Source organism: Podarcis tiliguerta (genome assembly GCF_965153285.1).
Source record: "Podarcis tiliguerta genome assembly, chromosome: 11".
In the NCBI taxonomy this organism is placed as follows: domain Eukaryota; kingdom Metazoa; phylum Chordata; class Lepidosauria; order Squamata; family Lacertidae; genus Podarcis; species Podarcis tiliguerta.
The window spans coordinates 38,453,495-38,525,583 of NC_139544.1; the positions used below are offsets into that span (position 1 = coordinate 38,453,495).

Genomic DNA, 72,089 nt, shown 5'->3' on the forward strand with positions numbered 1-72,089 from the left:
TGGGCACCAGTCCAGTGACAGCAGCTCTATGCTTTTGAAAACAGCCCAGTTAAATGTATCTTGCCTGATAGCGGAATAAAACAATGCTCGACTTGTATTCCGACGGTACAGCAACTCAATAAAATGACGCAGTAATATCACAAACCATTCCTTTACAGTTGTGCCTGTTGTATTTCCTTGCTATGTGTACTTCTGCCCCTGAGACTCACTGATCTCAATGAGACTTACTCTCTAGTAACACAGCAATCCTAGCATGCCTACTCAGAAATAAGTCCTATTGCATCATAGAATCATAGAGGTGGAAGGTACTACCTTCCTCCCAGGTAAGTGGGTATAGGGCTGGTGGGAAGGTGTTATGGAGTTGGGGTCAGAAATGATCTGGAGCCATCAGTTAATAGTAAGAGGTAAGTTTTTGAAACATCACATTCTTGAGATTACGGTGAAGAACTATTGAGGGGCAACACAATCACAGAGTTGAGATCAAGTGTGAGTAAGTGTAAACTGCTGCACTTTCTCCCCAAAAAAGAACAAGAACACTTAAGGGGAAAATAAATCCCAACTGCTATGGAAATCTGGAATAGCTGCAGTTGCCTACAAAAGAGGTCATGGGGCAGAGTAGAAAGCTCAGTAGAAATATTAGCACAGTCTGCTGCAGCAGCAAAATAATTGATTATCAAAAAGTACTAAGAAAGGGACTGCAAATAGAACACTGAGAATCATAGGGCTTGTTTGGACAGTTTAGGGTCCTAATCTCTCTCCAGTGTTGCTACTTCTTCTCTGGTGTGACCTTGAGGGCTTTGGAATCCTCTATTTTTTAAAATTAATCAGAGCATGCTATGTTGTTAGAACCTAAATATTTGTTAATGTAAACCTTGGTTTGAAAAATTGACTTGTTTCAGCAAACCATAGTTAAGATTAAACACTGTTTCGGATTCAGACACAACACAAAACTGCACTTAATCTAAAATGGAAGTGGAAGCTTTGAACTGCTTCCTCGTGGTTGCATTGGAGGAGGAGGAGGAGGAGGAGAGGAGAAGCTGCAGCTTGTCCTATGGTTCAGCATTACATGTGAAACCCTTTCCTCCCCTTATGTAGTCCTGAGCAGAAACTTCTATGAAGGTGCCAAAATTGGAGAGTGGAACAAAATGATTGAAAAGAAGGGGGGATTGGGGGAACTCACCTTTCCTCTAGTAGTGGCTTCTTTCTTTCTTTCTTTCTTTCTTTCTTTCTTTCTTTCTTTCTTTCTTTCTTTCTTTCTTTCTTTCTTTCTTTCTCATTCCCACCATCTGTGTGTTCCTCTTCTGGCAGCCACCATTCCTTTCCAGATCTCCCCACACCCCACACCCTTATATTGTCATTCAATGCCCATCCTAGGAGGACAGTGTGGTATACCAAGTCATTTTGCTAACAATAGGAGCCCCAGTGTCCATTCCTACCTTTGACTGGGGCTGACAGTCCGAGTTTTAGTCCAAAGCATCTGAAGGGCACCAGCTTAGGTTTGACTGGTCTACACTGGTCTACTCTGGCAGTGGTATTCCAAGGTCTTGCACATAATTCTCTCTGTTCCCTGCCTCCTCAGATCCTTTTTAACTGTGATGAAGTGGCAGAAAGAAAACCTAGGGCTGTAGCTGTATCAATAATGTGCTCTTACCATTGAGCTATGGCTCCTTTTATGTAAGCTCATGTAGATGTAGGATTATGAAATCCACAATGTAGTGTTCTGTTTAGGAAAGAAGATATGTATGAATGCATGAAGGGCCTCATCATAAAGTTAATAATAGTCTCCCCCACCAAGTATTATTGGGGACCCAGCAGTAGCTGATATTCAAATTCACAGTTGGAAATGCAAACACAATTTCTCTTTTGAGGTTTCACGTATGACTGCTTTACCCATAATGCCTCTAATTGTTTGAGAGAAGGTGGGACTAATGTTATTAGACACCTCAAGGTGCACCTCTGTGACTAAATGTTGCAATAGGAGTGCTCCTGTTCAGAGTTCCAGCCAATTAATACCCCATTTCAGGACATTCTATTCCTTTCTCCCTGATTTTCCATTCCACTCCCAAAAGCATATTCTCCCTTCTATGTCACTCTGTGTTCTGTGGCCACTGACCATGCTGAGTCCTCACTAGACTATTTTGGGTCTCTCCTTGCCCCCCAATTTTGTGGCATTTCTGCAAACATTGGGGTTCCCTCGAGCCAACTCATGTGCACGATAGTGCTATTTTGGCTACATAATTATTAGCACTCGGATAATGAGTTTGCTGTTAGTAGTATATATGATAGCTGAAAAAGGAGCTTGTGTGGTGTGTGTGTGTGTGTGTGTGTGTGTTGTGGACTTGATTGCTAGTTATTAAGAACCAAGGACAGAGGTAGTTATCTTCATTAGACCCTTTTTGAAGGGTATCTGGCTGTCATGGTTGGAAAATGAATTATAGATTAGATAAACCTTTGGTCTGATCCAACAAGGCAATTTATAAATTATGTTATTAAGAGCAACATTTTTAAAAGAAAAAACATTGTTCTAAGCAACATTCAACTCTAAAAATGTCTGAGGGCAACCTGGGGTGCAAAATCCCCTTTCTTTATTAAAAGAACCTTGTAAAGAGATGCAGAAAATCCCACCAACCTAGTGATATTATTTTCCTCAGGATTTTCAGTTCTTTTTGCCAGTGAAACTGACACTCTTGTCAACAAAATAAAATTGTCAGCTAATTGTCACCAGCCCCAAACCCTCTGAACTTTTTGGAGATGTTTACCAGCTAGAAATGCATTGATTTACGGTGTGCCAATCTGATGCTCATTTCAGATTGTTCCCAGAGATACTGTTTTCATTTCAAGCTCTCTTTTAGTTGTTGTTGTTGTTGGTTTTTTTTTTTGCCTCTTTCTATCAAGTGAAGCTATAGCATTCTTTATCTTTTGGAGATCAGCAATTTCAATACTTGGTTGCATTGTAATTTCCTGCAATGCAACTTTCCTTTGAGCAGAGAGAGCAGGACAGAATGGATCCTTGCTTTTGTGTGTGTGAGACATGACAGAATCCAGAAAACAGATTCAGAAACAACCAGACAAACCTCTCCACTTTCAGTGACCAGTATCTAGTGGATGGATAAGATATTCCTAAATGACTCTGTGCTACAGTGCTTCCAAATGATTTGAGTGGACAACATGTAAACAAATCCATCTTAAGATACTTCAAGGACATGACGCTATAGAAACCTGCCTTGGTCTATTCCCCTTACCCTGACTCTTTTATTGATCATTGTGTGACCCAACTAATTCAGTTCAAAGGTTCTAGGACAGAACGATTCATTTACTCCATTGGAAGTTGGAAGAGCTTAGAAAAACAGCTGCAGAGTCATCCACGTACAGCCAGATTGACAATGACTTTCTGGTGCGATTGCACACCCAGAAACGAAACAAACTCTTTAGCTGCTATACAAGTCACCATTCCTTACGGGAAATTTCAGCGGACATACAATTCTTTGGGTTGGGGTCCCTTTTCATTTAAGTTCACTGAAAATCATTGTTGGCTGCAATTAAAACGTACCTGGTGACCGTATGCCTTCCCATATGCTTATATTATAAAGTGTTGGTGCAAGCTAAGAGTCAGCTCCAGAACCTTTCCAGGGAGTTTAGTGGTAAATCATTTGCTGTGTCTGCAGAAATTTCCAGGTTCATTTCCCAGAATTTCCAGATAGAGCTGGGAGGGGAGGGGGGGGGACACCCGTGCCTGAAACCATAGATAGTCTCTGCCAGTCAGTGTAGACAATACTGAGATAGATGCGAAGACTCCGTATAAGGTAGCTTCCTGTGTTCTTGTTTTCAGTGCCAAAGCACCCCCCCCCAACCCTGAAGTGCTAGCTAAGAAAGGGGGACCTCTGCAGAGCACTTTTTCCTAGCTGTTTAATAACAGCCACCTTTAAAGATCACCTGCAATTAGGAGTGGGGTCTTTCAAAGCAGATAGCGCGGCTTATATCCAGCCTTTGTGCACCATCATTTTGGAACTGAAGTGCTGCCTTTTATGGATCCCCCCACTCCAAACAATCCAAACCCCGTTCGAGCCTTTGTGGTTAGGCGAAATAAAAGGGCTAATTGTAACCTCCAGGCAAATGCGCCCACACACCGACACTCCGCTGGTCTGAAACACCAGGGCGGTCCGATTTACCTGTCTGTGAAATGGTAGCAACAAAAGTTCAAGGAAAAAGGAGAGGAGGGAGAGAATAAAAGACGGAGCGTTCGAGTACATTTCGCTTCAAGGCGCCCAAGCAATGCCTCCCCCCGCCCCCGCTGACCCGAGGTGGGCAAAGGCGACGTGGAGTTTCAGGGGCATTTTCGGGCAGATACATTCAAGCGACCCGAAGCATTTTTCAGCGGGGAAGCAGCTGCCCACGGGTGCGCCGAAACGTGTCCGTCCTCTGCCTACAGAGCTATCTGGGGAGGCTTTCCGAGTCAGCGCAGGTACGCGAGCTGAACAGGCGAAGCCCGACGTGGCGCGCCTGCAGGTGGCGACAAATGCCCTTGAAGCTCAGCGCTGTCCAGGGTGCTGAAATCCCGGCGCTCGCCAGCCGGCGCCGAAACGGACTTCGTCGCCTCTGCTGCCGCGAGGAAGGCGGGGAGGGGAGCAGGGATGCCCATTCGCCACCGCCTTCCTTGCAAAGCGCCCGATTCCAGCTAGGGAACGAGGCGGTTGGCGGGGGGGAAGGGAAGGGGGATCCCTTCCCTACGGTTCTCGCAAGCCTCGCCAGTCACCCTCCGCTGGTTCAGCGGAGCTGCTTCCCCGGGCAAAGCGCTCCAGTTGAAACGAAGCGAAATGAGAGACGGGGAGCTCAGTTCAGCGGTTCTCGCTGCTTTTCCTCGTCAAGCCCCCGCCAGTTCCTCCGGGTCGCCTCCGGCCAAGACGAAGCTCAGACTCCACTGCATCCTGCCTCTTTGGCACTCCTGGCTGGGTAGACGTGAGGGCGCACCTACAGGGACTGGGTTTTCAAGGGGAGGGGACTGACGCGCGGCGAAGCAGTCCCAGCAACACCACTATAACTTTTGCTCTTTTTAACGATTCTCGCCTGCTGTTGGAGGGTTGCGATGGGGGGCGGGGAGCAGGAGGCGGTTTGCGTTGCGTGTAGGGGGTTCCCCTTCCTTTAGAGAATATATCTGGGCTAGTTTCTGACATGTGTATGGATCATGTGTGAATGTGTGTTGGGGTGGGGAGGAGAGAATGTGTCCTATCGGTCCTATCCTTACTCCCCTATGGCTGCTAAGGCACCCAATGAATGCTGCCCCAGATTCCATTGACGAAAAGGACAATCAGCCCAGAGTCCCATGTCATCCGGCGAGAAGCACCCACTAACGCACACGATGTGTCTATGTGGGGGCGTTGTGTATGTGTGTGGAGGGGGGGGGGAGCGAAGAAGTGAAAGGGAGGGGCCGAGGGGAGGAGGAGGGAGGAAATAAACCCGAGAGGAGGAGAATTGGGGGGAGGGGGGCAACAAAATGCTGAAGGCGAGAGATCTCAGCAGTCCTTGGCAATGGAGAAGTGAAAAGAAGGAGGGAAAGGAGGAGAGGAGAGGAGCCGGGGGCAGACCCAAAGGCTGAAAGAGGAGCAAAGAAGCCGACGGGGTGACAAGGAGAAGACGAAGGGGAGGGCTGGTAGCAGGCAGCGAGGACTACAAAAAGTGTGTGTGTGAGTGTGTGGACAGGGGAAGAGCGGCTGCAGAAAGAGAGCAGCAGCAGCAGCAGCAGCGAGGGCTAGAGAAGCGGAGCAGAAGCGAGGGAGAAGGCGGGAGAGGGCAGACAAGGGAGGAAGAAGAGAAGAAGTGGGGCAGAGGGAAAAGGGATATAAATTTATAAATAAATGGGAGCCAGGCAGAAGGAAATAAAGAAATAAAGGAGACAAAGAAGTCGAGGAGGGAGCCCAAGAGGCAGCGGCAGGAAGAGGAGCAGCAGAGAGAGAGAGAGAGAGAGGACGGCGGGAGCGACGGGAGGCTGCGAGAAGCCAAGCTCAGCGAGTGAGTGACGGGGGGATGTGGCAGGGAGGATAAGAAGAGGCGGGCAAGAGACGGAGAGAAGCAGAGAGACTTTGAGAAGGAAGGGCGAGGAAGAGGAAGCAGGAGAGCCAGCCCAGCAGCAAGTGGGGGCCGCCGGAGGCTTGAGCAGCGGCGGCGGCGGCGGCGGGAGGGGGCAGTGGCAGCAGCAGCAGCAGCAGCAAGGAAGCTCGAGAGGAGGTGCTGGGCACTGCTCCCGGGAATGCCTAGCCGAGGAGGAACAGGAGGAGGAGGAGGAGGAACAGGAGATGCAGCCGGTGTGCCGGGACTGGCGCTAGCCCGAGGCGCTGCCTGGCTTTAGCCCGCTGAGGGGCGCGTGAGTCCCGCCAGCCGCCGCCTCTCTCCGCCCGTCCCGTCGGGGGGCCATGGTGGTGCTGACCCTCTGGAAGCGCTGCTGCCCACCGCCGCTGCCGCCGCCGCCGCCGCCGGAGTGAAGGCGCTGCCTCCTCGGCCCCCCTCGCCCCCCGCTCCTCCCTTCGGCCCCCTTCCGCCATGGAGATGCCCAACAGCACGACGGCGGCCAACGGCAGCCAGCCGACCAGCCCGTCGCCCGCAGCCACCCTGGGTTACCAGCTGGGCACGTCGGTGGTGCTGGGCGCGCTGATCTTGTTCGCCGTGGTGGGCAACGCGTGTGTCATCGCCGCCATCGCCCTGGAGCGCACCTTGCAGACTGTGGCGAACTACCTGATCGGCTCCCTGGCCGTCACGGACCTGATGGTGTCGGTGCTCGTGCTGCCCATGGCCGCCCTGTACCAGGTGCTGGGCAAGTGGACGCTGGGCCAGGTGACCTGCGACATCTTCAACTCCCTCGACGTGCTGTGCTGCACCTCGTCCATTCTGCACCTGTGCGCCATCGCCCTGGACCGCTACTGGGCCATCACGGACCCCATCGACTACGTCAACAAGCGGACGCCCCGTCGGGCCGCCGTCCTCATCAGCCTGACGTGGCTGATCGGCTTCCTCATCTCCATCCCGCCCATGCTGGGCTGGCGGACCCCAGAGGACAGGGCCGACCCCAACGCCTGCACCATCAGCAAGGACCCCGGCTACACCATCTACTCCACCTTCGGCGCCTTCTACATCCCGCTGCTGCTCATGCTGGTCCTCTACGGGCGCATCTTCAAGGCGGCGCGCTTCAGGATCCGCAAGACCGTCAAGAAAGCAGACAAGAAGCAGCAGCAACATGAGGACTCCGAGAAGGTGGCCGACACCTGCCTGTCGGCCTCCCCGTCCAGCGAAGAGCCCAAGCGGAGCAACGGGGGTCCCCAGCAGCAGGCCAAAAGCTGGAAAAGCGCCGTCGAGCCCAAAGGGCCTGAGGGCCCGTGCGTCAATGGGGCCCTCCGACTGGGAGAGGACGGCCCGGTGGCTGCCTTGGAAATCCTCGAGGTCAACCCGTCCAACTCCACCAAGAGCCACCTGCCCCTGCCCAACCACCATCACCATCACCACCACCATCACCACCACCACCACCACCCTCCCCAAGGCAGCTCGGGGGCGGCCACGCCGTCGACGGAGCGCAAGAACGAGCCCAAGAACGCAGAGGCCAAGCGCAAGATGGCCCTGGCCCGGGAGAGGAAGACGGTCAAGACTCTGGGTATCATCATGGGCACCTTCATCCTGTGCTGGCTGCCCTTCTTCATCGTGGCGCTGGTCTTGCCCTTGTGCGGCTCGGGCTGCTACATGCCGGACTGGCTGGGCGCCGTCATCAACTGGCTAGGCTACTCCAACTCGCTCCTCAACCCGGTCATCTATGCCTACTTCAACAAAGATTTCCAAAGTGCTTTTAAGAAGATCATCAAGTGCAAGTTTTGCACGCAGTGACTGGAGCGCAGGGAGGGACAGCACACACAGAGAGAGACACGCTTTTGGGGGGTGAAGTGGGGGGCTGGGAGAGGGGTAGGGTAGGCACTGGGTGTGTGGGTCTTATCCTCCACCTCACCTCTTCATGAACTCCCCTCCCCCCAGGCATCTCCTTCTACCATGGATGCTTTGCAGACATCTGATGCCCTGTAATGCCGTCGGGGCTGGGCCATCTCACCTCTTCTGCGCCATTTTCATTGGGCACTGATGGCTCTTTTATTTTCGGGCGAGGAGGAGAGGAGGGCGGGGAGCGTCGCCTGGACCCCCCCCCCTTCCCCATTTGGGACGCTCGAATGGAGGCTGTCCTGTGCCTTGCGTCCCAATACAGACCGGGGCCCAAAGCCAACTGCTCTCGCCCAGCAGTGTTGCTCATCCGGCGCCCTCGGGGGTCCCTTTTCTGAACTCCTGCTTCAACACCGCGAGGCGGCTCAGGAAGGTAGGAGCGTCCCAGGGAAGCCTGACAGTCTCGTTTGTTGTTGCTCCCGGCCTCGACTCCTTCTCAGAGTTTCCTCCTTACTCCAAACTGTGCATAGAAACAATCCGATCTAGGGGAGCCGATCTAGGATTTTGAGGGTGTGTGTTTGCGTGTGGGGGTGGTAGGATGGGCTGCAGACCTGGAGACTAACCAACCGACCAACAAACAGGGTATCTGCCCGAATTGAAACCACACAATAAAACCATCCTATGCATAACAACGTAAATCTGTCTGGTTTCTCTCCTTCGCTCGCTCCCCACACGCCCCCCCCCCAAAAAAACCCCTTGGATTTATTTATTTTTATTATTTTAAAGAAGAAGCTAAAAAACTTCTTTGCTTCTTTTAAGGCCGAGTAAGTACGAACTCTGAAAGGGAGCGAAGCAACCAAGCCAACTGGAGCGGCTTCCAGGTGGTCGCTGGCTTGGGCAAAGTGCATTTCGGTGGGGTGGGAAAGGAGGGAGGGAGCCAAGCGGATCCGCAATCCTGTAAGTGACTTGCTAACTGATCGGTCTGTACCATGTATTGTAGAGAGCGCTCTCCTGCTTATGTGTTGTCAGCCATTTCTGTGTCCAGAACTCCCGCGAAAGGGCAAGCCGATCCCACGCTACGCATGTTTACTCGGAAGTAAGTCCTACCGAGCTCAATGCTCCCAAGGAAGCCCGCGGTCCTTGGCACACTTGGGTGGGAGGGGAGCGGAGAGAAGAACCATTGGTTGAGGCGAGATTTACTTCAAAGTAAAAACGTTCATCGGATCGGGCCGCCGTTAAGGCTTGAAGCCTGAAATGGTGGGAAACACACCTCTTATGAAAGATTTAGCAGACGAGGAGATAGCTTTAATCGGTGTTTAAAGCGCTAGAGGCAAGCTTCCGGGCCACACTGAACTTCCTGCAGCAGACAAACCGATGAGGTAGGGTTAACTTGATATTTACATAGCTTTCGGTTGAGTCCAGCTAGATTTTACTCAGAGCAGATCCGCTGAAATGAATGTTTGGGGTGCCCGTTATTTTCGGTGGGTTTACTCTGAGTAGAACTAGCATGGGATTCAACCCTTTATCAGGACAAATAAGTAGTGAAATGCTTAATGCAGGCAGCGTTCATTAGATCAAAAATCCTTAATAAGGATGCAAATTAGAAAAACTTGTTCCTGGGACAAAACAGCTTCTGGTGGATAGTGCCCAGAGGTGTCCTTTGGAAGCAGAACAAAGACAGTTCTGCATCACTGGAGTCTCCCACAATGCTTGGAAAAGTGAAAATAAAGAAGGCAGTCCTAACAATTATAAATTATTAGCAAATGCTTGCAACATTTGGTCCAGATAAATATATGGTCTCAGTTGAGTATTGCTCTTTCTTGTTTGGGATTAACACGTGAGACTTGGAACTCTTAATATTGCATCAATAGATGAACGTGATGCCCTTAACTTACCCTGCTGGCTTCAAGCCTCTAGACACTTACTCCCAAGTAGACACATTGTCTGCAGAGTAGGTGAATTAGTGATCTGTATGCCTAGAGAGTGAGCAAAGAAGTTAAAACATTGCTCAAGAGATAGCAAAAGTCCATAAATCAAATGAAATGTGTAATATAATGCCATTACATATTATTTAAATGTCCCATCAGAGAAACGTGGCCACAGACTGAGTTTATTTGCATGCATGTCTGCATATAAAAAAGCCCTCATGTCTGATAAACTTTGCTGAAAGTTACAATGCAGCTACTGACTGCAGGTCACAAACCCAAGGATGTAGCTTGTGGATTGCAGACTGCAGAAGACTGTCACTCTGCTTTTTTATTTTATTTGAAAAGAGTATTTTAAAGTGCCACTAAAGATTAGTAGGTGTAAAGGGCATATGTTAGCAGAGGCAGCAAGAGGTCTCCTAACTCCTCCCACAATGACTTTGACTCATATTGAATCCTTTATTTTAATCATCTCAGTTCTCTTGTTGAAGATTAATGAAGAGAGGCAAGTTTTACTCCCAAAGTTCTGTGCATTCCATCATTGATATGAATGGAACTTGTGCCAGAGCATGGGAAGTGCTCTCAAATCCTTCAGAGGAGTTTGCACAAAGGTATGTCTGGCGTCTTGTGCATCACACAGCTGTAAAAATAGCCATGCAGCTTTAAATAAATAAAATGACAGCTTAAACTCATGAGCAACCATGTTAGAGTGCCCAGTGCTTCAGTCCCTTGAGCACATGACTGGAAAAATGCATTGCGTTGCTTCCAGGGAGTGAGATTTTCTGACAAGTCATGGACTGTAGAACATAATGGACACCAGCTGCAACAAGCCTAAGCACATACACAAAGAAGTAATGGGCATTTCTATGTAAAACTTGCTTCCATGGGAAAGCTTTTGGAATACTTCTTATGAAGACATAATAGACGTAGGGAAAAAAGTCTTGTCAGAATTCATTAGCAGCACAGATTTTTAAAGGTTGAATTCATAAGGAGACTAGATTTGTGTTGGTTCAGTTACTGGGCTTCACCAAGAAAAACACACATGGATAACTACACAGCAGATATCTCCCTGAAGGGTAACTCCAGAAGACTAAGTTATAATAGAAACAAAATGTGAGTCATTCATTGTGAAGGACCCAGATATATTCCCTGAAAGCTATGCTTCTGTTACAGGGATCCAATATCCAATTTCCACTGCTCTCCAACTGAACTATTGTTATAGGTAGGATCCCAACGGTGCATCCATTGATATTTTTATTATTGTGTAGAATGTGGCAGTGTCAACGTTGCAGGCACATATTGGAGAGTGTCTGTGACATTATCAGTCACAAGTGGCACAACTCTTCCACATGGCTGCTTCAATTTCATGTACGTACAAGAAGTCCAATTTAGCAAATTATGATTATCATTAATCTTCCAGTTAGAGATGGGAAATATGCAGCCCTCCAGATATTGTTGGACTTTAACTCCCATCAGTTTCAGCCAGTGTGGACAATGGTCAGGGATAAGGAGAGTTGGAGTCTGAAAGTCTTTGGAGTGGAGCATGGCAATATTTGTGTAGCTCTTAAAAAAATAAATCACTCCCAGAATTTCTCAGGACTGAAGCCTACATCCGTATTTTTAAATATATAAAAAAGCAGCAATATTGTTGTTCCCCTAGAGCAAGATTATTATTTGCAGCAAAGCTACTTCAATCTTGACCCAATATCAAGCTATTACTTTTGAGTTAGTCCTTGCTGAACAAATTAACACAGGCTAAAACCCATATCTAGAATACAGTTTGGCTGCTAATTATTTAAGTCTAAAATCCTAAAAACACTTACTAGGGAGTAAGTCTCACTGAACACAGTGGGACTTCCTTCCAAGTCAACATGCAGAAGAATGCACTCTTCCTTATGGGACTAAAAGTAACACCAAAGGCATATGAATGGGACATAATTTCAAGTGAAGTCATTCAATGTTTTAAGCATATTTACACAGAACTGAGTTCACTGAAATCTTATGGGGGCATGCTACTATGAAAGTGGATTGTTACTGCCTAAGAATCATATTTGCATGTAAGGTTTTAATAGCTATGGGTTGATGTACACATTACATCTTTATTGTATAGAGACAATTCCCAGGTAGTTAACAAAAGTGTTCTCCATCATTTCAAGGGTGCTTTTGCAGCCAGTGCGCTGATTGGGCAGTTGATACACTTTACAGCAAAGGGATATTTAGGTTGTAGTGGATCTTGCACAATTTTGCAATTCTTCTTCTTTGGCGATCACTCGTAGCCGAGTAAGATTGTCTTCCATAAACACAGTTTTAACAATGAGTCCGTAAGTAACTGTGGAAGCCAATTCTGGATCCACACGTCCTTCCACAGTGGGGACATTGGTTTCCGGGCAGGAGTTGATCACGGTGTGAATGAGCTAATGTTATATTTATACTAAATGCCCATATAATTGGAGCTGGAAGCAAAGGTTGTGATTCAGGACCACTTATTCTTTTTATTCATTCATTTATTTTATAATAATAATAATAATAATAATAATAATAATAATAGATAAAAAATGCGCACCCCACCCCTGAAACTATTCCATTGTATCTATCCAACCTCCCGAAATTTCAGTATCTCTTGCGATGGTTTGACCCCTTTCCATTTTAACAGTACAAATTCTCCCCAAAATCATTTCTCCTGCATATGGGACCGCTTATTCTTGAACATGGTAGCTGAAGTCACTTTGAAGGCTCAGTGACAGTACCAGTTCAAGATATTTCTGCAAGGGCCAGTACTTGAAAAAGATGCCAATTCTCTCCTTCATCTATAACCTGCTTCTCCGTGGTGCCACCTGAAGCAGGTTACTTCACCCTGTTGCATAGCAGGGGCCGGACTTGCTATGCGAACACCTTGACATTGCTCCAGAGCAACTGGCATGTAGGGTTTAGTCTTTTACATAAGTTACTTTGAAAAGATTTATACCCTACCATCTCCCAGGACTCACAGTGCCTCACAGCAGCTTTACCTATATGCATGTCCTGCCTCCGTGGGACTCAAAGCTTTAGGCGCTTAAACAAACAAGTAACTAAAGGAAGCCAAAACAATGAAAAGCCCCCTTTTATGGCAGGGTTGGGGAAACCATTGCCAGCCCAAGGGCTGCACTGTCTTCTGGGCAACACTTTGGGCACCACATGCTGGTGATGGATGAGGCCAAAGGCAAAGGTTGGCAGGGCAACATATGTGAATTTTACCTATGTACAGTAGGCTGGTTTCTATGCACAGCAAGACAGACGCATTATCCAAATTCAAGGATACATTTATTCGAGACAGAAACCCTAAATGATGGGTGTGACCTGGGGAGAAGGATGGTGGTGAGAGCTTGAGAGCCAGATGGAGATGCCTGGAGGATCACATTCCCCCTCCCCACCATCCCGAGGTTCCCGATCCCTGTTTTAGAAAAATTCACACACAAAAAGGAATTAGTGTAAACCAGTTAGCAAGGAGCAAGTCCCATTCAATTTCCTGGAAGCTTATAAATAAACAGAAGTCGAGTCAAATTGCATAAGATTTCATTCCAACCCTTTCCTGCTATTTCTTGCCCCCCCCCATTTCCCCAGCCCCTCCTATTACACATAGTTTACCTGACTGGCTTGTCCCTTTCAATGTAATCCTGACCTAAACGAAATCCATTGACATCAGCATTGTCAATAGCATGGATAGAATTAACCCAAGTCCCATGAAAATCCATTTTGAAAATGAATTTTGTTTTCTTGGCTTCAAGCCCAAGCACTCTGGCTTGGAAAGATGTTCTATAGAAATCCACCGGACCTGTTTCCAAATATATGTGTTTACAATCCAGGTACAGATCTCTCAGGTGCTGTTAAAATGTCAACCTTGTTATCTCGAGCCTGAAAACAATTTGTATAAAAAGAGAGATGTATGTGTTTGGGGTCAGTTTTCCAGCACTTAAAAGTTACCACAAAGAAGACAGAGAACACTGAGGAATGTGTATGGTGAGATATTTTAACATGCTGTAGTATAAACAAATGTTAGGTGTTAGGACTCACTTCCTGACTGCAAGATCAGTTGGGCAATAATGCAAGTTATTGAGAGTCTTCTACTCTGGAATGATCCTTAACCTGGATGGGTTAAGGAAGGCATGTGTTGTCTTAAGGGAGATGGGTTTAGAGTAGATGATCCTTGAGGTCCTTTCCAGAATCAGAACTCGTAGGGAGGTGACAGAATGCCCATTTTGCACAGCACCCCCTATCTTCATACAGGGTATGGATTGTGATCTAGTCTAACGTTCCCAACTCCTGGTTTGACAGGGATGCTAATTTTGCACTATGAAATAGTCTGAAACCTTTGTGAAGTTCATCTATGATCTCATGCTTGAGCCAAAGACAGAGAAAGAGGTGATTGTCCTGCTTAGTTTGATACAGTTTGTGCTACCTAGCGATAAAGGGAATGTTTATTCTGTGATTCATGTGAATGTATATGTCCACTCATGAACTGATGCTACTACATACTGTGTTCAATGACGTTGATAATTTTAATATGTTCTATAAATAGTCTAATTTTCTGATTAAAATGGACTGCATTTTCTCAATTAAAGTGATCTTTGATCTCATTTTCCCCTCTTTCTTTGATCAACACGTTTTTGAATTTCTGGTCTTTGAAAATGAAGTTGAGGTCCCTACAACATTGCAAAAGGCGAACACACAAGAATTAACAAGTGTTGCTGATATAGCCATATTACAGCAACAGACACAACTTGTACACAGGGATGCAGGAAATTTGTTAGCTATACATATATAAACAACATTTCAGGGGACTTTACAAATTAATTCATTAGCTCTGTGTTACTTGTGGGTGATATTTGTTGAAACAAAAAGTTCCCTATGCATGAGTAGTGATGATGATGATTTGAAAAATATGCATCATTTATCTGTGTAGGTGTGGAATGCAAATTTGTTGGTTCCTACTTTCCCTTCCTTCCTGTAACTCAGTGACAGAGAGCATGGTTTGCATGCAGCAGGTCCAGGTTTAAACACTGGCATCTCCAGCTAAAACTGGGGAAAGACTTGAAATCATGAAGAGTCACTGCATGTCAGTGTAGTCAGTAGTGAGCTCAGCAGAAGGCAGTTTCCTATGTTCCTTTCTCTTTCCTGGTATAAAACACTAGATACTTTCTAAATGTAGTTATGTCAGCTTATAATGCCAGATTAGAGCTGGATTTATTTTAGTGGAAGATTAAATGGGATAACAAATGGGTTGTATTTCTTGTTTTCCCTAAATATCACATGGTCAGAAGCTGGAGGTGATCTAGTGAAGCATAGGGTGCTCAGAGCTGCTTGTTATTTTACACACTGAGAGGACCTAGACCTGGCTATGCATGAGTATCACCCTACTGGAATAGACAGGTTATTGCCATAAAGCTGTTCTTATACTATATTCTGATTTTACTGCCCAGTTTAATGAGAACTTGAGGATCACAGGGAAGGACTAGTGTCAAATCTAGTCCAAGGGCTGGATGCATCTAGATAATAGCACTAGTGGAAGCCAGTGTAACACATCCCACAAACACAATGGGGATTCCCCTCTCCTCACCCATGCCCCCTAATTCACTCTAGGGCGTCAGGAGAATCCCCAGAACAGGGCAAGAGTGGAAGAGAGGTGATATCATTTCATCAGGCAAGTAGAGATGGAGTGATATCCTCAGCACTACTTCAAATTCCACCTCAGGTCACATCTTGGATCACACACTGTCCTCTGGAGGGAGCTACAAATGATGTTGTTTCTGCAGAGATGCTGTGGGCTAGAACTAGAGTGTGGTAGTATCTGCCTGCCTGGAGGAGCTGGCTGGTTATTTAAAGGGCTCTTACCTTGTTTTGTAGGGATGCGGGTAGCGCTGTGGGTTAAACCACAGAGCCTAGGACTTCCAGATAAGAAGGTCGGCAGTTCGAATCCCCATGACGGGGTGAGCTCCCGTTGTTCGGTCCCAACTCCTGCCAATCTAGCAGTTCGAAAGCATGTCAAAATGCAAGTAGATAAATAGGTACCGCTCCGGCGGGAAGGTAAACGGCGTTTCCGTGCACTGCTCTGGTTTGCCAGAAGCGGCTTAGTCATGCTGGCCACATGACCTGGAAGCTGTACGCCGGCTCCCTCGGCTAATAAAGTGAGATGAGCGCCGCAACCCCAGAGTCGGTCACAACTGGACCTAATGATCAGGGGTCCCTTTACCTTTACCTTGTTTTGTAGCCTTTGCCTTTTGTAGGGCTGGGGAGACAGAAGCAATTCATGGGACTCATTCTCTGAGTTAGAGAGTGTTGGCAGGGCTGTGCCCTCTGACATGCTCATGGCTGTCTTCTCAAAGAAGGCATCTGAACCTTGTCCTCATCAGAGCCCTCTGCCATACGCTGCAAGTTCCCTGTGTTGTGGGTAATGATGGTTGCCTCTCTTTCTTATTACTCCTTTCAGGGAGATGTATCACAAAATGGAAGGAATGGTCAGTCTAGATCTCTTTTATATGCACCAGTAGTGTGGAATATGTGGTCTTCTACATGGTGCTAGACTACAACCACCATGATCCCTGACCATTGGCCATGCTTGTTGTGGCTGACATAATCCACCAACCCCTGGAGGGCCACAGATTAGAACCTATACCCTGATATAGGTATGCACAATCTCTTTCATTTCATTTTTTTTAGTCAATTAATTTTCTTTTGCAACAGTTTTATGAGTGTTCCACTTTGGCTGGGCAATCAAAGAGCTTTGAAGCAAACAGAAAGCTACATGCATGGCTTCAGCTCTTAACGGACGATCTGGAAGAGGCTATATTAGTCATCAGTGGACTATGCCTTCAGAGAAATTATGCCTTTAGAGAAATATAACTCGTAAATCATACTTCTATTTCAACCACGTGTCTGCCTGACATAATTTGCCATTTTAAGTGGAAGTTGAGTTATGGGCTGTGGGTGATCAGTAGGACCATATTTACATTATAGACATGGACGATTTTTCACACCACTTTGACTGTCAAGGCTTCCCTAAAAGAATCTGGGAACTGTACAAATCTGCCTCCCCTCACAGAACTACAGGCCTAGACTTCCCTGGAGAGGGAGAATGACAGTTAAACAAATATATCTATCGTAGAGAAGTCATTTGACTCAGCTTTCTTTCAGCCGAACTGATTTGAGAAGCAGATTCACATCCTTGGCATCAGTTTCATTTCCCACAGCCACATATTTGTAATAATTTGGATGCCCACTGATGATTCACATAATCAAACTAATCACCACTGGATTGTTTTGAATAGTTTTACGCACAAACATTGTGCCATGGAAGCTGAAGGGGTGTTTCCCTTGGAAAACATGGTTATGAGAATGTATCCTGAGTCCTCCAGTTTACTATGGCAATTTCCTTTTTCATGGAGAGGTGGAGATTGCTTGCATGGTTCTATTATTGTTAATTAAATTTGTTGGATGCTTTACTTTGCCCAAGGCAACCCAAAGTGACTAACAATCAAGCAGAGAGGGTTGTAGAGATGCACCAGATTCCATGTTTAAGCGTGAACATGAGAGGGAATCTTATGAGGGATGTTGTTTCAAGTATAGTGGGGTGCTTTAGAAATCAGTCTGAACATAAACAAAAGCCAGTAGTGTGGAGTGCTCCTGTTCAAAGTGATAGTCCAAGGAAACTCCACTCCACTCCACCCCATTCCATCTGCCTTTGGTTTTCCATCCCTCCCCCAACCACCAGTCAACATTTCACAAAAATGAGCACCTTCAGCTCTCAGTGGGCTCTTTTTGGGTTCTTTCCTTACATTCTTTTTTTAAAAAGAAAAGGGCTTCTGCAAATTTTGGGTCTTCTTGATCCTGCTGATGTCTCCCTCTTGTCTCTAAGTGGTGCAGTTTTGGCTATGTATGTAACGACGCTTAAGCACTGGATATAAAGTGCTTTATATCCTGACTTTAGCACAGTTAGAGATGAGCATAAGAGTTCAATGGATGTTACTGAGTGTAGTAATAAGCAGAGGGCTGGGGTTCTCTGTGGGAATGGTTCCCTAGCCCAAGGTGAGCTCTAATGCCCCTGAAAACACTACCCATCAAACAGCAGGGAAGAACAGAAAAAAATCCACTGTTGCTTTACAATTCTATTAAGCTCATAATACTAGGTTAGAACTGGATTCATCTTCCTCGATTGGAAACCTGTTTCCAAAGTGATAGTTCAAATGAAGCTTTCCTGCTTTTTGACTGCTATCAAAGTAGTTCATTTTAGGTACTCAGGAGTCTTCTTGGTGGATCTGTGTGTCTAGCAAACAGGTGCAGCGTTCAGAGAAACTTAATAGCTCCAACGAGTTACAGATGCCAGCTCTCCCTGCAAAAACCTCACACAGAGCTCATTAAGGAAATTAAGTCGGATGCTGATTCTGTGTCTTCTCTCTAAGTTGGCAGTTCCTGCTGTACAGGCTGGCTTAAGTTTGTTGATACTTTACTGCCGAATATCGTTGCAACAGGGTACCATAAAGAGCTGGCACTAGCAGACAGCTGATGCTACCAGATGGAATATTTCTACAGAGGAAATACGTAGCACTGCTAGGGTAACTCAGCAATGGCCATTGCGAGCATAATTAAAGAACCCGCCTAGAATTGCTGTGGGAGAGGAACAAGAAAAATAAGGCGGCAGTAAAATAAATGAAGGCATTTTAAAGCTGCTTAATGGGTTTTGTAAAAAGAGAAAGAAAAAAATTCCTGTTTCCACTTGCCCACCTTTGTTGGGCTTACCTTTAAAGGGAACTGGTTTCCATTAGCAAAAAAATGAAACTTCATATCAAAAAGCAGGGGTGTGACATATACTTATTCTCCACCTAATCTGAACATGTATCTGGTCAGTGACCTTCAATAGCAGATTGGAGAGAAGGAAAAAATAAACCATCCATGTAGTTATGCATGCCCTGTGGAGTTCAGGAAACTAGGAACCTGCCAGGCCATTAGTTCATCTAGCCTGATGTTGTCGACACTGGCTGGCAGTGGCTTTCTTTCTTTCTTTTTCTTTTTTGCAAGGATCCACCCAGCCTGACCTGGAGATGATGAGAGACACTTGGGACCTTCTGCATGCAAGATGCCCCAAAACTGAGCCATAGCACTTCCCCCTAGCTTTGGGCTTATACTTCTCAAATAGCATTCCTTTCTACAGAGATGCTCAAGGTAATTTGTCCAGCACTTTAATGTGAACAGACCAGAGCCACACTTTCTGGATCAACATATAGATTGGAATACAGCCATCCTTTGTTTTTCACTCTTCTCCAGATTATGCAATACTGAATGTACTAAAATACATACACAAATGCATATTTTGGGGCAAAATGTGCAGAATACAATGCAAAATTTGTGTGGGAAAACTTTACAATTTTCATAATAAAAGATGGGTACATGCAGCTGTTGCAAATACTGCTGTGGTAACAGTGTTGATAATAATAAAAAATAGAATTACTGATGGTTTGGGTTCCCCTTTTAAAACTGGAATAGGTAATTTGGAATGTCAAAATCCAGGGAGAAACTTCAAGGAGAATTTTGGAAGGATCCCCACTTACTGGTTTAATCCAGTTTTGAATATTTGCTTTCTCTATTATTGACTCTTGCCCAGTGGCAACAGAGTGTGGCTTTTAAAAAATAGGTGTCCTGTGGGCAGCTAATTGCCATTGTTAAAGCTCACATAGTGCTAAGCCCCAGCACTCATTTTCTCTCAGTTCATTCGCTCTGATAAGGAATTAATGTTGAGAAATTGCACTTGTCTGTAGCAGCTTTCATAGTACCCTGGTCCGACTTTCTAATCGCATTATGGACTTGTTCTTGTAGAGAAGAATATTAAATCAATATTTTGAGTAGCAGGTATATACAAATGTGAATGCTTTCTTTAAGTCTTAAGATGAATGTTAGCACAGGCAATGATGAAAGAGAAAATCTAAATGGACAGCAAAATAATTTTTGCTCCTTGCTGTGGGGAATAGGACCTGCAGACATTTAAGAGCAGAGGAACTGCATTACCAGAGGTACTGTATATGAACTTCCCTTGAAGACTGCTAGAATCCTTCTTTTGATATTAATGGAAGTTGGTAAAAGTTTCCCTGAAAATGCAATATCTATAGAGAAGATGATGCTTATTTATTTTGTTACTGTAATATACAGGCAGAGAGGTGAGTGCAGAAGTCAGCATTCTGGGGTTTTTTGTCACATTTTCTTCAGAGTAGACTCATTGAAATGAAAAGCCTAAGTTAGTCCTGGCCATTAATTTCAGTGGGTTTACTCTAAGCAAACACTAGTTGAATACAAACCGGCAAGTCAAAAGTTTAACCTTTGGAAAGTAAAAATCTAGTCCTTAAGTCTCCAGCTGTTTTTGGACTACAGTTCCCATAATACCAGATCACTGACCCTGCTAGCTAGGGATGATGGGAGTTGTAGTCCAAAAACAGCTGGAGACCCAAGTCTGGGAAGCACTGATCTAAGGGAAGGATTGGAACCTGGGTGACGAAGATGGGGCTTCATCCCCTTCAGTAGCATAAGGTGAATGAATTGGGTCAAATGGGTAATTTTGATGGTGTAGTGGGGTCTGGGTTTGCATGAAACACTAAATTATGTTTAACATTAACCAAGGTTTATAAACCCACTGCAAGCCTTGGTTGACAAGAATCCTTTAACTATAGTTAAGCTGCTGGGCTGGGTTAACACTTAAAGTAGAACTATGGTTCAATATCATGGTTTAGCATTGCTACTGTACTGCACAACATTATTTACTGTTACCTGTGCAGATCCCTATTTATGCAACGTGTGGCTTTGAAAATAACCCCTGTGCCTTTATAGACTTGCATGGCACAGAGGCACACTTCTTTTCAGTACAGTGCTAGGAAAAGCTGCATCTTCTGGTTTCTTTATATTTTCAAAGAGCTTTCAAAGGCACAAAAGCGATGAAAGGTTATGATGAATAGTTTGGAACTGTATGTTTGCTGACTCAGTATCTGTGTTAAATACCAGGGGCTCCAAAATGGGCCATAAGTGTAAGCAAGTGTACAGTGATGAACATTGGGACAAAAGGCCCTGTCTTTACATACACACCAATGGGCTCAATACTGCAATGACTGCCTTGGAAAGAGACCTTGGGGTCATGGCAGGTCACTCAGTGAAAATGTCAACCCAGTGTGCAGCAGCTGTGAAAAAGGCAAATTCAGTGTTGGGGATAATTAAGAAAGGGATTGAAAATAAAAACTGCCAGTATCACAATGCTGCCCATTATATGTATCTGTGGTGTGACCACTGCATGCAAAAAGGCCTGCATGCCACATGTCCAAAAGGATATTTGTAGAACTGGAAATGTTTCAGAAAAGGACATCAAAAATGATCAAGGGGTTGGAGCAATGCTCCTATGAGGAAAGGTTGCAACATTTGGGGATTTTAAGTTTAGAGATAAGGAAAGTGAAGGAGAACATGAAGTTAAGCATAAGGTGGACAAAATGGATAGTCCACTGACCCTAAAAGTTGGAAGATTTAAGACAGATAAAAGAAAGTACTTCTTCAAGCATCACATAATTAAACTGTTCAGCTTGCTTCCACAGGAGACAGTGATAGCTACAAACTGGGATAGTTTAAAACATCTTTCAACAAATTAATGGAGGATAGGACTATCAGTGGCTATGAGACAGAATGGCTATGTTGTTCCTTCATTGGCTGGGATACAGATGGCCCTGTGGTCTAAGTCACTGTGATTGCTGATCAGAAGGTCAGCAGTTCGAATCTGCATGACAGGGTGAGCTCCCATTGCTCTGTCCCAGCTTCTGCCAACCTAGCAGCTCGAAAGCATACCAGTGCAAGTAGATAAGTAGGTACCGCTGTGACGGGAAGGTCAACGGCTTTTCCATGTGCTCTGGCACTCGTTACGGTCCTCCATGCTCCAGTAGAGGTTTAGCCATGTTGGCCACATGACCTGGAAAGTTGTCTGTGGACAAATGCCAGCTCCCTCGGCCTGAAGTGAGATGAGCACTGCACCCCATAGTCACCTTTGGCTGGACTTAACCACCCAGGGGTCCTTTACCTTTACCATTGTTCCTCCATTACTGGAGGCATTGTGGATCTGAATGCCAATTGCTGGGAATTACAAGTGGAGGCTGTGCTGTAATGCTCAGGTCCTGCTCGTGCGCTTCCCATAGGTTGGCCACTTTTTTTATACAGCATACTGGACTGGTGGACCATTGGTCTGATGTCCTTCCTGTGTCCTTACCAACAAATGGATTGATGACTAGCTGAAAACAACAATGATAATTATAATGATAGAACAACAACGGTAGTAATGATTCCTTCCGTGTTCTTGCACTCCCCACCCACAGAAACCTACAAGATGAAAAATACATGCAATACATTCCTAAAATAAGGTAAAGGTACCCCTGCCCGTACGGGCCAGTCTTGACAGACTCTAGGGTTGTGCACTCATCTCACTCTAGAGGCCGGGAGCCAGCACTGTCCGCAGACACTTCCGGGTCACGTGGCCAGCGTGACAAGCTGCATCTGGTGAGCCAGTGCAGCACACAGAACGCCGTTTACCTTCCCGCTAGTAAGCGGTCCCTATTTATCTACTTGCACCCAGGAGTGCTTTCGAACTGCTAGGTTGGCAGGCGCTGGGACCGAGCGACGGGAGCACACCCCGCCGCGGGGATTCGAACCACCAACCTTTCGATCGGCAAGGCACTGAGGCTTTTACCCACAGCGCCACCCGCGTCCCTGCATTCCTAAAATACAAGACAATAATCAAATTGCCAACAGACAAAAACATATATAAAACAATTACCTAGAAACCTGACAGCCTTAATCCTAATAGATGTTGTAAATGAGAAGCCTGTTGATACAAGAGTGTCCTCAGTTTCTGACAAAACACAATCAAGGAAGACAACACTGACTTTGACTAAAAATGGAAAGTTCCATTATGTTGGTGATGGCTGGGATCTGCTTTAGATCTCTCGGAATTTTTTAAAACACAGCGACGGCTGTGAATTCCAGAGATTATTGAATGGTTGCTTTGCAGGAATGATCCTGGTTTACAGCAGAATAGGAAGCCTCTGTTCTGGCTTGCCATTTGTATTATGTCTGTGCTGCACACATATATCCAGCAAGGTGATTTAGAATACATTAAGGGCACTGTGTCAGCTTCATAGTGCTGAACAACATGTATTTTATCTGCTCTGTGGCTTATAGTGCCCATTCACCAAGTCATTTCCCTTCTACAAGCAGCTCTATTTTAATATATATTTAGTGATGGCAATGCGTGTGCAGAAATCAGCAACAAAATGCCCATTATGTGACTAGACAGCCAATGTGAAGTAGTGGTTAGAGTGCTGGACTAGGACCTGGGAGACCAGGATTCAAATCCCTCCTCAGTCATAAAGCTTACTTGGTGACCTTGGTTGCAGTCCAACCCACTTCCCAGGGTTTCTGTGAGGATACAATTGGGAAGGAGGAGAGACACATGTGTCACCTTGAGAATGGTGGGATATGAATGCACTAATAAATGTGCAAAATTGATCAAAGTGCTGCTGGATCTTAAGCCAGTTCAGCATCTAGATGGGGACCCAATCTGGGCCTCTGTAGTGCACCAGCCTCAAGCTAGCATAGCATAAATTAAGGCAAAAACTGCCTCCCTCTTCTGCCCTGGCAAAAGGCAGCGCCCAAGATGCAGTAGTGATGAGGTGGCTCCCATTCAACACTGTTTCCTGTTGGCTAGGAGTTTTGATTGCTCTCTAAACAAGTTTGTACTAGCCATCTCCCCCAGGAAAACATTGTTCACAAATCCCTCTCAAATGTTCCCTTTTCCTACATACTGGGGGATTGGCAATTTACCAGCAAAGCCCTGCTTAAATGTCTGTTTTTAGACTGGCTGTGAGATGTCGCTCTGCATATTTACATCCTTTGTCACGTTTGCTCAGCTTACTTTAAATAAGAAAATATAGCGACCTAATTAAAAGAACACCATAAAGACCACGCAAGCATGAATGACATAGTAGGAATACTGGGTGAAAAAGGGTCTGGGAAAGGCTGGAGTTATGGAGACATTTGCTTATACAGGTTAGGTGTTGCAAGCAGTGCTTTTTTTCTAAGAAAAAATGTTTAGGGGTACTCTCATTTTCCTACTCATATTGAAATGCTGCCCCTCAATGAGGCCAAACTTAGATTCACAAAATGTTTAGGGGTATGCATACCCCTGCATCCCCCCATAAAAAAGCACTGGTTGTAAGATAATTTAAACAAATACCTGATGAGAGTATTTGTCCACCTAGTTTCATAGTGTCTACCCCAGGTGTAATCAATGTGATGCTCTCCAGATATTGTTTGACTACAATTCCCATCATCACTGGCCATGCTATCTTGAACTTATGGGAATTTTAGCCCAAGAACATTTGTAGAGCAACATATTGGCTATCCCCGGGCTACCCCAACTGGCAGTGGGTCTCCAGTATTTCAGCTTAAAGCCATATCAAAACTCTACCACTTGCACTTAAACATTTGGCCCCTTTGTGTGTTTTTTTTAAAACCTTTGGTTTGGGGGAAGAGAGAAGAGATTCTAAAAAGCATTCATGGGGAAGTTTAATTGGGGAACCTTAATTAGGGTTTTCTCAATCTACAGAGGTCCAGAGGGCTGCATGTCACCCACAGTTCCAGGTTCCCAATTCATGTCTTACAATATGTTGGCCAAGGCATACAGAATTGCTGTGGGAGGACAATGGGGCGCTGTGCACAGATACTGGGTCCCAGTCTGGTTTGCCGGGTAAAGCGAACACTTTGACTTTATTTGCCTCTTTTGTCAATATCATCTTTTAAAATATACCATCTTTCCATAGATGCTTGAGGAGGTTTACATCAAATGGATTAAAACATTACAATTAAAAAAACATAAACAGTTAGCTTACACTCTGGTCAGCAGTTAAATGTAATTAATACATAAGGCAACATGTAGGTATCAACATATTACAACAGAAAACCCCTTAAAGCAACTAATTGAAACATAATCTATCATGAATGAATATACTAGATCATAGCAATATTTTTTTAAAAAATGACTGAAAAGCATAATTGATGAATAAACAAATAATAAGCAAAGTCTTCCAGCAGGTCAAGAAATAACCAATTAGTATGAATCATCATAGGCCTGCCATTTTCAGTGGTAGCTCCATTTTTCTTCTAACATGCAGATCTGCCCTTAGCAGAGATAGCTGTGACTGTTCTATGACTATGTGAATGTAATTGGAAATGTATGGTATCTGTCAACTACCAGCTTAGTATTTTGCTGTACTGCATAGACCTAGGTTAGACATATGGTGATCAGCATGAAAGATGCAGAAAATGCTTCTTTCCCCTTGCAATCCTGAGCTTCTGAAACAGATAAAAGATATGTCTTAAGCTAAGAACATTAATGTTCAAGAACACACCAAGATAAACCATTGGGGATGCCTTTGTATTCAAGTCACTTTGCTTGAAATAGAAGGTCTGGGGAACCTGTGTCTCTCCAGCTGGTGCTGGTTTACAGTTCTCAGGCCAATGGAAATTGGAGTCCAGCAACATCTGAAAGGCCATGGATTCCTTATCCCTGATCCACCATAAGCAAAGTATGGCATAGCATGCCAAATATAAGTGCCTTGTAAATATAAGTGGTGAAATTCTCTTTAGCTAAATGTGAGAAAATCCTGATTCTTAGCTTCAAACAAGCATGCTCCTGTTTTCAGTTCCCATTCAGTATCTGTTTTGATTTAATAGTAGCCTTGGCTACCTGTCAAAATATTGCTGCACATCAAGATGCTGAAATAATTATTCTGGACCTCTGTCAATTTGGCTGTGGACTTGGTTGCCTCTGCTGTAATAATATTGATCAGGCCTTTGACAGCCAAATTATATGGCTTGTCCTGATTGAATAAATGGTACTGTCTTCCATGCTGAGTAGTTGCTCTGCTGGGTAATAACATCAGCTTTGTATAAATGTGTACGGGGTAAATGGCAATGAAAATCACCTGGTTAGACTGGCAATGCATTTATTTGTAAGACTGGTTACCTACAGCATCCTCTCTAGTTTAGAAACGTTACAATGCAATCCTATGCAGGCATACTCAGAAACAAGTCACATGGGGTTCAATTGAACTTACTCCCAGATACATGAGTGTAGCATTGCAGTCTTAATTAATGAGTACTTGTGAAGTCCAGCTTGTCTCTTGTGTTCAGCGATACCTGGTGAACCCATCTCTCTTTCAAGGTTGTTGTTGTTTAGTCGTTTAGTCGTGTCCGACTCTTCGTGACCCCATGGACCAGAGCACGTCAGGCACTCCTGTCTTCCACTGCCTCCCGCAGTTTGGTCAAACTCATGCTGGTAGCTTCGAGAACACTGTCCAGCCATCTCGTCCTCTGTCGTCCCCTTCTCCTTGTGCCCTCCATCTTTCCCAACATCAGGGTCTTTTCAGGGAGTCTTCTCTTCTCATGAGGTGGCCAAAGTATTGGAGCCTCAGCTTCAGGATCTGTCCTTCCAGTGAGCACTCAGGGCTGATTTCCTTCAGAATGGATAGGTTTGATCTTCTTGCAGTCCATGGGACTCTCAAGAGTCTCCTCCAGCACCATAATTCAAAAGCATCAATTCTTGGGCGATCAGCCTGCTTTATGGTCCAGCTCTCACTTCCATACATCACTACTGGGAAAACCATAGCTTTAACTATATGGACCTTTGTCAGCAAGGTGATGTTAGGACTCTTCTTATTAGCAGGCACTCTTTTTGGTTTGCTTATTTATTGGCCCACTACTGGAGTATGCTGTCCAGGACTTTGCAAATCTCCTTCCTCTCTTACCCCCTTCTTCCCTGCTTGGTAATGCTTGCCATCCCTTTACCCAGCGGTAAGCTCTCTTCTCTTATTCACCCCAGAAGGTGCTCTTTCCCATTATTACAGCTGCAGTCAGTATCTTACTCCCATCTTTGGTTAACTTCACTTGTTTTTGCCTGTTTACTATCTGCCTCTCTGCTTGACCCTCCTCTATTTTATGCTTACTCATACATTCAAACTCATTTCCTGTCCTTCCTTCTCAGTGGCTGGAAGTACCCCTGGTGTGTCTCTTTATCCTAACAGGCTGAGTGGCTCTGCTCCTCAGCATTCCCTTCACACATTACAGTACTTTAGTTCTGAGCAGCTCACCTTCTGATGGAACACCATCACCTTGACACACGGGAGAGAAAGCCTCCTTGCCCTCTCCTCACTGAATATTGAATATTCAGTTCACAGAATGTTGAACTGAATATTGACTTCTGCATGCATAAAGTCCATATACTTCAGTTGACTCAGGTAGTCCAAATCCCAAATCCTTAAGTTCTTAAGTTTATTCATTGCCACGTATCTCTGCAGCGACTTGAGTTTGACATTCCTTTCCCTATCCCAATGGAGATTTCCCTTTCCCATCCCAAAGGATTTGGTGGTATTTAGTTGCCAATATTTTATTTATTCCTACACTATACATACCACATTTTCCCATCTCAATGGCATTTCATTTTCCTATCCAAAAGGATGTGGTGGTATTTTGCTGCTAATGTTTTATTTATTCCTTCACCTAAAACATTTATATGCCTACGTTCAACCAATGGTTTTGGGGTCATGTACAAGAAAGGAAAACTGCACTAACAACATGCAAAACAACCAGCAGATAAAAGCACAATGAAAAGTCAGACTAAAAAAATAAAAATAAATACTCCCTGCCCCCCTCTCTCTGTATCTATAAAAACTGACTAGGTTATTTTTTAAAAAAAGTTTTTGCCCACTGCCCAAAAGATAGGAATAGTTAGCAGCATCAGCCCTACTGCTAGACCGAGTAAGGTGACCAATTCAAGCATCAGGTGCTGAAGATGGGTGGGAGATGGTGGCAAGGTGTGGGAGGACAGAGCTGTAGTCTGCCCTGTGCCTGCGCCAAGCTAGCCTGCTGCCTCAGGTAAGGTGAATTTGGGCCACCTGATTCAAGTATAGTACACAGATGTCAATATTTAGTTTAGCGCTTAATTAACTAAGGTACAACCCTATACCCATTTAACTGTGGCCCTATTAGCTACTGAATAATAATAATAATAATAATAATAATAATAATAATAATAATGTATTATTTCTACCTTGCCCACCTGATGGGGTTGCCTTGACTCCCCCTGACAGGGCCTTATCAGTAGTGGCTCTCCATTTGTGGAACATGCTCCCTGGTGAGGTGCATCTGTTTCCTTCACTATTGACTTACAGGATAAATGTAAATGCCTGAACATGGACCACCTATGGCACATGTTACTTCAGGTGCATATTTGGGGGGGGATGATGTGCCCTCTCTAACACTTTTGGAATTGTAGTTTGGCAAGCATATAAATTAGACCCTAAATCCTATCAAGTAAGATCTGTAGATCTGCAGGCCTAATTAATGATGGCGCCTGTGCATGAGCTAGGAAGTGAATCACACTGCATGGCTAGGTTGGGTCTATCATAGTTCTGCTGCTACAGCTGCCCATTGTGTTCATTCGGAGATAGGTAACTCAAGGCAGGAGTCCTAAAATAAGACTTGGGGAAGATGCCAGCTGAAAATAGAACAGCTTTTACACGGTAGATTGGTCACAGCATAAGGATGATTCAGCAGAACGTTGTTCCACTCAGCGTTTATAAGGATTGCACTGGCTTTACATTAGGGTAGTCATGTGCCCCACTTTATGGAAGTTTGAAGGGCTGTCAGAGGTCAGTCCTTTGTCTGAAGGAGTCCTCTATTTGTAGGATTGTCTGGTCCATGCCTGGTTTAAAGAGTGATCAGAAGGGAGAGCAGGCGGCGGGGGGGGGGGGGGCTTGTAGTTGCCCATCCACACTTACTGCCTGGACAGCAGAATGAGCAGACACACAGGCCACCTGCTCACAGTCTTCTCCGTGGTGGAGAGCTGTATGGTATTTCTATTTAACTTATATAGTAATTCTATCTGATTTTGCATCTATACATATAAATTAGCTCATGCAAATCTGTGTCTTCTTTTTATGATGATGTGTTTTCTCTATTTTTGGCAATGCTACTGATGTTACCTGGAAAAGACTTGATGCTTTATTGCTGAGTTTTTAAAAAAATTTATTATTATTATTATTATTATTAGGGTTACTATGCAAGTCTATGAATCTTAGTCAGAGGAAGTTCTACTGATGGGACTTACTCTCTAGTAAGTGTGCCTATGATTGCAGCTTTTAGATCACAAATGTGAGTTTTCCCAGGTTACATCTCAAGTCTCACTTTTGCTTTATTAGTCCTGTAGGTATATGGGGGGGGGGGGGATCTATAATGCCATCTAACGAGAAGGTGCTTGCAAATTAGAAAATGGGATTTAGAAATGCCAGACAACAGCTGGCTAGAGACAATTCCAGTCAGATCCAAGCTTTTGTTCATAAATCTACAGTGTTTCAAAACAATCCTGCTGATCAAACTCCAAAAAGAGGCGATAACTGAAGAAAAAGCATTTCTCATTATGAAGATAGCAAGTGCACAGGGCTCTCCTATTTTCATTTGATTACCTGAAGCTTTGAAAGATGATCTGCAGACAAGGATGTACTTATCTGGATGCACACAGCAATAGTTCAGACAGATGCAGACAGAACCACCAAGCTACAAAAGCACGGGGGCAAGGGAAGCACCTTTCTTCTCTCTCAAAATGGGAATGGAACAGGGAGAGGGAGCAACCTAGCCGCCAAATTCTCTACCAGCTGCTCCATCTCCCAACTCCATTCCCATTTCACCGCCATGAGGCTGCTGCTGCTCCATTCCACTCAGGTGATGCTGCTGGAACTGACACTTGAAGGATGACAGTTCTGTTTGTGTTACTGCTCCCTCCCCAGAATCTATAGAAGTTCAACTGTGGAGGGAGGAGTCTCTCTAGCGTGCATGTATTTCAGTGTACCAGAATATTTGTGGCAGATCCATTCCTTGACCCCAGTCAGTATTTCAGAATGCCCTGGGTTGGTCACAGAGGCTAGTCTACCCCAGACGTCTACTAGACCACAGGGGGGAATGGGAGGAAGAGCTGAATGGCTGTTGTGATTCAGGGAAAAAACCCAAACAAGAAGGAACGCACCTAATGCCACCTTTCCTCTCATGCAGATGACTTCTGCTTTCCCCTTCTTCTCCTCAGCAGATTCCCCCATGCACCCTCCAAGTCTGCTCCAGATGGTTGGGGGACCTCTGGAGCAGATGGGGGGTGGAGAAAGGAGAAGGGGAAGTCCTGCAGCACGAGTAGCAAGTCGCTTGCGCAGTGTTGGATACAATAATTCTGCTCTACATTTGCTCAGCCTGTTCTGTGACCTCATTCTTATTCCCATGAGTCCCAGGCCCTGAGCCTTACTTACCACATGCACACACATGAACACCAAGGCACTGTTAAGGACACAGTCTGCTGTTTCACATACTGCAGCTGCTGAAGTAAATTTGGCACTCTTGTTAATCTATTGTGGATATATATTTTTTTCCTGCCGAAAGAGCAGCGGATGCAGTCTTTCAGGACCTGCTGTAAGTGAAATTTGGGCTCCTAGTCTTAGCTGCCATTTGTCACAACAAACTCTCTTCAGAAACAAATCTTGGCCCTTTGGGTACTCTTTGCCTCTAGCACTTGGTGATTCTACTGTGTGTGTGTGTGTGTGTGTGTGCGCGCGCATGCGTGTGCCTGTGATTCACCAGCCAGGTTACATTGCCATTATTTCTTTTCACTAGTTAATTGGATGACACTTTACAAATTGAAATAATGAGCTACCAGCACATCATATACATGTTTGGTAATGTATACATATGAAAGCTACAAGATCAAGTAGCCTTTTATGCTGCTGATGAAGATGCTCATAAATAGGCTATTTTGAAGTTAAGGCTCAGCATATTAACTGCTTACGTTTATCACTTGCCTGCAGAAAGTTATCTGCATATATAATGATTAAAGGGTGAGGGCTTCTTCCTGCAAGGAGCCTGCTAATGATGGCCCTCAGGTGGAGAATGATGAAAAATGCATGTATAGGGTAATCTCCAGGTGTGGGGTTGGTGTGGATAATTTCTATGTAGTTCCCCACAGAAAGAATTTCTCCTGCCTTATTGGAACAGGTTGGCAGTCTAGGTTTAACATCAGTGCGGGCAGAAAAGGAGGGCACAGCTAAGGTCAAAGTCAGCTTTTATCAGTTCAGCGTGCTTGTCAATCTTGTCAAGGATCAAATTATCGCAAGGTGCCTTGCCTTTCATATATTTCTTTATCACTACATTTATATCATACTTTCCCTCCAGGGAGCTTAATGTGGCAAACACGGCTCTCTCCTGCTTATTGTATCCTGATGACAACCCTGTGAGGTAAGGTTAGACTGCGACTCAGTCACTGAGTGAGCTTTATGGCTGAGTGCGGATTTGAACCTTGGTCTCTCAGGTCCTAGGTCCACGTCAAAGAAGCGATTCAGTTTAACACGTTGCAAAGTCATATAGGGAAGTCCGGTAGGGAAAGACAGGACTCCATAGCACCATCTGGTGTCACAGTGTTATATTGCATATACAACACATATAAAATGCTTTTTCTTTGCCAATCTAGCTGAGTCCCTAGTTGAGGACTTTAGTTGTGTGTGTGTGTTTTCATCACACTTAACTCTGTGTTCGATTGTGACCATTGTATTTACCACCTTTACCTATATGAAAAGTAAGGCTACCGTTTAAGCTTAAAAATCATGGTCATGGTTGAGGAAAAATAAATAAAACATTTGTTCACATTACACTGTGTGTGTTTTGTTGTTTTCTTAGTATTATTAAGTATATTTTATAATTTATCAGAGTAGCTTGTAAAAACCTAATGACTGAAAAAAAATATGCAGAGGAGCCCGTGAATTGAACTGGAATAGAATTAGTTTAAGTTTGCCCCTCCAAAAAGAAACAGGAAGGAATTCCTTTTTTTCAAATGACCTTTCTAACCACACAGCAGATCAGGATTTACTGGTAGATTCCTGGGTAATTTGCAGCACACCAGCAAGTGTTCCTGACTCCCAATTGTTTAACAATAGCAAGAACAAAGCTATATATTCCACGTAAACAGGACTGCTGAAATGATGAGAGGTAATCAGAAGAGATACTGTGTGTGAAAGGACCAATAATTCCATTCCGTTCTGGTACTGAAAACAATTTCCTAGACTCAGAATATGCTCAGAGGCATCATATTCCTTAATTCTAAGCACATGTCTTTTGCATCTAGTGAAAAGCAAACTAAATTTCAGAAGTCTGCCTATGCCTGCTTTAAAAGTTATCACCCTAACTCTGAATTGTGCTCTAAACAAATTGGCAACCCATGTAGGCAATCCAGGATATGTGAAATATGGCCCCATGTGTGAGAGAGAACCCACTAAGTAGCTAGATCCTGGACCATCTAAAGTTTCCAAAAACTCTTCCAAAGGAGCCCCAGAGTGCATTGCATTCATCCAATGAAGCTACTCTTGAAGAATTCTTGCTGAGTTCATGTACTTAGCATTTGGCATGACCTTGTAGTCCTTGTTTTTTATCCATCTAAGGCTAAGTACATGGACCTCAGTCATCAGTTGATGCAGCAGTCATCTGCTTGTGTGAACCAGCCTTCAAGCCATCTTCTAATGTCCTGGAATAACTACTTGGGCACTTTTCCATTTCCTGTTATGAAAGCCACCTTAAAATCAGTGCACTTTTGTGGTTGAATGTATTGAACATATTGAATGTATAGTTCTATGAATGTAGCTTTTTGCATTTCAGCTGCACCAAGCCAGAGATGAGGAACCTGTCTAGATGTTGCTGAACCCCAACTCCCATCAGCCCCTCAGGCCAGGAATGATAGGATCATCCTTGCAACAAGTCCTTCTCCTATAGCAGTGGAGACTTGTGCTTACAATGTTGAAATTTGTGTTATTTTAAAAAATCTTACTATTGACCTCCGATAGATTAATTAGGAAATCTGCAAGTCAGGTTGGTTTTATAGCTTATCCTGACCCCCCTTTTTTTTGCCACCATCATTAATGCCAGCCAGTAAATGTAAGAGCTTCACAACAATTCTTAAAAACTGCCTAATAGTTCTCAAGCTTTATTGGTCAACTCCTCCTCCTGGTGCAGTTAAAGGGCTCCCTCTTCCTTCACTCTCCATCTTGTTAAAACTAGAATGTATCCGTATCAAACCAACTCCTTCCAATTGCAGATAATAAGCTGCATTACATCTATATATATTACACATTCATTCACCCCTAACAAGCCAATGTACTTAATGGGTAGCTTATTCCCCACGTATCACATTTGTCCTTGATGCATTTCTTTGATTAGATTCTTGAGCCAGCCAAAAACACATCAGCCACTATTTTTTTTTTTTGGTGCCTGGGCTGTAGAAGTTGCTTTTAAAATGGCCTTTAATTGTTGGCTCGTGTGATCCAGAAACCAGGCAGACTTTCTGCCTAATGTCTTGCATCTTTATTTTTTAAATTTTTTTTAAAAAAAACAGGAAAGATGCTGAATAAACAGCACGTTGCACAGCCAAATTAGAGCGGCAACGAAGCATTAGCAGGATGCTGAGATTAAAGGAGACATCATGTTGCTTGTCCTAGCGGTGATGTCTTGTCTTTTATTTCCCAACCCCCACCTTCCCTTGTTTGTTTTCCTGAGTCTGGAAGAAGCTTCTCTATTGTGGGAATGAATTTAAGCCTCTAGAATGCTTCTCCCAATTCATTACTATTTCCCATTGGTCTCTTTCTGGCTCAAGAAACCCAGGGAAGTGTGATAAATTAAGAAAATACCACTACCTTACACTTCACTAGAGGAAAAAAAGAATCAGGGGTGAGATCTAGCCTCCCCAAAACTGTAACAGGATCCAAAGGCATGTTGGTTTGTGCAGTGGCAGACGGACTAAAATGGCAGCTCTTTGTATTCCATGGGGTGGTTCTCTGGCTCATTGGGGAATGTGTAGGGCTCCAACTTGAAGGGGGTGGGGGTGGAGTTTAAATGCTCTCGTGTGCAAACAGAGCAACTGTTCAAACTGAGTCGGATGTATGTCCATACACAGTTGTCTACTTTAACATACTTCTCAACATTTTTAATTGGGGCCAGAGAATTTTCTGGGCTAAGTACACTATTTGTATTCTGGCTCTGTAATATAGTTAGGGATGAATAATTAGTTCTGGTCCCTGTCAGTTTATCACATGTCCATTCATCAGTTTATCTTGTCCTGATTCCACAGGAATCTCTCTTTATTTTTTAATTTAAAAAGTGGTATCAAAACCCATATTTCATTCCATATTTTATCTCCATGTACACATTTCTAAATTATTTTAAAATACACATTTTAAACACATTTTGGCATTTATTTTTTTTTAAGTTGCGATCTGTACCATAAAATTTGGGGAAGTGTGAAATCCAGAGGATAATTACATTCTGATTCAGGAGGTACTAATTATGTCTGTTTAAAAATGTAGAATTTAGATTTCCCCGTCATCCCTAGTAATTTTCCCTTTCAGGGCCAGCCCTATTGTTAGGCAGAGTGAAGCAGCTACCTCAGCTAGTTGATTTGGGGTGTCATGAAAGCAAACGGTTAATTATTCGCCATGTAATTCAAATCCAGTAACTGCTGAGTTGAGTGAGTTTGGAATAGCTGGATCTTGGGTTGTCACAGAAGCACTGGGGCTTCACCAGTGTTAAGTCTCTTATCCTGGCTCATGCTGGCATAAGTCCCTCTACCCAGCTGAGCTGGGCTGATGTTGACTCAGCTGAGGCTCAGCTGGCAGAATTTAACTGGTGGAACTTACACTAGCATAAGGCACAGAAAAGGAGTGTTCTGGGGGTGGGGAGGGAGAATGAGATTCTTACACCGATTGCAAACCATTTTCAGCTCAACCCCATGACCTGGCAACACAGCACAATGCATGCTGGCAAAAAGGGTGGAGTAAAAAACCCCCTCTGCTTTAAAGGCATGTTTTCCCTCCGTTAGGCTTGGGCTGACTCAGGAGGTGGTAGATCTGCTCCTCAAAGTTTTGGAATAGGAGTGACTGAATGCTGGCTTCACTTAAGACAGCATAAGTTCTGCCAGCCTCCTACACCTAGGATTGCTCTGCCAGTTTATTACTGCCAGGGAGAGATGCTTGTGGGAGTAAGTGCCAAAATAACTTGGCCCCCTTTGTGTACTGTGCTCATCTTGACCTGGTCAGCAGGGGCACCATTTGTTACTCTGCCTCAAGCAGCAAAATGTATTGGGATGACCCTGGCCCCTTTTAGCACTGCACCTCTCCATTAGTTCACCTTGACTTTGCCTTGCTGGTAGCTGCATTCACTCGATTGACAGTATAAAAAACACTATACTATCCATTACTAAGAACTAAATGCTGTTTAAAGTGTTCATCCATCCTATACTTTTTCTATACATCGTATAGGAGGAGCACATTCAAGGGATGTTGTACTGCGGAGAAATTATTATTTCATGTCACAGAGTTTACTTCTGTTCGGTTTCTCCCACAATCCTTTGCAAGTCTTCACTGGCTGATTTTTATTCTTTTATGCAACAATTCCTGGCATAGGATTGTTTCTAGAGAGGAAGCAATCAACCTTTTAATGGAGAAAGAGAAGGCTGAGGAAAGGTTAGGTTCTGATAAAACAACTATTTAAAAATCAGAGTAGCTAATGAACCAAAGGTATACAGGATCCCACAACACTGCCGAGTAATGCCTCCATTATTTCTAAATTTGACTTTAGTGCTAGAGATGGGTAATATTTTCTTTCTTTTAAAAATGACTTAAAAGTTGTATAATCTACCTACACCATCGAGCTCAAGGCAGCTTACAGCCCATGAAAGTAAAATAAAACATCAAATATAGGAAGATGACAATAATCACACAAAAACTAAACTAGCCTTGTAGCAAAACACCCACAGTTACCTTACCGCCAAAGCCTCAGAGCTACCATTGGGAAGGCTCTTCTTTCTTACTGTGTCCACCTTTATTGCTCTTACTGATGGCATTTATCTCAAGGCCCCTCAAGCTAGATGTTTAAAAGGAAATGGACCTTATGTCACCGGCAGAGCAGAAGATCCCAGATGCAACCCGAGATACAGTAGTAAGAAGGAACTCCACCAGTCAGAATAGACAATATTGGCCTAGATGGCTCAATATAAGGCAACTTCATGATTTAAAAGGGGAGGCTCATAGGGGGATTGGTGCTTTCTGAGGAAAAACCAGAGACCAAAGAAGGGTTTCAAAGTCAGCAGAAGCACCTTGAATTGAGCATCTGAAACCCAAAGCAACTACTGTGAAAGTGTTTGAATATGACTCCTCCCTTCTTCCCCAATTCACTAGATCAGGCAGGCTGAAACAAGGGGGTGAGGGAGAGATGGGCATGTGTAGGTTGTATAACTGGTGTCAGAGTCAGTTCCAGGGTTGAGGAGCAAAATGCTGCCAAGTGGGGTCCTCTCATGTAACAGTGCTGCTCCTGGGTTCATGGGAAGCTTGCTTTGGTGGCTCTGGATGGTGATATTTCCCCCCAACAATGGCTTCCTGGTTTGAGCCATCTTTCAAGGCTTTGTCAAAAACAAAGATGGCGGCCTCCAGAAGCCAGTAAGTGTGTGTGTTTTAAAAGATGAGCCATGGCAAGCATTGACGGTAGGCCCTACTAGGGTCTGGAGGCCCAGTAGCTACTGAAAGATGGCAACTGCTGATCCCAACCCTGCTCATTGGCATAGTTCCAACCAGTAAAGATGAGAGAAGAGCAACTGGTTGTTAGTTAAGATGCTCTATCCAGGGTTAGCACAACAGCATGAAAATGCTCGGGAGAAATGTACAGTCTCTTTAAAAAAATACGCAGCAAAGACTAGCATATAAAAAATGACTTTCCCTGTTGTGAATCTGCTTCAGCAGTTGCCTTTGTTGAACGCCATCTCTGTTTAAGCAGCTGTAATATGGTGGCAGCTGGTCTTCCATCAGCCTTCTGGCAAGGCAGTGATGAAGTATAATGCAGCTGCTGGAGCAAAGCAAGGCTAGATTAAAATAAAAATAAAAATAAAAAGCTTTAGTACAGGTCCAATGGGAGGTGCTGTGCTCAAATGTCATTGACAAGTTTATAGTCTGACATCTCCATTTAACCTGTGGCAATCAGAGGGCCAGATTCAAACTTGGCCAGCCTTTTGGGGGTCATATTCCAATGGTGGGTGGGGCAAAACGACAACATAAAACCCTGAAAGACAAAATGTGCATAGCTGTCAGGATCCCCCACCTTCAGGACTGAGGCTGAGAACCAGAAAAGGAAGGACATGCAATAGACAGCCCAACAAGTCCTTCCACCAGATGAGCCTGTGGAGTCAGTGAACCTCTGGCCTGAGGATGTGGTACTGCTGTCTTCAGAGGACTCTATTGCAGAAGCCCCAGTGAAACCAGGGGCTCATTCAAACACTGTTGCCTGCTACTGTCAGGTAAGCCGACCTGGTTCATGGAGGGGGCACTCATGCAGGAGGAAGCCAGCAGAAGGCACTATGCCGAAAGCTGCCCAAATCCACACTCAACTCCCATGTCCCCAACCAGCTCTCTGCATGATGTAAGTCTCCTTTGCTTCATATATGCTAAGGGGAGATCTTGCTCTCAAGCCAGGAGTGGGAAATGTTTTTTCAGCCCAAGGGAAGTTACTTAAAACCTTTGTATAGGAAGCTACAGTCCAGCCATGCAAAAGCCACAGATTTTGACAAACACTCCATCCAGACAAGCAAGAGGTGTCATCACACTTCAAGGACACACACCAGCCAGGCAAAAGCATTTGTGGAGGATGTACAGTAGGGCTGGTGAGAGGTGGGTATGTCCTGTGGCCTAGAGAGAGTCCCAGGTGCCAGATAGAAAAGCTTTTGAGACCTGAGTTTCTCCATCCCTTCCTCAAGCCTTGTTGCTCTCAGTACAATAGACTTGCAGATATATTATGGATAAGAGCAGTGTGCGATGCAAAGCAGGTGTCTGCACTGATGTATGCATTGGTGTAAATGATGTTGTTCGTAAAAGGAAATGTTTGAAGCTAAGACAGGCAAAGGAGTTTGAATGGGGAAATTGACAAGCTCTGACTCAAACCAAACACAGGCGGGAGCTGGAATTGGACACATGATATGGGATGATCCACTGAAATAAGAAAATCATGTCTAAATATTGGGTCAGCTTTTTTTGTTGTTAAACCCCATCCCCCCAAAAATGAATAAATAAATGCTTACTCATTAAGAGCGAAACCCAAGACCAAACATTCTGGGGCTAATAGTCTATGACTAGACTTATCCTTAGGAAATTTAATATTTGGGGTGCCTGTCCATTGACTTGTAGTGTTAGGTGGCTACTGGGAAGACCAGAAGATTGCATATTTTAATAAAGGACATTATGGCTTAGTAACTTGGGGAGGCCTAAGGATTTGGGCTTCCAAGCATATCCTGTTTTTGACATTTGTGCCTAGAGAGCTGGCCCTACTTCCAGTTACTGCTCAGGATGAAAGCAAAGTTTTCAATGGGAACATGTCCCTTTTGTTTGAATCTTCCCTTCACACTAGTGCACATTAAAAAGTTTAAATAACAAAAAGCTTTTAGCATCACATTGCTTCCCTCCTCTCTGGATTAACGTTCTAATGTTTGTGTGCAGCTCTCCAACCCTTAGGTTAACATTTTCAGTCTAAAGATACAGATTTGGGGTGTGTGTTGGAGCAGAAACATAAATAATCAAGGCAGAGCTAAACGGCGCAACTGGGAATGGAGGTATTTCCCCTTTGTGCCACTGGAGCTGTGCTGCAGACGAAAGCAGCCACCCATGAACTCTGAAGCTAAGATCCGATGTGGTGCAAATCCATCGACAAACACCCAGCTGAAGAAAGGAGGTTCCGGTGGGATTTCCGCACTTTTCATGGAGTTTTGAACAGTGTTCTAATTGTGCTTTCATTTTCTTTTAGAATAATCCATTACAATTGTTATTGATTCATACTAGTCTTCCTCAACCTGCTGCCACCATATGTTTTGGACTGCAGAGGAACCCAGGAAGTTGCTTTCTACCAAATTAGACCAATGGTCCATTTGTTGTCAATCCCAGCAGCAGCTTTCCAGGCTTTTAGGCAGGAGTCTTCCACAGCCCCTAGGGTTAAACTAAGAACTGAAGCTGGAACCTTCTGCAAGCAATTCGCATGAGCTTCAGCCAATATGGCCAGTGGTCAAGGATGATGGGAGTTGTAGTTCAAAATGTCTGGAGGGCACCAGGTTGGGAAAAGCTGTTTTATACAATTTGGGGCAGTTGTATAAATATAGAAAACAAAGTCACCTAGTTTATAATGGCATTGGCCAGGGGCGGGGAACTGGATCCAGCTAGTGAGATAACCTTAATTCCTTCATCTCCATGGGCCAACTTTGACAAGTGGGTGGGGCCACCCATCTATCACAGTTTAAAGGAGCTTGCTGTAACCACCAGTCAGCTGATGTCAATCTTTGACATCCATTTGCAGAAGCAGTTTGTATTCAAACTGCCCCTGCAAATGGACATTTCCCCTCTGTAGACACTGTCTGCAAAGGAACAATGGAGAGCTGACTTCAAGCTCCTGGTTGTTCCTTTATAGTCATGTCCTTACTTGTCCAACACCTGACATAGGATGCCACAGCCTCATGGGCCAAACTGGGATCTGTGCTGGTCTTAGTCAGGCCAGTGGGCAGGAGGCTCCCCACCACTGACATAGACTGAAAGTTCCCTATGTTGGAAGTACAGCAGCAGAGATCATTCAGTGCGTAACTTAAGGGTTAATTCAGTTCTCAGTGATAACTACCCAGAGAGGTATGTACAGAGCTGTCACTTAGCAACCACTCAGAGTGGCATGATCTCTAGTGAGGTAACACAGGCTCTGATTGGCTGTGGAGTTCTGAGGTAGTTTCCCCCTCTGTGTGTTTGGTTAATGTCACCCTGTACGAAGTCTGAACCAAGAAAGACAAAACCTTTGTGTTCATTTTTCCTCAGATTATACACTGTTATGTTTAGTTTCCTTAGTAAAGTGTTATCGAGATGCTGTCTCTGTTATTTATATGGCTTTGCTAATGTTAAAATTCATCACATTGGGTGGAAGATTCCCGCATTGCAGGGGGTTGGACTAGATGATCCTCGTGGTCCCTCCAACTCTATGATACCATGCTTTTACCAGCACTATTTGGGACTATTGATCTCTCTCTACCAGTAGCTGCTGGTGTGGTAGGGTAGAGCTGTGAAGTCATCCTCACATCACTGGCATTGCTACAGCTTACCTGGGTGGTCCTGGGGCTTCACAGATGCACCAGTGGGTGCTCCACCATCCCAACTGGTACTGCTCTCTGTGCAAACTCTTTATTCAACGGAAGAGATTTGCTCTGTAGCTCTTGGTTCAGTTTCCGTTCAAACTTAGTTCTTCCAGAATGTGAGGAGTTGACCACAGACTGTTCTATGTACTGTCCTTGGAAATGAGACCAGAACATCTTTAACTAATCATATACAAATCAAACCCAAATTGGAAGAAGTATCAACAGAAGCATAAAAGCTCAGAGCTAAACAAAGCAAAATATGGTTTGACAATCTTTAGGTTTTCCCCCCTCTGAAATTCCAGACAGATAAACTGTTTGAAAATAAGTAAGTACGTCGGCTTATTTACTGGTTTTTCAGGCATCCTCACATCCAGGGCAGTGTGCAGAGAGCTCCATTTGAAAAGAAACTCATTTCAGACCCGCTCTCCTGCTGATAAATTGTAATTGGTGCCTGATTGAATATGAGACGGATTTTGTTCTTTTCCACCCAGCCTGACCCGACTGCTCCGGTCATTTCCTGTCAGTGGTTGAAATAGGCTGCCTCAATCAGTGGCAAAATGCATTTAGCTTGCTGAGAGAAAGCACTTCACTTATATCTTGAAAGACTCTCGTGTACAAAGCAAAAAAAGGAAAAGGGAAAAAAAATGGGATTGAATCACATGATGGGAGTGTTTGAAAGTTAAAGCAGAACATTTAAATAGTAGCAGATTACAAATAATTGCTGCGGCTCTATTCATGTACCCCAGTTTATAAAGGCCATTTGAGGAATCATCTACAGATATCATTACTTCATGAGACTGGCCTGTGTTAGCTGACTAACAAATTAAATAAATCGTAATCATTCATTGATTGTTTACAATAAACAATATGTTTTGCACTCCACATTTCTTTCCAAAAGGAAACCCAAAGCAGACAAAACAGTTGCAGTAATATCAAGTCAAACAATTGTGCTCCGATTATGGAAGAAAAAAGGAGCACTGTGTCAACTAGGTTAAGTAGAGCATCTTCTGAAATTCATGAGGGGGGCACCTAGCAAAGCCTCTCTACATGATCTTAAAGTAAAAGGGAGAATATGTATTAGTTCCAACTAGAAAAAATGGATCTTGGAAACTTAGGGCAATCACACGCCAATTTTCTCTCCTAATGCATAGTTTACTAAGGATGTTGCCACACTGCAGTTCATGTGGTTGCTGACAGGTGGCACTGTAACCTGCAGTCTGGTGACAAACAGCTCTCAGAGCTGCTGGGCCATCACAGTGGTATTGGAGGGTGAGGAGGAGGGAACTAGAGACAAAGGTCAGTGAGTGAGTGGGTGGGAGGCCCTGGCCAGCAAGCAGAAGTTTGGTGAGGTCTAATGGGAGAGAGGAGGGGTAGTTTTGGTGAGCTCTGGGGGAGGGGGTAGCTTTGGTGAGGAGTAAGGCGAGGGAGCCTAGAAACTAGCCTGGTGTGCCAAGGAAACATTTATATTAGTTGCCCCCCCTTTTGCCTCTGGCCCCACCCATCACTGCCATGTGACCCTCAGAAGGTTGCCTAGCAGGGAATACATTCCTCAGCCTGAAAAAGCTCATCACTCTTGACCTGTGTCTTCAATCCATGTCTTGTAATCATAAGAACACACCTGCAAAGCTAAGCAGGGTCCAGTATTGTTTCGAATTGGATGGGGAACTGGTTGTTAAGATTCCTATGTTGCCAGGGGCTGGGCTAGATGATCCTCAGGGTATCTTACAACTCTACAATTCTTCGATTCTATGATTCAGTCCACTTTCTGGGCCCTTAGTGAAGGGGACTACCAATACTTCTCATCCATCTGATCAATAAATGTATGAGTGAAGGTGTGCCTAATATTGGTGTCCTCCTCTGGCCATACCCCTGACACCTGTGCATTCAGTAGAATACATGAAAAGGGAATCTGACTGTTTTAATTGCCTTGAGACCCCTTTCACACCTTCTGCTGATTGCATGGATACTGAGGGCATGCCCCAAATATGGAACCCTCCAGATATGGTTATTAAGTACTTATATGCCTGGCACACTGTTGTGAACTACGCCAATGACTCGGGCACAAGGAGTCCTTGCTCATGTCATCATCAGGGAACCTGAGGTTTACACTAAATACTCAGGGGTCCCAGAGGATGACATTTCCGGGGTTCCTGGGGGCTGAACTATTGCTGTCTCAAAGTGCCAAGGATAAGGGACGGAAGTCTCTCTGTTGCTGGCACTGATAAACTGCATTGACAGGGTATATGATGCTTGTGACAAAAGCATTACCAACTGACCCAAAATGTTATAGGACTTTGGCTTGGCTCATAATGATTTCAAGGAGAGGGGCATGAACTCTTCAAGTTCACTGTTGTGAGCTCTTCTAGTCTAAACTTGGGCACCATGACTAGTTAACGAGGTTGCAGATCAGCCTATTAAACCTCCAGCTCAAAACTGATCAGCTAATATTGGGGTACTGCAATTTGTCTCTGAACGCCAGTTGCTGGGAATCTGAGACGGGGAGAGTGTTTGTTGTGTTTAGGTTCTGCTTGTGGACTCCAACTTCCATAAGCGTTGGCAGCATGGACCCCAGGGATGATGGGCGATATAATCCAAAAACATCTGGTTCCCCATCCCTGCCTTTCAGGACACAGAGAAGCAACCTTCCCGCTGATGCCAGCTGCTATTAAGAAGCCTGTATTGCAACCAATATTATGTTTTATGAATATTGCATCAAAATGTAATGGATTGGGAGCTCAAAGCCAATTCAGAAAGTGCTGAATCTTTGTAAGTGGACAATTTATAGCTGTGGGTGATGATACTGCTGAATGCTATAGCAGTTCAGTAACCTGAGGAAATAGAAAGTTCATACAAATGAAATATCACCCACAGAACCAGGCTCTCTGAATTAAGATAGACTGATGAGAGATGGTATATGAAGGGCATAAGATCTTCCTTGATGGGTGAGACCAAGGTCTGCCTGTTCTACTCCTCTGGCATTTCCACTCATAGCCACATAGATACCCCTGCTAATCAGAGCCATGGGGCAGTTCTTCCATCTTATAACTGATTTTATCACTGGTCTTGCAGCCCCACTGGACTTAATGGTTTTATGCCTACCCTGTTTAGATGAGCAGATGTATTATTTCAGTTCCTTCAAAATGTGGTCAAAATCAGTCATGCTGCACTGCTCATTCAGCTGAGTGGGGCTCTAGAACGTCTGCCTTAAAGTTCTACCCTGACAGCTGCACTGAAGGTGATTATGAGCTGATAATGGCAGGACCAATTATCAGGAAATTTTTTACAAATACACCTTTTGCCCTGCAGCTTCATCAGGCTCTCAGTGGTTCCCTTCCTTGCCTATTCAGATGATTTGGCAAGGGTTAACATGAGGACTTTCCAGATATGTGACTGGGCCCAGGAATCTGCCCAGCCTCTGCTACCTATTTTGAGTTAGGCCAGGCAATTAGTGGGTTCTTGAATCAAATCATTAATGGAAAATCTGTAACAGAAAGCAGCATTTTAAGGGAACCAGGAGGTGGAAGTTCAGGAAGAAAAGGGAACAAAGAGACAGGCCATGAACAAGCTCAAACCAAAAAATCACCAGAGAAGAACTACCATGGGGTTTTATCTTCCCAAATCAAAAGGGGTGCCAGTTGAAGGGGAATTATGGTTTCCCTAGAACTCAAAACCCAGGAGAAAAGCCCATGTTCTGCCTTATGCTATCAGTCCATCTAGCTCAGTAGACGCCAGCTCTCAATGGTTTCAGGCAGGGTTCTTCCCCAGCCTTTGCAGGAGTTTCGAGTGATCGAATGTGGGACCTTCTGTATGCAAAGCAGATGCTCTGATACTAAGCAATGGCCTTTCCTAAAGTAGTGGTCTGAGTGTTGGACTAGGGTTTGGGGGACCAGTTTGAAATCTCCACTCAGTCATGAAGTTCACTGGTTAACCTTGGGCCAGTTGCTATATCTCAGATGGGGAGAGAGAACCATGTAAGCCTTATTGAGCTCCATGGAGGAAAGGCTGGGTACCCATGTATTAAATGAAGAAAATGCCTCTCTGTGCCTCTTCTTTTCCTTTGCTACGTGTAAGTGCTTAACACAATCATCTGTGTGTCACCCAATAGTGTGAATGCTGTTGAGACTTCTCTTACTTCTTTCCACCTAGAAATCTTTTCGATGAGAGCAGGGCAAAGCAAAGAAATGAGAAAAACAAAGTGAGAAAATGTGAGGGGGGGTTATGGAGGTGTTAGGTATAAGTGACAATCACAGAAGTGGGTAAAGGGTGGGAAAGAGATGCCAGAGATTCTGAGAGAGAGAGAGAGAGAGAGAGAGAGAGAGAGGTGCACACATAAGGTATGGTGGAGAAAACAGAGCTTTCTAATTAAGCAGAAATTCTCTCTGCTGTAAGGAGAATGAAAGATTAAACCACACCAAACCTTTCTAGGAAAGAAATCAAGTAAAAAGCAACACCTATTTGAATCTCGAAAGACTCCATAAACACAGGGCAATTTGTAGTCTCGGCACAGAAGGTGGTGGATTGGTTATGCAGGAATTTCTCTTGAAATGCAACCCAAGGCTATCGTTTTCTCATTAATCAGGAAAAAGCTCTCCTTGAGCTTAATTACCATTCTTACAATAACTTGCATATATCCTGCTCACTCAATAAAAAGTATGGATTTTGGTTGCTTTAAAGAACCTGGAACTGCCTGAGCTTCTGTGGCAATGAATTCCACCTTGACTCTCATGATAGATGAGTGTCTTTTGCCTGTGTGACTCTCTCCATTTTCTCCCAGTCTGAATGGGTCAGTTACTTATACTGAATCGGACTCCTTTGTCAAAGTTAACAGGAGTGCCGTTCTATTATATGATATCTCCTTATCGTATTTGTTCTGCTGCTTATGGTGGGAATAGCAAAACAACTCTGAAGTAAAAAATAGATTGGCCATAGCCCACTCGATTTCCAGTTCAGATTCCAGAAACAGATTTGAAACTGTACAGTTAGAGGACATTTTCAATGCTGTGAGTGAAAAGAGGCCTGATTGCCCTTACAACATTGCAGTCATTGCAATCATAGTCCCATGACCCCAGTTCAAATCCTGCAGTTGACCAGGTCACCAACTTTTTAAAAACAGCAACAAACTTCATAGGTAGGGTCTGCATTGTATTTGAAACGGCTTCTGTAGTATACAGACAGAGCTCCTTAGGTGAATTCCTTCCAGGTTGTTTTACAAGTCGAACCCCTGCACTTAGAAACTGGCGCACCACCTCCTAGGGGCAGAGGTGCCTTCCATCCACTCAAAATCTGCTGGCACAGGGCTGGGCCCCCTCAGTTTTGAGGGAGTGGAGGAGGCCAGCCACTGAGCTGAGTGGAAGCCACGTTGCGCCAGGCTCAGCGCTTGGCTTCCTCCCAATGATATGACGTTGTCACATCATGCGTGTCATGCATGTGTTGCACACATAATGTCACATGCATGCCCTGAGTTCAGTGGAGCTTTCTCCTAGGAAACTATGCAAAGGATTGCAGCCAAGCCAGTCCCAATAAATTGAATATTATGTTATGTATACTCTTCTTTGGTGTGTGCATGTAATAATGGAATAGCTGCCTTTAGTTTTGGACTCTCCTTGGAGGCATAGCTTTGGACTTGCCTTGAAAGTATGGCTATGGACTCCCCTAGGGAGTGTGGCTATGAATGTGACCATGATCAGCTCCTGAGCATCCGAGTTTACCACTAAGCCACTGAGAATGAAGCTTTATTTTCTCTGCCCCATTATGAGCCACCTACAGCTTTTGCTTTTCAGGCTACTCCATGAAATAATTGCTAATTGGAATATTAACCCAATCCATTGGTTGGATTTCTTGCTATGCGATGCTGGGCATATTCAAACTTTTGGGCATTTATTAACATCTCCAACTTCTCGAATATGGGCTTTCCCAACAAATAATGTTTCAACTTCTGATACTATCAGGATACTGTGACCTAATGCATCAACAATGTCTGTGGAGCTGCTCTAGCCCAGGAAATGAAGTTATAACATTCTAGTTAGCATTTCTGGGGTTCTTCTCCATGGATATAGGAGAATGTTTCTGGTAAAGAAAGCTGATAAAGGAGCGGGGGGGGGGGGAGTAAGAGGCTGTTACTCCCAAAGGATTCCTTAAGATGTGCTGCAGAACTCTGTTGGAAGAACAGAACAGGCGGTTGCTGTGCATCTCCAAGGACTACACTAATACTTTAAATCCATGGCATGAGCCAAATATTTAAGTTCAGCCAGTCTTGCATTTCCCTGCAGAGAAGTGTTTGTACATAACTTTGTCTCATTGCTTTTGCATATAGTTTAAGGCAAGCTTCCCCTACTGTTCTATAAATAATGATGGGATATGCATTCATTCATATGTATTTTGATCTCGGGAAATCTAATATGTGGCTTGGTGTGATCTGCAATGCCTTTGCATTGAATTCTGACAAGAAACCAAAATATAGAGATTTCAATTTCATGTTCATCTCCCTTAATATATTCTTTCTTCCCCTGCCTTACCTTTAAAGGCCCTTTCCCCTGATACCCGACTAGTTAAAACTGGCTCCAAGAGTGGATACAGCTCAAGCAATATCTAATCCACAGAAAATGTTTACTTCTTTACGCCAAGGAGCTTGGGAAAGGAGGACTGGAGGAAGAGACAGGCAAGGACTCAGTTCAGATTGGGCCTTTGTTGAAGCAAATTTCTCACTCAGAGCTATCCCTGGTGCTGCAACCACAGGCCTGTCCATTTTGGTGCCTGGAACAAATGGGTCAAAACAGCAACACATCACTGGTCATAGTACAATGTGAGTATAGGATTGTTCTGAAAAGTGGTTTTTGGTGTGTGGCTTTTTTTGCAGGTTTGAGGGGAGCTGGAGCTGAGCCCTGGTGGGTATGGAGGAAGACTTAAACCTGCTTCCCTCTCATTCTATGGCCCCAATTCAAATTGCCCTTTCCTGCAGTGGTTGATGGTTTACTTGTCCCATACCTCACCCCGAAAATGGAAAAAGGAAAGCCACAACCAAACACATTGGGTCCAAATCATGCCACGGCTAGTTTGACCCACTGCCCAATTAGAGAAAAGTAAAGCAGAATATGTTGTTATGTATGAAACATTCAGCAGGTGGCGATGTTGCTTTAGTTAATTATTGCAAGGAACTCTCTGGTTAAAGGAACTACTGTCCCGTTGGAGGGCAGTTACTAGGTACAAGCTATAGAATTATATTTGAGCTTATTTACCATGCCCAAGATCTGCACACTCCATTTGACCACATTGGGATGTTGATTGTTCCCCCACCCTCCCATTTCGGTGTACTTTGCAAATTGAATTCCCAGTGCTGCAATGTATTCCCAGTTGAGGTTCCATATACCAGACCAAAGGTTATTTCTACTCTCTGCCCTCCTTTACACAGCCTGATAATTCTTTCTCTGAAATGGGAATCTCTCCAGCCTTAGAAGAACACTATCAGAAAAACGGAAGATATCTACGAAGACAGGAGCTTCCCAGCATGGAAGCTGAGAGTACATTGTGTGTCCTGTATCCTCGAGGCTGCATGATAGCAGAAGTTGCCCATCTTTTTGGACCACTAGGCACATCTGCAAACCGCAGAAACTACCATGGGTACCACAACCCCAGCGTCTTCAAGCACATGCTGCAAGCTAGTCTATTGACTACAATAGGATGCTCCTTTCAACTCTCATTTCAGCAGGGCAAGAGGGAGGGAACTTGGTGGGCCCTTTTTCAAGTTCAATATTAACACCAAGAGGTGCAACAGAGGGTGGCATTTTAATGACACTATTGTTTAATCCTTTTTTAAATAAAACGTTTCAGGAGCTCTCTTCTTCCCCTACTGAATCTAATCTTGATTTTTGCTCTTATTAAGTTATTTGCAATGTCTTGATATTTCTTTATGCACTGGATCAAAACAAAATATGCTGGTTGCATTGGTAAGGAGTGGTTGCATTCAGACATCTGGATAAATTATGGTGTATAGTGACAGGAATCAACCTAGCCTCCTCCAGGTCCATGTGCCCCGCTTCCCTCTCCTCCTGCTTGGCTGTTGCTTCCTGTTTCAATTAATCACTGAACTCTAAACTGTGGCTAATCTCAACTATCATTATTTGAAATAAGCCAGCTTTGTAAACTATGGCTTTACGTTGGCTTGCTTCAAACAAACTTCACTTAAGGTTCACCACAGTTTGTTGGGCTTGTACAACATAGCAAACTGAGCTCAATCAAAACCAGAAAAAATGCTTCTCATCCCTTCCCCGTGGCTGGATTGGAGAAGGAGGGAAAGCACATGAGCCAGGGGTCAGGCTAGACTTTTTCTCATTATGATAAACTATTGTTAATCATGATGACCAAACATGGCCATTGTGATTTCATATACCATATAGCCACTGCTGACCCTTCTAACAAGATTGAATCTTCCCACAGATCCACCACATATGCATATCATATGTACTGGAACCTCGACAGTTCCAAACATATATCAAATATTGCTCTGTTCAATTGGCTGAAGTGTTAATTTAATAGCACAATACTCTTTAGGGGGTGGGATTTAACTAATTGGCCCTGATTGCAGAAACCTGTGCAAGGACTTCTACTAGTGCCATGGGGCTTCTCCCTCCCCACATGTGCCCCCATGCCCCCACTGGCTCTGGGGTGTCAGGAGAACCCCCAGAAAAGCACATGGGGAAGAGAGGGGATATTGTTCTATTGGGCAAGCAGAAATGATGGAACTTTTGTTAAACAATGGAACAATGTTAAATTCCACCCTTAGTGTTTATTTTGTTGAATACATCAGATCCTTGCACTTTATTGGATAACATCTCTTTGTTTATTTCTGTGTGGCTCTGCCTATGCATTGCAAATGTATGTGTTCTGTACAGTAATTTGATAGCTTACTCATCTCTTCATGACCATAGTAAATAGAAATAGAGAGCCTAATAATAACAAAGTCTGAATTAGAACACACAGATCTTGAGTGCACTATTTTCCGGGAATGGGAATCTTGGCAAGCTGTCCTGCAGGTCTTTTCGGAACAGCTTGTGGCCTTGTCTAATTGGTTAGGGGTAAGAAACAAACATATGGTGTTTAATTGGAGCAGAGAAACTTTGGAACATTAATTCATTTTATCTGGTCATTGAATTTCTGTTGGGGTGGAGGGCCAGAGTAACAGAGATTTCAGGCTTTCTAGGTGAAAATTAAATACACGGCCCAACCAACATTTAGCTCTTGTGTGGTTCATCTGCACATCCCAGTTCAAGCAAATGGCAGAACCTCTAACTTGAATAATACAAGAAAGGATAATTGGTATCAATTTAATCTCTTTCCTCAGGTTTTGAAAAGTTATTTTCCAAAAATTGCATGTATTTAAAAAAAAATCCACGTCTTGCACGTTGAAGTATTCTTAACCAGATCTTAATGCAAACCTGGGTCTCAAGCTGGGTTCTAAGCACATTTGCTTTGAAGAAAGCTTTACTGAAATTCATTCTAAATAAAAGCGTTTAATATCAAGGTGCATATGCTTTATCTTAATTCTTCCTGCCTGAGGGCTATTGCCTGGAGTTCAATAATCTCTTAGATTGGGTTGGAGATGAACTGATCTAGTTCTACAGTAACAGATTGTGGTATTTGAACCTCACAATTACATTTAGAAGAGGTTAAAAACAGGATGCCTGCAGATGAAATAACAATTGCTACTATTTTAAACCATTTAGCTCTTTCCTTCCAGTTTTGCAATGTTTCTGTTTGCTTTTATTAAGTTTTGAAAGCACATCACTAACTAACGTCACTGTAGAATGGTTTCCCCCCAATATGTAATTATACTTTTCTTGAAGCAAACAAGGATTTGGCCCACTTTAGTTAATTATCTGACTTCTGATACTAGAATAGGAGCACAGAAATAGCCTTATACTGAGTCAGACCACTGGTCCATTGAGATCAGTATTGTCTAAGAAGATGGCATTGGCTGTCCAGTATAGCAGATGGGGTTCTCTCCCAGCCCTTCCAAGAGAAGAAGAAGAAGAGTTTGGATTTGATATCCCGCTTTATCACTACCTGAAGGAGTCTCAAAGCGGCTAACACTCTCCTTTCCCTTCCTCCCCCACAACAAACACTCTGTGAGGTGAGTGGGACTGAGAGACTTCAAAGAAGTGTGACTGGCCCAAGGTCACCCAGCAGCTGCATGTGGAGGAGCAGAGATGTGAACCTGGTTCCCCAGATTACGAGTCCACCGCTCTTAACCACTACACCACACTGGCTCTTGCAGCTCATCGGCAGCCACGCCTCAGTTGTAGAACATTTCGGAAGCCTAAGGGCCTTTAGGAATGGATTACGTTCGACAACCGAGGTTTGACTGTACCCTGATTCTGAAAACCACGGGGAGGGAGAGTGCTCTTGTACACTGGGTCTGCTTGTTAGTTACCCAAAGGCATCCATCTGGCCACTGTGAGAACAGGATGCGGGGCTAGATGGGTCATTGGCCTGATCCAGCAGGCTCGTCTCATGTTATGTTCACACACATTCACAATTTTTAAACTTTCTACGTGCCCAAACATTGGCCCAAAGTAGGAGTAATTCAACCTGCACAACAATATACCAATTTGCTGATGCAGGTCTCCAAAGGTGCTGCTCTTTCCAGTAGAATTGGATAAACATGTTCTATGCGCTTAGCAAAACAACCTGCAGATCTGCTGAGCTGTGCCCTGCTACTCATAATTGCTATCTGTAGTTGAAGTAAACAAGCAGCTGGAATAGCGCATTACTCTTGAAAAATAAATCCCGTTTTCAAATCTGATTGAATGCAGCAGAGATACGAGAAGTTATGAAGAAGATGCAGCAGCCACAAAATCTCTGCTGTTCACAGAGTCCAAATGGGGCTCTGCGTTGTGTGCATAGGAACAAATGAGGAAATGAAGTTTGTCTAGACTCTGAGGTGAGGAGCATAACAGCTGCATGCCTGACAAAGGCATTTTTGATAAAGTGGCCGCTTATCTCTTACTCCAAGATAGGAAATACATTACCAAAAAAGAGGCCACAGATTTGCCTAAAGCCTACACATGGTCATTGGTATTTATGGAATTTTTTTAAAGATTAGTAAGAAAGATTTTTAAAAGATTAATATAATTTATGTATGTTGTAAATTCTTGTTTGTGTTCATTTTAAGTAATTGATTTTATATTTTGTAAGCCACTTAGAAGCCTATCTTGGCATTAAGTGGTATATAAATTAATTTATTAACCACCAACTCACCATTGTGGGTAAAACAACCCACGTGTCTAGTAGAATTGTAATTATGCTGTAGATTCTTGTTTGTACTGTATTGATTTTATGTAATTGATTTTATATTTCTGAGCACCCTACTGCTAGCATAACACTTCTTTGTAGGAAACAGCTTAAGGAGTCAGTCCATTCAGTACAATATTATTGACAGGCAGGTGCTCTTCCGGGTTTGAGGCAGGAGTGTTGCCAAGCACTACCTGGCAGTGCTGGGGACCTCTTGACATGCACAGGATGTTACCACTGAGCTCCAGCCCTTCCTCAACAGTAAACAAGTTGGTGGCGGGACCAAAAGTATGCAGAAACCTATATGCAATTGTTTATGACTGAACGAAGTAGGTGGGGTGGGGTGGGGACTTGAACCCCCTCTCCTGCAATCAGAGTGCCTTCACTCATATATCGTGAGCACATCAGGAATGACTCCAAGGAATAGAACAGCTTCCCAGTGTTATGTACTGAAGTCCTCACCCTGGGCCAGCAGGGGGATACTGTAGATAGTTATGCAAATGAAGGATCGAAAAGTGACGTTCAGTGATTGGATAGTTTTAGAAAATGGCAACAGTTACAATTGTTCTGGAGCTCTATATAAGCAGGCTGACTGAGCCCCTCAGCTTAGTTCTGTTCTGACATCTGAATAAAGAAGAGCTGTTTGAAGAATCGCTGTGTCGTCTGCTATGTTCGCCCACAACTTAACACCCAGGTTGTTGTTGTTTATTGAATTTATATACCGCCCTATACCCGGGGGTCTCAGGGCAGTTACAGAATAAAATCAAGATATAAAACCACAAAATATCTTATAACAACCACAACCACAACAACAATATATTATTTATACCCTGGCCCATCTGGCTGGGCTTTCCCAGCCACTCTGGGCAGCTTCCAACAAAATATTAAAAAACAGTAATGCATCAAACATTAAAAGCTTCCCTAAACAGGGCTGCCTTCAGATGTCTTCTAAAAGTCTGGTTGTTGTTGTTCTCTTTGACATCTGGTGGGGGGTGTTCCACAGGACAGGTGCCACTACCGAGAAGGCCCTCTGCCTGGTTCCCTGTAACTTGGCTTCTCGCAGTGAGGGAACCGCCAGAAGGCCCTCGGTGCTGGACCTCAGTGTCTGGGCAGAACGATGGGGGTGGAGATGCTCCTTTAGATATACTGGGCTGAGGCTGTTTAGGGATTTAAAGGTCAGTACCAACAATCCAATAGCCCCCCACATAAGACACATTTTAAAAGGGCATAGGATGTAAATCAGATCAACCAAAGGCCTGGTTAAAAAGGAATGTTTTTGCCTGGTACCTAAAGATGTATAATGAAGGCACCAGGCAAACTTTCCTAGGGAGAGCATTCCACAAATGGGGAGGCAATGCAGAGAAGGCCTGTTCTCCTGTTGCCACCCTTTGGACCTCTCAAGTTATGCCCTATTTGTCACCTGACCAACTTTCTGTCACAATATATTAAGTCCTTACTTAGTGTGGGGAAATCCTGGTAACAATAACAGTGGTCTGTGCCACTCCTTTAGTCTCTGGAACTATTTCCCTCCCCCTTTTTTGAGTCATGCTATGGAAGTTGCTGCTGCTATTCATTTTTGTAATTGTTTACATGTCCTTCACTGTAACGTCCCAGGATGGGTTACAACAATTAAAACACAACAGCCAGAGCTTCGATCTATAATATTTCCTTTTTAATAACTATTGGACATTGTTGATGGAAGGGGGAAAAAACAACAACCTGTGTTGGAGCATATGGGTAAAAAATCCAAATGGAGGTAATTTTTGTTATTAAACCAACCATAATGTCAAAAAAATCCTTGTGCAAGCTTTTGAGTTCTCCAGGCCTCTTCATCAGTCTAGACAAGAGGAAACAAAGAAAAGGGGTGTGGTGGTGGTCTTACTGAGGAAAGTTGTTGAAGTCAATGGAGTCAGGCACAGGCTTAAGATGCAAGATGAGAAGAGTTCTCAGACCTTCAAATGCAGCTCTTTTAAGGGCTCTGCAAGTTTCAGGTTGGAGCTACAACGGCTGGAAAGAAATAAAAATATTCAATGGTTGATTCCCCCATTTCTGAAAAAACAAAATGCAGCTGTTACTCAGATTTGTCTGCTGATGGAAAGCCCATCTTCCTGTTCTGAGCCCTGTTCCTTGTATAGTTAACGGCAGAATTTAGATCTAGGGCATGGAACCAAATAAGACCATATATATCAGTAAGAGGGGATGCTGAGTGCCAGTTCCTGATGGGCTTTTGTTAAAGGTCTTGGATGCTGCTCCCCATTGTGAAAGTACAAAAGGGCACATCTGCCCTGAAGTGAATGAAGAGCCCGTATTGTATGCCTCACCTTGACTGCTAAAGTGCATTATGTCTGATTCTATTCTCTCCGGTAATCAATGCCTCCTTTTAAATATAAGTTCCTCGTGTCTCTCGCTTGCTCCCTCTCCCTCTCTCCCTTTCTCATGGCAAATAGTTCGTTTTAGTTTCCATATTGGAATGTGATCAATTTGCTTACATGCTCTTTGTTGTATCACATTGTGTCAAACTCCACTCAGGCGGAAAACATGCTTTGCTGTCTGAGTTTGTAGTCTGCTTCTTTTAATCTCCTCCTGCCTTACTCCCGAGTCCCACAGCAGGGATGGCAGATGCGTAAATGCTGAGGAATTTTATTTTTACTTGGGGATTTTTCTGTTTACCAGGTATTTTTAACTTACATTCCCCCCAGCTGTCATCAGTATTGTACATAGTCATTTCAGTTGATTATTTCATATACTGTACTGCATTTAGACTACCTCCGTGGTAACCATGGCAACTGCTTCCCGCTTAAGCACGGTTGAGCATGTGGGTTCATGTTAATTTAGTTGCAGAAAGGGAGAGTAGCTCTTAGAAGCCCTAAAATCATTTAAGTTATTACTGGCTTTCATTTGAGGTTCAACAAAGGTAGACTATGTGGATTCTCCCCCTCATTATTAAAGCCAAACTTAGCTAGAGGCTGGGGGATGCAGGAAGGTTGGGTTCCAATTATGAAGTATCTAGACTTGAAGTTCATCAGTTATGTATGTTTATGTCCTGGCTGTGGATGGGAGATAAATTGGATTCACTTCACATTTGATGAAGATGAGCTTACCTAATTCACACTTTCTGAAAGAAGATATGCACCAAAACAGGGATGTCTTGGGCACTCTCACTTCTCTGAATTTTGCGGTGCTGTTCTTCAGACAAGTAATGTGCACAAAAATGCATAAAGCACACAAGGAAATGTGCACATTAGTGAAAATAATGTAGGAAGAATCATTGCATTAGGGGAAATTGCTTCACCAAAATGATTCTATTAGGTAAAATTGCATTTAAAAAAAATCTGTATCATTAGAACAAAAATTGTACTAAAATGAAGTCTCATGAGGACTAAAAAAAATGCAACCTGATGTGGAAATGTAGAGAAATGAACTTAAGTCTGGAAAAATGAGAAAGGGAGAGGAAGAAAAGTTGACAGACTCACTTGTCCCTAGTTCTGGCTCCCATCTAGAGATGCAGCCTTTAGACTTTCAGCTCAGATCAGGTTACAAGGTGCAGAGATCAGCAGCCATTTACCTCTAAGGCACATGGCTAGGAGTAAGTTGATACATTTCACAACACTAGACATATCCTCTGAGCTTCACTTTTGAAGAATGGGGTGTGTACAGTCATTTTCTGTTATTATTGATGTATTTCTTTCTATTTAGAGTTGTAGTGTGGTAGATTTTCTATTCTTTTCTAATGATCTTACTGTGTTTTATGTAAATCACTTAGTGATTTGGTATATTGAGCTGTATATAAATTTTGTGGTGATTTGTTGTGGTGGCTGTTGCAGTTCAGAAACTGAACAGAGGACTGTTTTGGGGTTGTTGGATTTTTTGTTTTTTTGTTAATGGCACATGTCCCATTTGCTCTCACACTAGCACTTCAGACAGAAAGAATAATGTGGACTATGTATTAAAGCAGGAGAATAATTGTATTCCTAATACCTATTTCCCCCCAAAAAATTCTGCGGCTTGCCTTTCAAGTGTTCCTCAAGTGACTGAGAAAGAGAAAGTTTTAAAATTAGTTATTGTTTATTGTTTATTAATTAAATTTCTGCAGCACCCTTCACCCGAGGATCATAGGATGGTTTGTAGTATTAAAACACAAAAAATTCTTAACATCATAGCCAGTGCCTTTTTTTCTTGAGGTCTTCCCTGGTGAGCAACCTGGCCATTAAATTCTGTACTAGCTGAAGTTTCTGAACCACCTTCAGAGGCAGTCCCATGGAAGATAAACCAGGAATGGTCATTCAAAATAATAATAATAATAATAATAATAATAATAATAATAATAATAATAATAATATGTATAGCCCTCTGGGCGGCTTCCAGCAAAATATTAAAATACAATAATTCAAATGCAATTTCCTGCCCCCTGAGCAATCCCAATTGCTTTAATTGGGGAGCTCACAGTGGGGTTCCATGCAACCCAAGGCCAGACACATTTATTTTATATCCAGTATTATTATTTTTGAGAAATTGTACACTGCTCTTCTTTATATGATTGCATTGTTTTATACATTGTGGCTGGAATATGTCGGTTCAGCTTCACAGTACTGTTTGAGATTTTCTAAAAGGTGGGATATAATGCAAATAGTAGCAATAATAAACGTTTGCAGAAGGCTATAACGAAAACAAGACAGAAAAGTTTTCTTTGTTGCATGAAAATAATAGCACCACTCTTCCTCACTGAGTGGCAGGCAATTCACACATTATGACCCCTTCCCACTGTCGAATGTGACATCACAGCTCTGTGTTAATTGAAAAACGCACCTACTTGGCTACTGCCATCAGTAAGGCGAGTTGAAAATCTGTCTCAGCAAAGTCCCAGGAGGCACCAACTTGGGAGTTCTGTATATTTGTCTTCTTTGTGCTGATGCTGTTTTGATACATCTTGCTAAACTAGGTGACTAATAACTGGGAAGGGAGTGTACGTATAATAATAATAATAATAATAATAATAATAATAATAATAATAATTTATTATTTATACCCTGCCCGTCTGGCTGGGCTTCTCAGCCACTCTGCGGCTCCCAATAGGATATTAATAACACGATAAATTTATCAAACATTGAAAACTTCCCTAAACAGAGCTGCCTTCAGATGTTTTCTAAAAGCCAGGTAGTTGTTTATTTCCTTGACATCTGATGGGAGGGCGTTCCACAGGGCGGGGCCACTACTGAGAAGGCCCTCTGCCAGGTCCCCCTCCCTACATTGACAAAGAAACAAGATACCAGAGAAATAATGTTCATACTTTGCTGCAGATCATCATCAACATGCTAATCCTCACTCCCCAAAGATGTGTTACATGGAAGTAGAAGTTTGGGTAGCAGTGGCCCAGGAAACAGCATTTTCTGCAGCAGTCCCTACATAGCAGAACTGCCTCCTCACAGAGGTTAGTCTGGCATCTTCACAACACAGTTGTCATTGAATGCTGAAGACACAACTCTTTACCCTGGCCTCTATATTTTTAGGACCCATCCTTAGTGTGAAGGGTGGGTAATAAATTATAATCATAATCATAATATACAGAGACAAAAGCTATGCATACAGAAAAGAACAGCCAAGTAGAAAAAGCCATATCCATTATGACTGGAGTTTTGAGATTAAATGCTTACAATCATTTTCTATTGAAATCTCTGAATTGAAGAAAACGCAGCAGACTGGCTCAATCCATGTCAAAAATGATGACTGACTGAAATAGAACTCACATTTTTTCCCCAGGAACTTTCCAGCAGAAATGAAAATTGCCTTCTCTCCCCCTGCAATGACTTTGCAGCACTCCTGAAAATTCTTGCTTATTCAGTCAAATTGCCCTCATTTGCCTTCATATTCAGTTGCTCTCACTTGCCCTCAGTGGCATCACCATTCAGCCAAATCCAGTTGCTGCCAAGTGGTGTGATGTCATCTCACTCACTATGCAAAGTAATTGAGCGCGGACCTGTGGCTAATTCATGTGACTAATCAGGAGGGAGGAGGAAGCAACAACCAGAGGAGAAAATGGCACCGAAGAAGCAGAAATCAGGGGATGCAATGGCAACCTACATGATTGGAAAAAAAGAAAGATGACCACACAGTAAGTATTCTACAGGGTAACTTTCCACCATGCAAGAATGGAATGTTTAGATCTGAAACGTGCATAACCAACAGAGCTCTGTTGGTAATAAATCTTTGAACTGATCTGAGATGGAGGAAAATAGTGGTGTTATGGAAAAATGTAGAATGCTGGAAGTTATTCTGTACGCTTTTGCAATATCTGTGTTCCAACATAGTGTGGAATATCGATGCTTAGAACATCAGATTTTTATGTAACTTTGGTTAAGGATCTGCCTCTAGAGAGTGTATTCTTTTAAGAAACATGAGAAGTTTGAGGTCTTATGAAGAGCAAAGGCTTTTCCGAATGCTGAATGGTGGGAACTGAAAAAGAGCTTCAGAAGCTCTTAGCAGGTGGTACAAAGAAATGATGGGGTGGGCCTGCTATGGAACCAGAAGCCAAGGCAAAGCTTTCAGAAAGACAAACGCTTTATAATGTGCTCTCCTTATCCAATGCTTTTGTGATTTGCCCTCATTTGGCAAGGAAGCTCTGCTCCTCTCTTTCTTCTCATTGCACACTTTGCAGATCTATCTCTTTGCAAGAGTCTAAGGATATCAATCAATAACTAAGCAGTCTTCACTTCTGGCATTTGCTTCTGCTGAGTGACAAGTGACTGATTAAGTACCTCACCCCTTTCCCTTGCAGGTACCGCAGTCCCTCTGTTCATGCTATACAATAGGCAAAGAAGAAACAATTTGTACAGAAATTTCACACAGATCACTGGTTTTATGTACACTGGTGACAATAATAATGGGGATATCCAATATTATCATACCCCTCTGCTCCACCCAAGCTCCCTAACTTTTCTTTGGGCAATGGAGGCTCCTCTAACCCCCCAGAGCAGGTGTGGGAAGCATGCAAGGGGGTGGAAGGAGGAGCGGAGGAGGCAGTCCATTTGCAGGAGAAGTCCATTCTGCCCACAGATAGCCACCATTAGATGTTATCCAAGAACAACAATAGCAGCTATTTCGTTCTGTATTCCAACTGAGAGAGATATGGGCTAGAATAAATGCTTAAGTTTCTAATTTTGCAAGGCTCCCCTGAAAATATAATGTGAATCTGTACCACAACTACAAAAGAGTGCAACAAGACCTGCAACCTGAAGGTGGAACTTCCAGGAGGCTGGAGAAGAGGACTCATCATCCTTGCCCTCCCCAGCATTCACCTTTTGCTGCTGTTGATCTCGTTCGGAGGTGAGATGCCGGAGCCAACTGTATATCATCCCCACCCTCTCTGAAGTGTATTTAAGCCTAGCTGAGGCTCCTCAGAATAAATAGGACCTGCACCAACGACTGGGCCTTTATTGTCTGCTAATTCTATTTTTCCTTTGTATTTAGGTCTAGATTATTTATTTTGTAATATTGAATTTATTCACCGTCTGCCAAATTGTTCGTTTTTGTCACCTTTGGACTTACTGGTGTGCTTTTTCTTCCACCTTCCACCCCAGTGCCTTGATAATAAGACAATGTTTTGGTAATAATTTGATGTTTTGATAATGTTTTAATAATGTTTGTTGTAAGCTGCCTTGGGCACAGCTCACCATGGAAAGGAGGCATAAAACAAACTAAATCAATCAATGACAAAGCCTGAGCTACCAACATCTGAGGGGAGAATGACTAGACTAGGTGAGAGCAAGAATTTATTTATAGCAGTTACCCATCCATTCTTTGGCAGGAGCTGTCAACCAGGGTACAATATTTTGCGATTCAAAGTCTGGCAAGTACACCTACATGAGCAGCTCCTCACACTGTGCCATCAGGAAACAGGTGAGCAAAGCACTGTGGATGCAATGGCTCTTAAGAAAGTCCTTTAAAAGTCTTTCCATTGTTCCACATTTTTTTTTTAAAAAAACAACAACTCAGCAGCCCTGCCTCAATGTGTTTGGAAACAGTCAAAGGGCACTCACCTTCAGAAGAGCAGGTGAAAGAGGAGTTTTCAAATAAAAAGGTCTGGAATAGATGCCATAGAAAGGTTTATAAAGTGAAATGAACTCCCATAAACCCCCTGCTCACTCAGCGGTACTAGAAATAATGCAGCACTGCCGTCCGATAAAAACCAGTAAAATTGTATTTTATTATTCTTACTGTTAATTTATTAATCTCCTTCTACACAAACGTCTCAAGGCAATGTACAACAAGAACTGCAAAAAAACATTTCTCACACAAACACACATAGAGCTACTTGTTAAAGGAATTAGATGTTGGTAAACAATTTCAGGATTATGTTAAAGCTATCACAGTTCAAGTTTTATTGCGGCAAAAGCCAGTAACACTAAACACCACAAGATCAGACAAAGAGAATTCAACAATGGCATCAGAAAAGAAAAAAAAAAAAAAAGGATTACACAAGGGAACTTCGCATTGTGCCATTCAACAGAAGAGATTTACGTTTCCTGATTACCAAAGTGCAGAATTTGGCCACCTCATATGATATTGAGCTTGAGGAGTCTTCCAGAAGGTATTTTTGGAAAATTTCGGGGGAGGATTCCAAATAATGTTGTAGGGGTATAAATTTTGATAAAAGCGGGAAAATAAATTGAACTCGTTCTTTGTTAAAGCTATCTACGATGGGTCCTGCACTGCTTTATGCATAAAGAAGAAGAACTTGAATTATTTTCAAGTAAACAGAAACAGGACAGAGTCGTTCCTGCTTTACTTTTTGTAATATGTAGTGAACCATTAGTAGTCCTTATAAGATCAACAGAAGATGTGACCAGGGTAAATTGATATCTACAGGTTATAAAATATGTGTGCTGTTGATGCGATGCTTTTATTAACTAATCCTTTAAAGTATGAACCCACATGCTTGAAATAATAGAGAAGTTTGGTCAAGTCTCTGGCTACGAAAGGAATCCATTGAAACCTGAAATTATGGGAATAAATGTGTCACAATCAATTAGCAAATTTGATGAAAGTAAGCATAATGAATTGGACAGCTAAGCTATAAAATATTCTGGAAGGTTTTCTTCAAACATAGAAGAGCTGTATAAATTATGAGTCAGTGATGGTTGCACCAGCAAAAAGAATTTATTTCCCCCCCCCTCCCAGATTGGACTTCCATGGTTAGGTAAAGTTGCAACAATAAAAATGCATATAATTCTTGGAATAATTTTTCTATTGGAAAATATAATGATGAAGATTGACAAAAGGATATTATTGAACTGGCAAAAACTACTTTCAAACTTTGTGTAGAAAAGAGGGAGTTCCCATGGCAACCTTGGAAAAAAGCTACATTGAAGAATGAATAAAATTTCCCAATACAGTAGATTATTATAAAGCTATACGTCTAAATGTAATAGACCAATGGCTGCATGTTGTAAAGGTGGTTCTATGGTTAGAGCAGGGTTGTGTTAAAAGCTCACTAGCGGTTCTTCCATGGTACCACAAAAAGAGAGAAAAGGACAACACATTTTTGGTCATATATAATCCTTGTATAAATGCAGCTAGATGTTTGGAAAAACTTAAAAATAATGTTTATATCCAATATATCCTTGCTTGCATCTTTTATGTTTACCAAAGATGTTAAGACTAGAAGACAACTATCTAATTGGATAAATAATGATGCAATTACATATAAAGGGATTGTAGATAATGATAATTGCAAAATAACCCAAATGGGTCTAATTCCCACAATGGCTTCAACAGAGACAACTGAGGAGTAATGTAGATGAAAATATAAGAGGGAATAAGATGGCAGGAGTACTGTCAAGTTTTGAGGAAATAATTTATAAGAAGGAAAATCTAAAAGAGGTTCAATATAAAATATATGTTTTTCTGAATACTTCGAAATCACATTTGGTTCTAACTTTAAGGGAAAATGGGGAAAAAATAGGGAGACCAATTTCTGAACAGGGATGGGAATTTCTTTTTAAACTGAGGCATGAACATGATCTCTTTGTGCTAACATTAGAGAAAACCATTACAAACTGCTCTATCAATGCTATGTGACTCCACATAGATTGAGTTAAATTTACAATGTCTGTGATGGAGTCTTGGAGATGTGGGCATTTGAAGGTGGATATGGAAAATATCTGGCGGACGTGTGGAAAAAAAAGTTTTTTGGGACAGAAGAAAAAAGGAAAAAGCAGAAGACACAAATATATAGAATAAGCAATAAAATGTTACAGACCGAGAATATAAATCAGCTGGGAATATCCCCCCCCCAAAAAAAATAAGGTTGTTAAAGGAGAACAATCACTTGCACTCCACCCAAGGGCAATATCTCATTCCTCTTTGGTAACAGTAGTTGGAATGTGCAAATATTCTATTCTGTAGGCCAAATCTGTCTCATGAAGGAACTTTGATCTCTTGAAGGTCTGCAAAATTTCAGCCAAACTTTGGTAAAACGTTGTGTGCCCGAATTCACTTATAAGGAAAAGAAAGTTTTCCAAACTGTTGAGAGACAGAGAAATTCCATATTCATGGCTGTATATAACATCCTGCCTATGTCCAACTGTGAACATTTTAGTGCTCCACAGAATCACCGTTTTAGAACATGAAAGCTCAAGAAAGCTCTATGAATGTAGAGTAAAGTAAATTTCTGGGTCAATGGTTAAGAGAACAGAGCAGATCATGAAAATACAGAAGTTAGTAATTCCTAGGCCACGTGTACAACCACCACTGTGGTGAGGTTTCAGTGGAATATAAAGAAAACTTATAATGATGCTGCAAGCTATTGGCTGGCCTGACCACATATGGCTCACTCTTGATGTAAGCATACAATGCTTGTATGAGGGAGCATTTAATCATTTACTTCCCTGAAAGAACTGGGTTTGAACAGTTATACAGACTAGATGACCGTAATGCACTTTGCATGGAGCTGCCCTTTACAACTACAAGTGGTAAAACATGTGGCTATCACGACGCCGTTGACTGGAGTGGGCTGTAAAGAGCTTATGAGGACAATCCTGAAACATCTGCTTTGACTACCAGTTAGTCTACAGACCCAGTTCAAGGTGCTGTCTTTAGCTTTTAGAGCCGTGAATGCCCTGGGTTCAGTGTGTGTACATGTGCATGAAGTTCTTCATGTGATTAAGAACTTTGCAGGCTCCTCATTGGCTGGAATGAGCCCTAGGAGTGTGCAAATGTGTGCACACACAAAAATGAATGTGTGTGGGCTGGAGGCTGAGCTTACCACTGTGAGGTCCTCCACGCCTACACCTGTTCATTCCACAATCTTAGAATGATTGAAAGGGACGGTTCTTTCTTCATCTCTTTCTTGGCACTATTTTAGGGAGGGAACACAAATTATTATTATTTCCTTGATAATCATTATAATTACAAGAACTGTGTTAAGTTTCAAAAAGTTTTTTTTTCAAGTGGATGGAATGCATAATTATACAGGAACAGCAATTATCTTTAATTAATTTTCTCTTATTTTAAAATGCTTGGAGAATTTTCCAGTGGGATGCAAGGTTTGCATTGGGGGCTTGGTTGAAAGGCTGTTTGATTAAACTGTGTGTGTGTGTGTGTGTGTGTGTGTCTGTGTGTGCGCCATGGCACTTGAGCAGACTGTATCAAATGTTGATAATGGAATATGGAACGTTGTGGGGGAAATGGCTTTAATAGTCAAGAAATTCAGACTTACAGAAAAGAATAATAAAAAACAAATTTAGTTTAAGACTAATTAAATGAGCACTTCTAATAGAAAACTTGGTCTTAATGTAGTTTCCTTCAGTATAGCTTGCTCTTTGAACTGTTGAAAGTCGCTTGGAGACCTTTTTGTGATACAAGAGACTAATAAGTTTCACAAACAAACAAACAAATACTGACGCCATGCTAGTGTTTACAGTCCAAGTTGTGGTTCAGGATTGTTAATCCCTAGTATTTATTAACTCTGCCCTTCCTCCTGCCAGAGCCCAAGGCAGCCAACAATATTAAAACACCATTTAACACTATTTAAAATCACAGCAAACCAGAAACAACTTTAAAGACACAGCATCAGGATGTAAAAATGTCGCTGTTCAAATATACAGCTAGCCACCAAGAGCCAAGCAAAATTAACAGGTTTTATGGTAGTGTCTAAACATTGATAATATGAGAGATTATAATCTGCCACCCTCATTTGATCCAGATTGGATCCCCTGTGCAGGGAATTTCATGTAAAAATACCTTGCACTTAAAGCAGGGTTAGCCAAAATGGTGTCCTGCAGATGTTGTTGGACTCCAGCTTCCTTCAGCTCCAGCCACCATGACCTATGGCCAGAGATGGGAGTTTGTTCAGCAACTCCTAGAGGAAACCACATTGGCTATCCCTGACCTAGGCTGCATCTCCCCTATACATTTAAAGCACTATTGTATCACTTTAATTAAAAACAGTTATTTGTTGTTGTTTAATCGTTTAGTTGTGTCCGACTCTTCGTGACCCCATAGACCAGAGCACGCCAGGAACTCCTGTCTTCCACTGCCTCCCGCAGTTTGGTCAAACTCATGTTCGTAGCTTTGAGAACGCTGTCCAACCATCTTGTCCTCTGTCGTCCCCTTCTCCTTGTGCCCTCCATCTTTCCCAACATCAGGGTCTTTTCCAGGGAGTCTTCTCTTCTCATGAGGTGGCCAAAGTATTGGAGCCTCAGCATCAGGATCTGTCCTTCCAGTGAGCACTCAGGGTTGATTTCCTTCAGAATGCATAGGTTTGATCTTCTTGCAGTCCATGGGACTCTCAAGTTATAGTTTTCCCCAAAGAATCTTGAGAACTGTAGTTTGTTAAGGGTGCTCAGGGTTGTTAGAATACTTCTATTCCCTTCACGGAGCTACAATTTCCAGAGTTTCCTAGAAGAGAGATTGATTGTTAAACTGTGTGGAAATTGCAGTGATTCTGAGCATCACCTTCCACCCATAAATGTTAAGATGGAGACAAAAGTGCTCACCTTAATCTTATGCTGGTGTAAGAGTAGTGTCAGAGTATTAATATGGGAATAGGTCAAGAAAAATGAATAAGCCCCAGAGAGTGCTGGGGCCCAAGTTACAAAATGGCTGCCATGGTGGGGGGCATAACATATGTAGTGTATAATAATGAAGTTTCTCCCAGGACTGCATTTCCATATGAGAAAAGGCTTAATCTGTTGAATTTTGCTAAGTAAATAAGACACAAGCAGGAAAAGTGCATTAACTGGGAAACAGCACTCTTTAGGACTCTAGCGATGCCTGTCTCATTCACCAATCACAGCTCCAGCTTCTGTCATTGGCTAAAAACATTGACAGACAGGAGCAGCTAGGCTTGCTCATTTTGCAGAAATTACTCCAAAGCGTAGGTAGCAGTTACAGGTGCACATTTTGCTTCATAACCTTCTAGGAGTGCCATAAGAGTCTGGGTCAGCTGACTAGAGAGACCAATTGTACCACTGTACAAGCAGTGGGTTGGCAGCCCCAGGCCTAACTGAATAAGAAAGGAAGAGGTAAAAGACGCTATGGCAAAGACCTTAAGCTTTCTTAGAAGGTGTCTTTGGAATTCTCAGCAGTCAAGGCTTGGCTACTTTCCCCACAGTGGACATAATCTGTAGTCAGGATTTTTGGATGTAGCCCTGTGCCCACATAGTTCTGAGTACAAATGTATACTTGTCAGGCTGCTATTTGTGCAAAATTTCATACAATCCATGTGACTGAAAAAGAAATTGGGAAATCTGAATGCATGATTGTAATGTTCTTTAAAAACTTAATATGACATAAAAATAATGAATGGCTTGTGGGCAAATGACTGAGCTGAAGCTATCGATGAAGCTGCTGAGGGGTGGAATAGCTAAAGGTTCATTTTCTTTCTGTTCAACATCTAAATTGCTCCAATCTTATGCCACTAACTCCAAGTAGTGGTATTTTCTGTAGAGAGAACCAATCTTTAAAATGCACAAACAAAACTCAAAGGGGAAACCACTGAAGGATTCTTTCTTTAAATTTTTTTTTAAAAAAATCATTTTCATTTTTACAATTAAAACAATTAACAATGATCCAAATACAAAATACACATTTAATTTTTACCTCCCTGCACCCCTTCCATGGTTCACTTCATTATTTTCTTTTCCACTACATATTCTTATTATTCCCAGTATTTTCACTTTCTCGGTTTTGGATCCCAGTAATTGTTACTGCTGAATTTACTGTATTACTGTTACCTTTTTAATATGCTTACAATAATTTTTTCAGATAATCTACAAAACATTTCTAATCTTCTTTCAATACTTTTTCCTCTTGATCACTTGTGCTGTTTGTCAGTCTTGACATTTCTACATACTCTATCCATTTCACCTGCCATTCTTCCTTTGTTGGTATTGTGCCCTCTTTCCACTGCAGAAGGATTTTCAATCCATCAAGTCACATGCCTGAATTAGATGGGGGCAGAACAGAGCCTGGAGATGCGCAGGAGCAGTATGAGACTTCTTGGGAAACATCTGGGAGAGGAAGAGCCACAGAAAGGGTGGAAAGCAGGGACCTTCAGACCTGGCAACTACTCTATAGGGTCAAAACCAACTGCAAAGTGTTGCTGAGTTGTATGCTGTTTCCTCAAATAAAGAGTTAACTTCACTGATGACTGACTCTGCCTCTTCATTGTGACCTGCAGAAAATATTTTTTGGGGGGCCTTAAATATTTTACTGGGGGCCTGAAGGGACTAGAACCCCATAGAATTGGCGCCTATGCCCTGAAGGAGGTGCACAGGCTATCTCAGAGACACAGAGGGAGCTACCTCACTGCCTAATTCTGGGGCCGGTCCTGGGCTTGCACACACACACACACTTTTCAGGGAAACAAAAGAAAAAGGCATTATTTCTACTATTACTGGCAGTTAACTATTAATTGCTAATAATTTAGCAGTTCTGATGTGAAGCACCATTAATATCTGTAAACAGCTTCAAGGCTTTTTGCAGAAGTGCCTCATCACTTTTTATAGTGAAATGAGATGGTTTTCTTCTTTAAAATGTAGCCCCTAGTTTTAATTACCATATTTTTCGCTCTATAAGACTCACCAGACCACAAGACGCACCTAGTTTTTGGAGGAGGAAAACAAGAAAAAAAAATATTCTGAATCTCAGAAGCCAGAATAGCAAGAGGGATCGCTGCGCAGTGAAAGCAGCAATCCCTCTTGCTTTTCTGGCTTCTGGGATAGCTGCTCAGTCTGCATTCGCCCCATAAGACGCTAAGACGCACACACATTTCCCCTTACGTTTTAGGAGGGAAAAAGTGAGTCTTATAGAGCAAAAAATATGGTAAATATTTTCCTACACGAAACAAAGCCAAATGTCGCATCAGTACAGGTGGCTCCTGGAAGTTACAGTATACAGTATTTAAAGGTGCATGAAGGAAAGTTCAACAAAATGAATTGAACATTCTTGAGAATACTTAGCTAGGCAAAATAGTTTTCCAAGATTTTCTGCTATAAAATAAATGGCTTTCTTTTGTAGATAGTGATAAGCGTAGAGGTTATTATTTTTCACCTTCATTTTAAGGCTTTATTGAAAAACAGCTTTTTGGCTGTGTTAGAATGAGCATGATAATATGGCACACTGATACGCCCAATTGTAGCATCTCACATTAGGAATGAATTCTTTGAAACTGCTGTTGTATTAGTATGAGCCTTCAATTCAGTGTTGTCACTGCCTGCCCCTCCCATAAAGGTGAAAGCAAAGAAAACCTGTAACTAGCTTCTCTATACAAGGGAGCAAACCCAATTCAAAAACTGTCAATGGGATCTGTGACATTCCATTCACCCAATTTAGAAATGGTTCATTTGCCCAAAACATGAGAACATGGACTAACACAGGACTCACCGTAATGGTGCCTGTGAGTGCCAGTGTGCCTGTCAGTACCTATGAAAGGTCTCAGAAAATATCTCCTCAAAAATTTACAACGCACAAGAGATTGTTAATAGTATACTAAGCTAGAAAAAGCTCTCTCTAAGCTCGTTTTTCTGGGCTGGTCAAATGTAGGTGATGAGCTATGTAAAGTCTCCAAGTGAGAAAACAAGCAAAACTTTCCTTCTCCTTTTCCTTTTTAGAGAGAGGTGATAGGAGGGCAAAAATGGTTACATGTTCTGCATACTCAATTTGTGAGTAGTCAGATTTGATGTTTACATTAGACCCCATTACATGTTCTCAGACAATCATCTATTATTTTCTTAAAATGCAGTTGCTAGATTTCTAAGGAAAGTAAGAAGGGAGCTTTACTAGATGCACTTCTGTGGTTCACTAAAATAAAACCATTAAAATGGTTTGTGGGCAACTCTCAAGAGGAATGCAGGGAGCTAAATTTGGTAGTCAATCAATGGGTTGTTTCATGTCATATTTTGACACAAAAGAGTAGCAGTTTTACCAATAAAATGTGTTAGCTGTTTAAAACTCATATACTGGTTCATTAATATAAAGGCTAGTGCAGATCAATATTTCATTTGGGATTTATGTGACATTAGAAGTTTAGTGGAATGAGAAGGACAAGCTAGCTTTACAGAGCAGGCAAAACACCCTTTCTCACCGTCTGTGGGTAAGTGACAATCTGAACAGGAAAGCAAAATCTTCTAACTGAGAACACCCAGGGGGTGGGAATGGGAGTGGAATACATCCCAGCGTGTCCATCTTGTTTCTTCATCTTGTTCAGTATTTAATAACAATAAATCACACCTTCAGAAACTGGATCTTCACCTTCTCCAAGGACCTCAAGGTTTCAAATGATGAGGGTTATATATTTGTTTCTTTGTTTTTGAATTAAAAACATATCTAAACTGCTTAATTTTTTTAAAAATCTAAGCAGCATATACACTGTGTATAATCTAAAAAACAATATCAATTCAAACAAAAAATACATTCTAAAACCAATAAACCAATATAAAAGCAAGAAAACCAGAGATTCAGAGGATTCATCTTTATTAGCAGATAAATCCTGTGAGGTAAATTAGGTAGAGAGAGGTTTTCCCAGACCTACTCAGTGCATTTCCTGGGTGAGCTGAGATCTAAACCCAGGTTTCCCCAATCCAACACCCTGTCCAATATAATGCATTGCGGGGTTTTATTCTATCTGTGCCATTGTGGGGCCTATTTTATCTGGTTGTCTACTTCAGGGCTGGAGAAGCAGTGGGCCACCAAATAGTATTAGACTCCCAACTCCCTTCAGCCCCAATTGACAGGATTGTGGGAGCTGTAGTCCAGCAATATATGGGTGGACACAAATTTCCACCCTGATATCACCATGTCACAGTGCACAGCTCTTGCTTCTCAGCTCATCTGATGTCATTGGAGACCAGTAATAAGTAAATTAATTAATTCACATTCAGATCCATATCTTCCAGTCCCATTTCCTTTTGATTGTGGTTTTCCATCCCCAAAATAATAATAAATGGCTTCCAATTCCTCTCTCCCCATTCTTTTTCTAAAAGTGTTGCCAGAGGCTTAGTGACAGTTCCCTCCAATTTCACTACAAATTGCATGTAGAGTCCTTTTTTTCTCAGCTCTGTCTTTGCTAGCTCAGGATATTTCTTAATCTCTCCATCAAGGGTTTCATTCCACTCCTCTAACATCATGACTCCACCATTTGGCTGTTTCACTCCTCGAAGCACTTGTGTGGAGGTCTTCTCCATTTCATCATCTACTGCTTCCAGCTTTATTATTCTGCTCTCCTGTTCTTGCAGTCCTCCATCAATCTTTTCCCCCAAAGGCTCTGTGTGTTCTCCAACCACAGCTTTGCACAGTCCATTTTTATCCACCATTTTATGCATCTCCACTCTGAGTTGTTCATTCAGTTGTTGATTTCAGTTGTTCATTCAGTAGTTGCCATCATGATGCGAACAGTCATATATACAATAAGTACATAACTATGGATTATTGTTTTAATATATGACCACAGCAAAGAGTCCGATGTGGGAATAAAGATCAAGGATTTATTGTTTCTCATTATTGGAGGTAAAGTTGTTATGTTGGACTGGAGGAAGACCATTGTTGACTTTTATCGATAACTGGAGAACATCTTTTAGACTTTTTGTGTGGAAGGAAAAATGAATGACCTTGAGATTCCCAGACATGAAGACTGGAAAAACAATGCCCAGTAGAAGGAAGAACAGCTGGATACCACTCTGGAATGAACATTTTGAATACTTTGAATAACTCTTGTACATACAACTGATAGACTGAGAATTGGAGGTCCCTTTTATTTATTTATTTTTCCTTATCTTCCTTTTTATTTTCTCATTCCTTTTTATATTTCTGTTACTTTTGCTTTTGCTTTCTTGCTTTGATCTTGCTTCTGTTTGTTTTTAAAATGTTCTGGGTCAATGAGGGGCCTGCATGCAGATGAAGGTAATGTATGGTTGGTGAAGTACCCTGTGTGAGAGGCAGGGAAGGGAAGATCTCCCAGAGTGGGAGGCTGGGAGAAGAAAAGGAAGCTCCCAGGTGAGAGCTGGGAGAGTCCACTTCTTCCCATGTGAGACAAGAGTTAAGATCTACCTGTGAGAGAGGACTTAGTATTCTCCTCCTCCTCCTCCTCCTCCTCTCTGTTTTTATTTTTGTTTAGATTAGTTTGTTTTTATTGTAATGTATTGTGAAAAGTCTTAATAAAATCTTACTTAGAAAAAAAGGAGCGGCCAAACTGGTTCCCTGTAGGTGTTGTGGACTGTAACTTCCATCAGCCCCAGCCATATGTGAAACGAACCCTCTAACTCTGTTATCATTGCAACTACTGAAATGCAACCACTTGGCCAAAACAAAGACCACTGAGTCTGTAGAAAAGTGGCGAAGCATGATGTTGGCACGGGAAAGCTGTATTGCAGAACTGAGAAAATACTCCACAGCAACAGCGGCATCAACAGTAACTAATAAATGTACTCCTATAATTACTCTGTAGTCATTGTGAGCACTTTCAACTTTTGACTTGCATTGAATGGAGGTATTGTTCTACTCCCTTCATTAGAAATGATCGGGCACAAACAGAATTTATACAAAATGCTGTTTTTCATTTCCCCAAGTACAATGACAGCAAGACACATCTGGAAGGACTCTCTTGCCTTCACAGATGGAACTGAGCAAACACTTCACAATGAATAATTTATTCGGCAGATAAATTTAATGTTCCCAATTCGTTCATGAACAGATCATGAAATTCCTCTTTATTCAAAATTATTCATGAAGTTCTTTAGCAGATGACTTTCTGTTCGCATCTGGTGCATGGAGAGTTTGCCTCACATATTTGCAATTTGCATTTCAAACTCTCTCAGCAAAACTTAGGAAAGATTCTGTTTTCTTCCCACCTCCGGTCAGGACAGAACTAATGCAAAACCCAGGAAAAACGAAGTGTGGACACTCCTAGTGTTAGGTGTCTGAATAGTGTTCTTATATAGTTTAGTCATTCAGTGGTGCTGGTCTGAGTTGAATTGTTCTTAGTGTGAGAGAGACATTTCCTGACCGGTGTGTTCTCTAAGCCTTCCATGATGTAATAACAGAAGTCACATTTGAAGCCCACACATTCCTAACTGGACAATGGAAAGGGCACAATTCTGTTTTACAGAAGCTTTCAGCTTCTAAAATCTAGGAGTATGGCCAAAATTGAAAGAAATATCTACTTGCTGTCACCCAGCCACAAAACAAAGTGAAAAGAGTAGAGCATATAAGTTCACTCTTTTATGTTGTGGGGAAGGAAGCTGGCAATGTATATCCTTCAGCTTAGCTGGTCACAAGCACAACTTTGAGAGTGTTCTTCCAGTTTGATGCCCATTTCATCCCCATGAGCAAAGGTAGCCAAAAAGATGTCACCAATAAGGGTCACAACAACCCTACAGATGTTGTGAACTACAACTTCCATCACCCTTGACCACTGGCCATGCTTGCTGGGACTGCTTTATGAAAGGGTCTGCTTCTATCAAAGAACTCAGAGATCTGGAGAAATTGTTGAGTCATTTCATAGGGTGTTGCATGAACAGGTAAAAAAGGTAAAGGTAAAGGACAGTTAAGTCCAGTCGCAGACGACTCTGGGGGGTAAAGCGACTTATCTTGCTTTACAGGCCGAGGGAGTCGGCATTTGTCAGCAGACAGTTTTTCCGGGTCATGCGGCTAGCATGACTAAGCTGCTTCTGGCGCAAAGGAACACCATACCAGAGCAGCGCACCAAAACTCCGTTTACCTTCCCGCCAGAGTGGTACCTATTTATCTACTTGAACTTTTTGGCATGATTTAGAACTGCTAGGTCGGCAGGAGCTGGGAACAGACAACGGGAGCTCACTCCGTTGTGGGGATTTGAACCGCCGACCTCAAAGTTCCTACTGCTGTACTAGAAGTAGCTGCAGCAGATGTTTTGAAAAGGGTAAATTCATTTTGCATGTCTCTGCAAAAGCGGCACAAAGGAAAGCTTGGCTGCAGCAGTGGGGCTAAAACCTAGCATCCAACTGTTTAAAAAGAACTGTGTAGCAAAAAGGCCCACCCTACCTTTTGACTTGTCCTTTGAACCCAACTTCTTGCTCGTCCCATGGCTTCTGGTTTCTGACTCACCTGCCACATGAAACCTGTTGTGGGAAATGACATAAAGAATAACATCTTTTCTGTCCTGCTACTGAAGAAGAAATAACACG

The 72,089-nt window shown here is 42.9% G+C and overlaps 1 protein-coding gene and 1 long non-coding RNA gene across 5 annotated transcripts; one reads left to right on the forward strand and one right to left on the reverse strand.

The window, feature by feature from the left end:
- Positions 1 to 4,504: 4,504 nt before the first annotated feature.
- Positions 4,505 to 49,565, forward strand: HTR1A (5-hydroxytryptamine receptor 1A). Of its 4 annotated transcripts, XM_083404181.1 has the most exons (3): positions 4,505 to 8,338; positions 46,746 to 46,948; positions 47,555 to 49,562. In XM_083404181.1, the coding sequence occupies exon 1, from the start codon at positions 6,535 to 6,537 to the stop codon at positions 7,861 to 7,863; it is 1,329 nt and encodes a 442-aa protein (XP_083260307.1). In that variant the 5' UTR covers positions 4,505 to 6,534; the 3' UTR covers positions 7,864 to 8,338; positions 46,746 to 46,948; positions 47,555 to 49,562. The 4 variants fall into 4 exon arrangements, with proteins under 4 accessions (XP_083260307.1, XP_083260305.1, XP_083260306.1 ...); XM_083404179.1 differs by having other exon boundaries at positions 46,746 to 49,565; XM_083404180.1 differs by having other exon boundaries at positions 46,771 to 49,565.
- LOC310660178 lies at positions 36,727 to 43,464 on the reverse strand. Its single transcript, XR_014503276.1, has 3 exons — positions 43,246 to 43,464; positions 40,114 to 40,298; positions 36,727 to 37,055 (listed from the first exon to the last, which is right to left on the reverse strand). It is a non-coding gene; the product is annotated as an uncharacterized lncRNA (long non-coding RNA).
- Positions 49,566 to 72,089: the final 22,524 nt, after the last annotated feature.

What these genes read in the sequence shown, in the direction of transcription:
- HTR1A (XM_083404179.1), top strand. Translation starts at nt 6,535, where the DNA reads ATGGAGATGCCCAACAGCACGACGGCGGCCAACGGCAGCCAGCCGACC.